The sequence below is a fragment of the Varanus komodoensis genome, unplaced genomic scaffold (genome assembly GCF_004798865.1).
Source record: "Varanus komodoensis strain SLA01 unplaced genomic scaffold, ASM479886v1 scaffold7_1, whole genome shotgun sequence".
NCBI lineage: Eukaryota > Metazoa > Chordata > Lepidosauria > Squamata > Varanidae > Varanus > Varanus komodoensis.
In genome coordinates, this window is record NW_025336479.1 from 5,929,940 (window position 1) to 6,000,756 (window position 70,817).

Here is a 70,817-nt window from a genome sequence, read left to right on the forward strand (position 1 = left end):
TTACTGCCTGAACAAACAAGGAGGGACCCACTCCATCCACCTCTCAACCCTGGCAACTTCCATCTGGCACTGGTGCATCGAGAGGGGCATCACCATCGCAGCCATCCATGTTGCAGGACATCTGAACACCCCAGCGGACTCTGTGAGACGTTCCCTCTCCCTCATGCATGAGTGGAACCTCCCATCTTTTGCACACTCTGTGAGGAATGGGGCACCCTGAAGTGGACCTCTTCACCACCCCCACAAATGCCAAACGCAACCACTTCTGCTCCACAGTGGGGCAAGGCCAGGGGCCCATGGGGGATGCTTTTCCCCTCAGGTGGGAAGGGGCCCTCTTCTACACCTCCTTCCCTGCCTTCCCTCTGATCACAAGGGTGGTAGCCAAACTCCAGAGAGACAGGGCTGACTGCATCCTAGTCACCCCCTAGTGGACAAGGCAGCCCTGGCTTCCCCTCTTTCTCCACCTGTCCAGGATGTTCATCCACCTCCCCACCCCATGCAACCTGTTGTCCCAGGATCAGGGCAGGGTCCTGCACCTCACTGCACCATCAGGACCCTCCACCTGATGGCCTGGAGGATGGCTCCATGACCAATCCCTATGGCACCCTTCGTCCTGTGGTTGGCTTCATCCTGCAGACCACCCTCAAACCCTACACCCGTCACTCCTACCTGGTGAGATGGAAAGCCTTTGTGGGTCCCACTACAGCACAGGGCCTCGACCCCTCCTCTGCCACCATTGAGCACATTCTGGCCTATCTGCAGACCCGCTTTGCTGTGGGCCTCCCCCTCCTATTCTCTAAGGGTCCACCTGGCAGACATCTCGCACTTTCACCCACCCATCCAAGGGTCCTGTGTGTTTGCCCACACCATGGTACACCGCTTTCTCAGGGGCCTCTGAAACATTGCCCCCTCGCCCAGTCCAGGCTCACACTCCCTCCAGAGCCTCTCCACGGCCCCACAATCCCTCGCAGAGGCCTTTCAAACCCATGGCTACGTCAGACCTCTGCCTACTCTCCTGGAAGACTGCGTTCCTCGTAGCCATCACATCAGCCCGCCATGACAATGAACTGGCTGCCCTGCAGATCAACGCCCCCTTCACCACATGCCATAGGGATAAGGTCATCCTCCACCTTGACCCACTTTTTGCTCCCAAGGTGACTTCTCCCTTCCACATCAATCCTGCCTTCTTCCCCAACCCATCTACCCCCATTGAGGCCACGCTCCACCTCCTCGATGTCAGGAGGGCCCTCACCTTCTACAGGGCCTGGACTGAGTCACTATGTTACTCTGACCACCTCTTCGTGTGTTATTATGAAGGCCCCAGGGTGGGAGAGCCTGTCTCCAGTGAAAGACTATTGAGACGGGTCTGCAACACCGTCTCTCACCAAAGAAATGGCAAAGATCCCCCCCGCCCCCGACCACCCACGCACTCATTCTATGCACACACAAGCCACATCCACTGCACTTCGGTCTGGTGTCCAAGAGATCCGCAAAGCTGCAATGTGGTCCATGCCCTCAACCTTCGTCCGCCACTACCAGCTGGATGTCCACGCCAGGCAGGACTGTGCATTCGGCAGGGCGGCACTTTCTTCAATCCTTCGGTGACGACAGCCCTTTCCTCCTGGACTGTAAGCTTGCTAGTCGCCCATGTGTGTGATTGCACAGAGACCACGAAGAAGAAAGGCAGGTTGTTTACCTGTAACTGTCGTTCTTCAAGTGGTCATCTGTGCATTCACACAACCCGCTGTCCGCCCCGCTGGCTATCATCAGCACGTCACCCTGCACAGGCTTGGGCACGGCGCGGCCACCTCGGTGTCCTTCACAGCTTCTTCAAATTTCTCGCACACCGGGGACAGTGCGGTCTTCAGGCAACTGAGGGACTGGGCGGGAGGCCCCCCCCTTATGCTACCTGGATTGGGGTGGGGTGGGGTGGGCTCCCGCCCACTCCATGGCACCGAGCTTTGTAAGTTTTCTCTGACTGAGGCCTTGTGCTCCACGGCAAAGCCCATGCGTGAATGCACAGATGGCCACTTGAAGAATGACACTTACAGGTCATTGCCTTTCCTTGTTGCGTAAGTAAACCTTTCTGTCTTCCCTCCATGCTGTCCTTTCTTTGTTCATTTAAGCTTTAAAAGTTCCTGTTGGAAGGAGCTGCCAACAAAACAACTTTGTTTTAGTTCAGGGTCTGTTTTTCATGTCTAGTTGCTGAACTGGAAGTTGTTGCAGTTTGTATCCTCTCCCAAAATTGATCGTGACAACTTAAAAGGCCACTTAATGTTCTCATGACTGCTAAAATCAGACCCTATGGATAACTGTCTTATGTTCCCAATATTTAAAAATTCATAAAGAGTTTAGAAAAAGCTACAACAAGCTACAAAGGATCATTTTGAACAAAATCAAAAATAATTGGGTACTACACATCAAGGAATCTATAGCCAGAGACCAAGACTTGAAGGCACCGCAAACAAGGTAATCCAGAAAACAACTTAAGCTTTTGTACTCTTAATCATGTATTTGGTTTAAATAGTACAAAAACTTTGAATATGTTGATATTAACGCTCTTCAGCAGAAATACAATATGTAATGGATTTTGGCATGCACACATACACCCTAAAAAGCTGAAAAGTAAAAAATTATAAATCAAAATCTGTTCATTCTCCCTCTCAAACATACATGTACACAGGCTGATGTAGAGGAAATAGCTGCCTCTGCATTGAACAATCCTTAACAGCTGAGAATGAAGGCTGAATTCTAGCAAAGTCCCAAAAGCCCTTGGTGCAAACTGACCCAAGGAAATTCTTGGTGGACACTTAGAAAAAAAGGCAAAGTTTAATTTAATCTATTTGGCATCTCAGATACAGAGAAGGTATTTTAGTTCCATGGGAATCTTCTTTCAATGCCTCATGAAAAAAATCTGCCAAAGGAACAACTCCTTCCCCAACATCCCAAGGATTTCAATGGGTCTACTGTAAGCAGGATTTATGCTAGATTTAACCCAAGTCTGTCAAAACAATTAAAATTTAAATGCCCACTTAAGCCGGCCATGGGGATTCACAGCAGTCTACTACTAGTTGGTAGCAGCAGATATTGTTTACCAATGTTTTTAAAAAAATCTAATTACTCCAAGTTTGCATTTTCAACACATTATGAATATGATACACATTTTATAACTTGGAAGTTGTCAAAAGTAAACTTTTCACCACTTCAAAGACAGGCTAAAGGCTCACATATTTATTTTAGCATGCTGACTTCAAGGCTCAGTGTCATTTTTTCAGAGTGACCAGTGAAAAGTTTTCAGATTAAACTTGCACGACATCTTATTAGCACTGCTTATCATGTTCTGCAGCCATTTATTTTTGTTCTTAATTAAAATCTGATGAATACCAAAACCACTGGAGAAAGTCAACTTAAACATTTAAAAGGGGAAAAAAATCACTTTAATTGATGCGAGATTTCAAGAGACCACAGGTTTCTTTCAAAATATTCCATTTCCTGCACACCGAGCATAATTTTACCTGATTAATAATCCCACTGTTATAAAAGGCTTAAAGTTACCACCCTATTGTGTTACTTAGTGCTTCTACATCAACCTGTTCCAACCTGGTGGCATCCATGTATTTTGGGTTTCAACCCTCAACAATCCTGACCACTGGCCATACTGGCTAGAGCTGATGGAAACTGGCCCAAAACATATAGAAGGCACCAGGTTGGGCGAGGCTGTCCTAAACTGTATTAGGCATTTTGAAAATCCAAGACAAGAGGGTGCAGGGCCACAAGGAATGTTGACTTGGAAGTGATGCTGCAGTCATGGGTTCTAGTAGAATGATAATCAAGATGTCAGACAAGCCTAGTCCCATGAACTGTGCCTTCAGTACTGCTCAGTTTACCATCTCTCTGTACGTGTCTTTTCAGCATGGCAAGAAGATACTGCAAGGAAGGGAAAGACATGAATCCTCTGATCAATACCCAGAAGTGATGGCCTTTTCACTAGGATCACCTCAATGTTGTTTCCAAAGGCCTTTAACATATTCAGACACTCATTCAGAGAAAACTGCTTAGTTTTGTACTTTTGTGGAATAATATTCAGCTCCTCAGGAAACCCATTTTGAGTCTTAGGCTATTATGCCTACAGCTGTAGCTGCAAATTCAAGTAAGAAGGATATCAAGATGGATTACTTGCACAATGCTTCATAGATCTTCATGGGATATTACTGGTTGTATTTTAGTTAGTAACATGGATGCCTGTCTCATTAGCAGCTAGCTTGCCTTCATAGTCATAATGCTTCTCTTTTAGGTGTGTTTGTATCTTCTCATGTGCCCAGCAATTGATGCTGCAATCTCAGTGCTGTCCTTGTTTTGACCGAAATAATCAATGAAGTCTCCGTCTGGACCAAGAAGGTACATTATGATGGTGTGATCCACCTGCAAGGAAGCACAAAGAATAGATGTAAGAGGGGTGCTGAGCAGGGTACTTTTAGCTCAGCAGCAACTCAGCCCCTTGATCAAATTGCCACACCAGCTCTAGAATACTTCCTGAACCAAAGATCTCTGCAAGCAGCCTATAAACACCTTGGACACACCTTAGACAAATGGGGAAACAAAGTGCTCCAAATACACCCCATGGGAAGGCAATGCAGAGCCCTGCAGAGCAGAGAAACCCCACAAAGCTGTCCCCCTGAAGAAAGGTGGAACCTGCTGGAAACCAAGCCTCCTCCAAAAGTGAATGATAGACTAGGGATGCCCAGGACTGTACAAAGATGACCAGTCCTAATAGCCAGCTTTTTCCACATAAAAAGCAGTCTCCTCCTACACTCATCTCCTTCCCAGTGAGTGTGCTCAAGCCCCATTCGTTCACAGAAGACTGCTTCTCTGGGTCTAGTAACAGAGGCAGCATCATGGGGGCATTTACTCCTCCCATCACAGCTCGCTGGCCACGTACTGGAATTCCTCTTGGAAGCAGGTATATGCAAGGGCCCCGCTCCTCCATCTTCCTTCAGACAGCATGATTGCCCATCATGTAATGGACAATGTACAGCAGAGGTGCCATTCTACCGATGTGACCCATTTAGACTGGAGAGGAGGAACACAGCACAGTCCTAAACGGCTCTAGGGTTGGAAGAGCAGCAAGCAAACCACTTCAGACACTACTTTTAACTCATGTTGATTAGAATTCAACACGCATGGAATGTTGATTTCGTGTCACTTTTTCATCATTATGTCAATTGGGAAGTAAAACCTACACAAAGCTGCCATTTTGGGGTGGTGGTATTTAATGGAACAGTTCTTAAAATCTCCACTAACATTAAGTGCTGTGTGAAACTAAATAGGTTAGGTAATATGTCATTTGCTGTCTGGTGCCCCCTCCTGGATAAACTGTGCCAAAGCATGGCTGTTTTAATATCCTGTATACAAATTGCATCCCAAGTAAGTTATCCTTATGACTGTGCACCTGCATTTTTCAAATTAGAATTTTATGTCACCTTCCAGACAGGGTCATATGAAAAGAGCCTGGATCCTTCACCTTAAGAAGCAGCACCACCAAGATCAAAGTAGTGGTGGCTAGATTGTGGGACTGGAAACCTGGGAGATCTGAGTTCTATTCCCCCCTCATCCATGAAGCTTTCTGGGTGACTTTGGGCCAGCTATACATTCTCTCAACATATTGTTGCAAGGATACAGCGGGGCTTTGTAAGCTGTCTTGGGTTCCTCAAGAGTTTAAAAAGTGGTTATATAAATGGAAAGTAATAATGATGACATCCAAGTTATTTTACCATCCAACTTCCCTGGGCTCATTTTAAAGCAGGGATCTCTCAGCCAACTGCTCCCTGGTCTACCAACAGGAATAGCCGGAGGCCAAACCATCATAGTGCCTTCTGGAAAACCCTTTTATTATGAATGATGTAGATGTTCCTCCAGTGCCTCTGCCAACAGCTGCCTGTTACCTTCATCGTCTTGATCTACTGCTCTCACCTTGTTCAGAAATATTACTTCATTACAGTCTGGCTGCTCCCCGCTCTCCAGAATGCCCTTCATTTGCACAGCTTGGTAACATTTGCATCCTCTTTCCCTTCTCTGATCACTTGGTCAGAAGAGTCTTATCTGAAAAACTCCTACCTGACTCATCCAGCCGTGGTATTGCAATGTTTAAAACTGTGCTGCAGAGTTGCCTTGCTCTAATGATGCCTCTCCCAGCCTTATTTCTCTGTAGGAAAATTACATGCAGAAAGCATACTCACGATGTAATCACTATCTTCATCTTTTGGGCCAGAGCTGTAATAGACACGATAGGCTCGAGCCACCTGATCGATCTGCTCTTTTGTACCCGTCAATCCAATCAACTTGGGTGAAAACTCTTGGAACAAAAAAGAAGCCAGGTAGGTCAGATTACATGAACAATGAGGACCCAAGTGATGGTCTTCCACGGCGGCAAAAGCTTCTCTGGTCAGGGCTGCCAGGCGAAGGGAGCCACTAGAGTAGCAAATAAGGAAGGAAGCTAATATTACCTTTAATATATTTTGCAATGGCTTCTTTATCGTCTCTTTCTGGATCAATGGTGATGAACAGTGGAGTGATGTTGGGAAGAGCCGGGATCTCATCTGTAGCAAAACATAAAGTCAGAGTTGTTGGACCCATGACCATCTCCAAATTTTACGTTCAGTTTCACAGATGCCCTAGTGCAGGGGTGGCAACAGGTGGATCTCCAGATATTGTGAGCATCAGTTCCCTGCATTCCTGACCGTTGGCCATGGTGACAGGATCTTCTGGGAGTGGCAGTCGCAGATGTCTACCAACTGCCCACACCTCTCCTAGAGCTGATTTGTCCAATCTTGGCTCACCATCATCATGGGTCATTGGCCATGCTGGTTTGGGAACGGTAGTCCAGCCTCATTTGGAAATTTGTGCTTAGAGAAGTCTGCCCTCAAGAATGCAAACTGTATTCAGCCTGGCAACAGGACAAGACAAGCAGCCACGAATCCTGCCAAAACAACCCTGATTATCCCTGTCAAAAACCCTTTTATTTTGAAGGTGTCAAAAGCTGTCTGCAAAGTATGTGACATGGTTGAGATCTTACCTTTCCGAAATATCTAGAGCCTCAGGGAAGTGTGGGAAAAATGGAGAGCACTGAGAACTGTCAGGACAATACTGAAAAACTAGAGGATCACACTGATAAAGAAGAGAACAATTTTCCTCTAGCAGCTTTCCTTCTCCCTTGACAGTTCATTTGACTGTGAAAAGCAACACAACAGATTAAAGTATATGCAGCCTTGACTGGCTGATGTCCATCAAGCCAGTGACAGTCTCCCTAGGTGCTACTTGGTCCTGATAGAGCAGCTGGCAGTGGCATGTTTGGGCTTGCCAAGAGCGGCCAGGGGGCTCTGCTGCTCTTCCCAAGTAACTTGTTCTCTGCTTCCCTGCAGCCATGATGAGAATGGTCTCCCGGGGAGGAAAGTATAACCCAACATGTTTTCAACAACCCCTATATCAAGCCATGGGTTGTCACAGTGATTTATTGCTCCCAGACAAGCCATCCTACGGGAAGTGGTCCAAGTTCACAAAACAGAACAATCCAAACGTGTCTAATTAAACACAATGGGTTGTCATGCTATATAAAGCTAGTCAGTAACTCAGAAGCCATGTTTGCCCAACATGCTAAGTCAGCCTGCAAATAAGCTGCACAGTATAAGCTGTTTAGGAAACCTGCACTATGAGTACTGAAATGACAGTTCTCACTCTCCTTTACAATTTTGAAACTTCTCTAAGTTTCCAGCTGTTGAAAAAAAAGGGAGAGATACTAAGTCCCTCCACCTCTTTTTTAGATCACTTAACAATTGTTCTAACTATGGTTCCCTGGCAGTTCTTAGAAAACTTGGGTGAGTCTTGAAAAGGTGGAGGGCACTCACTGAGAACAGGCAGCATAACACTTAAAATCAAGTGTCCTCATCCCCTTTTGATGTCCTTATGCTGGACACACACAGCCAGCACACAGTCTCCTTGTGTCCATCTGTTACCCACTCCACTTCCCTTTGACAGCAGAAGCTTCCAAGCCCACTGACATGGCAAGGCTGCATGTATCTGACAGCTGTAGGGGTGCATGTGCAGACACGCAAAATACCAACAAAACATGATAAAAGCAACTGTGCAAAATTTGGGGACTGAAAAAAGGGTGCTGAACCAGAGACAATCCCTCCAGACTGTTTTTGTATTGGCCAATGTGCTGTCAGTGGCAAAGCACAGGTGAGATTGCGAAAAGCAGCAGAGAGTTTTGATGCTCCTGCTTGAGCAGCGAGTTAGCTGATCCCTGGAACCACAATGAAGTTACTTGGCCGGATTTGGGTAACGTAAGCCCCACTAAAACAAAAGCCGTGCGTTGTCAAGGCAGCTCCAACAATAAGCCACCCTGTGGGAAGCACACTGGGTTTGCATGAAACAAAAACCCACCATGGTATTAGTTACCCAGACTGTGTGCTCTGATGGCGACAACCCAGTCAGAGATTTTTGTTCTCCTACTCAGCACCAAATTGTATATTCAAAGCACATGTTAATACCAATTATCTTCTGCTGCCATTTTAAGGAAGATAATGGGAAATTTAGAAACAAGGGTGAAGACAGGTAACATAGGAATGTAAAGGGGGTAGAAGGTGACAGACAAGGAGAGGAAGGGGCTGCTAATAAAGGAAGGTGAAAGTAGTAGCATAGAAATGTAATAGAGGTAAGTTAAATAATATGTTCCCCTTCAATTGTACTTGAAGAAGTCTGACAGAAAATTATGCATCTATTTCTGCAAGTTTACAAAAAGTACTTGGTAACCAAGAAACTAATGAAATAATTTATGCAAACTGTGTGCTATGGAGTGCCAAAGGTAAATTTAAATTTCTACAGCATGGATGTAACTCTCATAGAAAGATGCTATCCAATTAAACAATTCAGCTTCCTTTTCATTACCAGATATGAATACAGTTCCCTTCTGTACATGGGCTTGGTACCACCCCTTCTCCTTGCATCAAAAGCCTTCTCAAACCCATTTTCCTAAATGGCCTATGGCTTATACCCTTAATCCTCATTTTCAGCTGCAACCAAATTCTAGATACATGTAATAATGTTTGCCCACATCCTCCCTATTGTTTACTTCAGATTATAAGCTCCTTGTGGCTATGGATATGTAATTCTACATAACGAAGACCGACCCTGAACACAACATTAGGGTGGTATAAAGGTGTTATTTATGGTGACTGCTGAACCATGCAAGGGAAAAAGCTCTCTCTCCAATTAACAAAATCTTGAATAACAAATCCTAAATGTAGCACAATAGCAACATTCTACATAACAATTGTTGTTTCAAAGACAGTTCAGGTTTTGGTAAGGTTTACTTACCAATTTCATCTACTGCTAAAACCATTTTTTCCAATTCTTCTGGGCAAATATCAGGACAGTGTGTAAAGCCAAAGTAGATTAACACCCATTGACCAAGATAATCACGATCCGTCCTGGGCTGTCCCTGGTGGTCAGTAAGTGAGAAAGGGCCTCCCAACAATGGCTTTCCAATTGATTTTGTCCGTTCCTTCTCCAATTCTGAAATCAGACAACAGCTCATTCCATCTTTGTTTCTTGAGAACAAGTAATCTACATGCAAACTTCAGCGAACAAGCAGAATATGCACCTTTTTGTTTTAAAGTTTAGCAAAACTCTGTACAACTTGTAAAATTCTCCAAAGCTGTTCAGAACCTCTTGAAAGCCTCCTGTGATTTTAATATTACTTTTGATCTTCCTTACTGCTTCTTCAACCAGGAGCTTTTGACTATACCTTGCAACACATACCCTCCCTTTTGTCTTTATCTACAGGTCTCCTTGTCAGGAAACAAATCCAACTAGGCTGATCTCTGGCTGTATTTCAGAATGCTTTGGCTGTTTCAGCAGTTTAAATAATAAACACTTCTTTGAGGACCCTCTACTACATACAACAGCAAAACCCATAGAGCACAATTTCAACAAGACTTGGACATCAGCAAGAATCAAAGAATGAATTTACATCAACTGCATATATTTTCCAAATAAATCAAAGGTAAGGTAAGCAACAGAAAGAAACTGTATAAGAGGTAGACACATTTGGCTTCATCTCACTGTGGTAAAGGATTCCTGGAATCAAAAACCTTCAATAGCTTGCTTATGAAGTATGCTATTAAAATCTTCATAATGGAAGACATACTAAAGATAAGTGCATCAAGGTGTTAATGAGAGATTACATCAAATGACTGTAAATGATACGAACTTTCTTCTTTCTCTTTCTTAAAGAATTTCATTCCTGCCAGCAGTCCTCCTCCAACTGCACAGGTGATTGCCAGACTCTTCCAAGTTACAGGCTACTGGGAAAGAGAAGGAGGAAAAGGAAGCGCTTATGCAATGAACGGCTTGCTGACTATGCTAATACCTCACAACCGCTTTCATGTATTCGTTCACCCGACTTCCTCTCCCCCCCAAACTAGACTTCATTTTCACATGCAAGAACTTCAGTTTCCTTCACCGCACACCCAGGCGCCCGAGGCCACATCTGGAGCAGGGTTCGGGCACCCAGAGCTCCTCTTCCACCAACGGAGGTGCAGAACGTGCCTTGGATACGGGCGGCGCGCTCGGCCTTTCAGTCACGATGCAAAAGAGGGGACTCGGTCCAGTGCCGCTTTCAGTCCCGAGGCAGCCGCACCCACGACCCCGACCGACCTCCCTCCTCTCCGTCCTTAGTCGCACACGAATAGGCTTCCCACCGGAACCTGTTGCAACCGAGAAGCCGCAGCAAAGGCGCCTGCCCGCTCCCCGCCCTTTGGTTCGACGCGCAGCAGCCCCTGAACGGGATGCGCCTCTCTAGCCCTCCCTCCCGGAGCTGAATGGACTCACCCCAGGTTTCCCGGGGCCGTCCTGCGGCCTTTTGCCCGAAAACTCTGTAGCCAAGGACCGAGCAGGTTGGCGGCGGCGGCGGCAGGTGCAGCGCAGGAAAGAGGCTTCGCGCCCCCAGAGCGCCAGCGGCCGAAGCCAGGGCCGCAACGCCGCCGCCATCCTTCCGTCTCAGACCCCACCGGGGACTGGCGGGCCCGGCGCGGGGGTTGAGCTTCCGGGGCAGAGAGCCCGCCCTCTCCCGCAGACTCCCTCGGGGCCGGGGGCGTGGCCTGGCGCCTGCGCGCGGCTCCGTTGCAAATGCGGAAGTTAGAGAGACGCGGTGGAAAGGTAGACCTGACTTGAGCGTGTGCACCTGAGCATCTACGATTCCGAAAGGGAAGCGAGAGGGGACACTTTTCAGGACAGACCGGAAAAACGCGTGCCGGAATTTGTAGCGACTTCCTTGGAAACGGGAAAAGAGGATGTTACCCGATCGAGACTTGTGATTACGTTGCCTCGGTGACGCCGCGCTACTTGCGAGCAGGCCCTCCCCTGATGGGGCTATTAGTTAATGCGCTCAAGTATCGTAGGAGGCGTTCTCCTATAAATACTGTTCTCGTTCGCAAGGTGCATCATTTTAGAAACGTATGTGAAATAATGTGAAAAGGTCACTAATATTTCTTTTCCAAAATAATAACTGCTGCCCGATTAAGTGGAGCACGCTTCTGATCAATTAAAGGGGTTTTCATCAATTTCTGTAATCGATTAATTTAGTTAGTTAAAATATTATACACGCTAAAATAGAATAAGTGTAATTTCACTGCATGAAAGTCGGGGAAATGGGAGTTGGGCAGTTTGATTAGTCCGTTTAAACAAAACGATGCCTGCTGTATATTGAAGCGTATTTTGTATAGGAATTTTTGGCAGGAAATTCAACCGAAACCTGCGATATTAACGGCGGACTACACTGCGGGGTTGTCAGAAGCACCCCCCCCCCCCCAGCCACAGTCTTTCACGCACCAGTGGCATTTGCAAGGCAATAACTATCTGAACTAGAGAGAGCATATCCTCCTGTCTTTTACTACGACCTTTTGGTTCCGAATGGAATCGGTGCTGCCCAGTCATGGCATGATTTGATTTTCTCGACCGTCGCCTACCGGCAGCTTTTCCCTCCAATGCCGGAGAGAATTGGTGTCGCAAGGAACCAGGAAGATTTGTCTTCAGCCAAGTAGACTGTGCCTCTTAAGATTGGCGCATGGTTCCACCTTTGGACTTTTAAGCTTGCAATTCTGTACACGCTTATCAGGGAGTAAATTCCATAAAACTCAGTGGAGCTTACTTCTGATTAGATATTAGATACCAAAGGTAGCCCTATTGGTCCGTTTTTGCAAAAACTACAGAGTCTTATAGCTTTTAAAGGACGAATACGCTGATTCTGATTTAACCTTCCGTGGATAATAGTCTATTTTGTCAAATGCATGGAGCATTGTCGAAAGTGTCTGCTGTGCAAGCAGCACATATAGGGGTAGCCGAGAAATGTAATTTTCTTCTGATCTCTATTCCTACTCCCTCTTACACCCCTCAGGTACTGCATATAAACCTGAAAAGGTCAATAATGCTTCGTTCATTTGGTGAAGTGAATCCATGAAAGTTTACTCCAGGATAACTGCGTTGAAACACGATCCGATGCTAGTTTGGACAGGGAAAAAAAGCCTAGAATTCCCAGCATCCCCCAACCTTGAGTTTATTATTAACTAGATTCCTCTATAGCGGAGGGAGAGAGGGGCGTGGAAAATCAATCCGGAAATGAAATGACGTTCAAGGAAGGTTTTTTTTAAATCAGAAAATATATTTTTTCCGGCACTATCTCCTTAAAGCGGGGTGAGTAAGGGGTGGGGGAAAGGTTCTCGTTTCCATAGTAACGATGTGTGAATTCTCCAGTCCCCCTCCCCGAGAGGGCAGGGCTTGGCAGCCCAAAGGAAGATTACGGAAATATGTACATGGGTAGCTCATTTGCAGAAATACAGATTTAAATTCTCGCCAACTGCGTTGCACCTGCGAAAGAGCGACGATCCGTCAACTTAGCCGGCGCTCCATCCTGCAGGGGACAAGAGCTGAATTGCGCCCGGGTCTGGGGGCAGTGGAAAAGGTTCCTGCATCGTGCAAGGTTGTTAAGCGAGAACAGCCTAAATCTAAGTGAAATCAGTAGCTTTACTTCCGAGTAGACATGCATACAATTGCGCTATATATTATATTTCCGTGTAGAGCTGGCAGGATTGAGGCAGTTTAGTATCATTATTACCTTCCCTTCTGGGAATCGGTTGCAATAGAGACTTCCTGGCCATGCTTGTTAAATGATTTAGATATATGCTTAATCAGCCAGAATGCTTTGAGACCTAATTCAAGTTAGCTCACCGCTGCCATTAGGTAGGCTAGATTTCACCTTGATGATGGTAGGTCTACTCTCAAGTAGGGCTTTAGAGACTGGTACCTGTGCTACCTATTCCTATACAAATAAGGCTTCCTCCTAATCCAGGGTAAGTGTATATAGGATTGCAAACTTAAATCATAGTTGTTCCCTATACTGCACTGTATTCTCTGAGATAGCTCATCAGACTAGTAATGCCCCTCCAAATTATATTTGTATTATTTATTTTTATCCATTAATATGCATCTTTGTTTCACTGGTTCTAGTATTTGAACAAAATCCAATCTTGTTTTCCTCTTGTGCTAGATTTTGGCAAGACATTTGGGCAATTACAGATAAAAGAACAATGGCAACTTCTGAGGCGCTCTTCTCCTTTGGAGTCATAGCAGATATTCAGTATGCTGATCTAGAGGACGGCTACGATTTCTACAGAATACAGAAGAGATACTATAAACATAGCCTACGCCACCTCCAGAATGCAGTTGAAAACTGGAATGGATCTGCGGTCCAGTTTGTTTTGCAGCTTGGAGACATCATTGATGGTTGCAATGCTCCTCATAACATGTCAGAGAGTGCTTTGGAAACAGTCATGAAGGAATTTAAGAAGCTTAGAGTCCCAGTGCATCATATATGGGGCAACCATGAATTCTACAACTTCAGCAGAGATTATCTAGTACAGTCAGCACTGAACACAAAGTACTTAGAAGACCAGACATCACTTAGCAATTCTAATAGAGATCAGAGCTCCACTAAAATCACCCCTGCAGAATTTTATTATGCATATCAGTTTTGCCCAATGTCTAAATTTCGATTCATTCTCCTTGATACTTATGATTTAAGTATTCTGGGGAGGGACAAGTCTACCAAAAAGTATCAAGAATCCCTACATCTACTGCAAGAAAAAAACAAAAATGAGAACCTGAATAGTCCACTAGGTACTGTATTGTGCTGAGCTTGGCTATTTCATATTTCTAGATTCATACTTAAGGTAACATCTGGCCTTGTGCTAAACAGAGGGACTTGCCATTCATGAAAAGGAACATGTCTGCCCTGTATTCCTGTGACCTGTATGAATTGGAGGATGTGATCCAAAGAGTGTTCACTTTTGAATGGCTGGTTTTCTGCAAAGAATGTTAAGCTAGGCAGTGGGTAAAGCTACATCATTATGGCATTTTTGTAGTCCCTAAATTGGAGAAAGCTTTCAGCCTCAGGGTCATTAAAAGTGTTTAATGTATTGATGTACACAAGGTACGCTTTGTGACTATCTGTATGCATGTTTGCACAGGTATAACAGCTTCCCAGAGAGTAACATTTATTCACATTTGCAATAAGAGGAAGTAATTTTACTACTCCACCCAAATATGGTTAAATATGAGATGTGGAAAAGTTCCATTGTTTCCTGGGTGCGAATTACAGGTTCTCTAAGTTATTTGGGTCTGTTTTGTTATGGGAAAAACTGGTTATTATTTGACCACCATTTTTTACAGCAAAGCCCAGTAATGGATGGAATGGAGATGCATGGTGAACACTTGCTGCTAAAGGCTTCAAGGCATCTGTTTACTGCATGTTTTCAACCACACTGAGACCCAAATGACACATTATAGCAGTCATCAAAGCGTTAGAAAGTACAGAATTACCAACAAATTAAAAACTTGCACTGGCAGTTTCAAATTGATGCTTGCCGCCACCACTCCACAACATGCAGAAAAGGAATCCAAAGCATAGTCCTCATTATATTCACATAGGATATTTTCATAGAAGCCATATATTTATGTAGTACCGGTCTGTGATTTGAGGTGGGGATCCCTTGTAAAAAATAATGAAAAGCCATAAGTATCTGTGCCTTGGAGCCATGTTTTTCTGCCATGACGGCACCAGCAGCCACCAGATCTGTAACTTATTTTGCTGCCTATAGACATCAGTGTGAGCTTTAACCTGATAGTAGTTTATAAAAACATGCAGATTTAAAAGGAACTGCTTTAAAATTCTACTGGATATAACTTTTATCCAGATACTCTGGAGAAGCGAAGACTGTGTGGACTATGTTGTGCTTCTTCAAAGATGGCTACTACCTCCTGTGAATGGAGGTTGCACTGCTGGCTTACACTGAAGTATCTGCAAGGGTGACTGGCAGGAAGAGAGAGAGGGAGCGTTTTGGGCACCATGCCCCTGTGCAGGATTAGTACAATTGTACCTTTTTACGTGTATGTACCAATTTCCATTATAGTGAACAGTTACAGGGTTGTGCCTCTCCTCATTGCCACCAAAGGCAATCTAATTATATATTGCAGGCCATACGGCAAAATGTCTGTCCTAGGATGTGATCCCTGGCTCAGTACTGAAATTCTTCCAATAAAAACCATGAAAATCACAGTTCTAGAGTGTAATATAATTAAAAACCACAATGGGATTCTTACACTGCTAAAATGACTGAAAAATATTGTCAAGCATTTTTAATAGCACATCCTGGAAATGTTGAATAACCAAGTTTACTCCTCCATCCCTTCTTCTCAGCCTATGAGGCAAATATGAACCCTTGATGGTAAAAGGTAGCAGTACTTTAACACACAATTATGAAATTAGCTTACTCTGAAGACCTCATGCTAATCGGTTTGTAAGTTCTGATTCAACCTACTTCCATATTTAGTGCTTTGTATTATCTCTAGCCATTTTACCTGCCTGAAGACATCATTTGGGGTTTCCACACTAAGTCATGCTCCAAGCTATGGCATAATCAGCCAAGGCGATACATCTATTCATAACAATCCTTCTGTTTCTCATAAAATGTATATGGATTTTTAAAAAGATAAACCTTAACTTTTTATGCAAGAAAGCAAAAGCAGAAATCATGAGGTGGAATATGACAGCAAGATGTGTAGAAATAATCACAAGTGAGGCCTAGTTTTTCCTCATTCTAAAGAACTCCAATGTCTATTATTTTTGGAAGGCAAAAACGTTTTTTAAAACTGATCTATAAATGGTTGTTTATGAACTAGATTTTTAAAATAGCTGATCAAGTTCAAATCTCCAATAATGAGAAAATAACATTGGGTTTCAGATGTGTCAGAAAGAGCACATTTGGAACCAGAGCATAACTGGTTTATCTAGTGAAGCTTTTGGTTGGTTTTCCTTTCTTTTTTTGACAGGGCTTGCCGAGTGTCAGTTTGTACAGTTCAATGGAGGATTCAGTCAAGACCAGTTGGACTGGGTTGATGAAGTTCTTACATATGCTGATAAAAAACAAGAGAGAGTTGTGATTGTAGGTAAGGATAACTTTGGATGCATGTCAATTACTTTTAACGGTTTACTTCTGTTTTTAACCTGCCCATGTTTTTATCATCTTTATGTTTGTATGTCCTTGGAGGGAAAATGGGGTAAAAAATTCTTAAATTATGTTTTGAAAAGTATAAATGACCTCAATCTACGAGAGCCTATTTTTACAATTCTAATATGTAATTGTCATGTTTCAAATCTCCTCCATGCCAGCAAAATTTGTCCTTCAAGTGAACTCAGATCAGTTTACCCAGGAAAGCAATTTGTTTTTGCTATTATATGGGTCAGTTCCACATTTGGGATGAGTTGATGTATGGAAAAAGCTACTACATGTATACTAAAAATGGATCTTGCTATACAACTAAGGAATTAGGTGATTGCTTAGCCACGCAGCTAGTTGCATCATGAATTAAACTTGGTATGCAGTCATCTCTTAAAAATAAACCCTCTCTTAGGTACAGTATATAGATGAAGATTCTGGAGCGAATGAAAATGGCTTTTGATGAAAGGGCAGGTGGATCAAGTTCCTGTACACTTCTGTAATGCAAAGTCTCTAGAACACAAATGGCATAATTACTATTGAAACAAAATGCCTCAGTGAAAGATTTGTTGGTCCCATCAGAATTAGAGAGGTAACAATCAGGAGATTATTGTCCCCTCAGTAGCTGATGAATACCAAAAGTCAGGTAGTAAATTTTGCTCACGATACTTTACTTTTGATAAAGATCATCCTGGCCCTATCTATAAACCAGAAAATTAAGGACCCCTCAAAAGTCTATGCCCCTTGCTTCCTGGGAAGAACTTCACAACAAAGGAGAGACCAGCTGAACTCCATCCATCGATTCAAGAAGTAACTGCAGAAAGCTTGTTTTCCTCCACTTTGCCAGAAAGAACAGATGGCTCCTAGTGCTGGTTGCCCTGGGACCAAAGAGTTGATGGGAACTCTGTTCTGGCACCGGTCATTTTAGAGACTAAGCGATGATGCGTTGTGTGTCCATTTTTTTCTTGGATACTGCAAACTGTTGTAAGCTGGTTTGAAAATCATACAATTGAAAAGCAGGGCTTAGATCTTCTGCATAAGAAGGAAAAACCCTTCATCCATGTCTGTATCAGCTTCATGAATGCATGACTGAGAGAAGCACTGTTCAGTTCTGCATTCATTCAGTTCTTTCAAGCCCTGAAATGTGCTTGAACTGTTTCCCTCAAAGAAAAGTACCAGAGGAAGAAGTAGGTAAAGGCAACAGCACATCTTCTACCCACCAAGATGCCTGAATGGCTAGAAGAATAAATCAATACGTAATATGTGCATTCATGAGCAAGTATTCCTTACTATTTATTACTATATACCAGGGAACATGTGTGTATTGGTATAGGTAGATTTATTTAAATTTCAGTTCCTGTAAGGAACACTTTCCTAAGCATCCGAATATTTACTATTAAATGTATTAATCCAATCCTGAAAGGTATTCCAGGATTATCATCCCCACATTAAAGACTGAACATAAGCAATGTGGCTTTCCAAAGGCTACTTAGTCATCAATGGCCTAAAATTTAAATTTAGCACTTCCATTTCATAACCACTTTCCCACAACTGGCTCCAAAATCAGAGTAAACTAAATCCTGGTATATGGCAGTACAGCCATTTTCTATAGAAACTGCCAGATTCTGTGGAACTTGATGCAACCATAGAATTCAGTGACAGTTGTTGCTTTGAGTCTTTCTTCTTTTGCAGGGCACCTACCCATTCATCCGAATTCTACAAACAGCATCTGCCTTGCTTGGAATTATAAAGATGCCCTCTCCGTGATCCACTCACATAAATCTGTGGTGTGCTTTCTCGCAGGCCACCTGCATTATGGTGGCTACTGTTTGGATTCTCATGGAGTCCATCATCTTACTCTTGAAGGGATCATAGAAACTCCTCCAGAGAGTCAAGCTTTTGGAAGTATATATGTCTATAATGACAGAATGGTATTAAAAGGAAGAGGAAGAGTTCCAGATCGAGAGATGCATTTCAAAGATAATAACTGCTCTCTCTTTTGAATTGTAATAGGTTTTATTGTTTGGCTAGGGATTGAATTACACAATTTTTTTTAGTTAAAATGTTTTAAAGCATTGGTTTCAACATTTGTTTTGACAGGCAGCATATAAATCCATAAAGAAAGAAATGGGCCCCAATACAAAGTAACACACTATGGGTTGTGCTGCAATAACTTTTTGTTTGAAGCTTATTGCAGTACATGATACAGGCCTAGAACAGAGCTTTCAAATGTAGGCCTTGCGAGCAAACTTAATTGTCAGCTCTGTTCAGTGATGTGAAGAGTGGAAGGTAATCAATTACTGTTATATCTGCAAACTTGAAATTAAAGTAGCTGAGAATTTTTATTTGAGGGTTGAGCTTAATGTGATATAGTTTTAATTATCATAACTTTCAGCTTTGGTATACTGCAGGTGAAGAACTGGCTATTCAGTTGAATCAGTATGTGAAATTCAGTATGGAACTGTACCTTGGTTGCCCCCTTAAAATTCAATGGTAGGTTTCTCTGGAGAAGAACAACTCCAGTGACAAATACTATTTTTTCACACAGTCACCAAACAGGTTTTCAGTTATGGCAAAACAAAAATTAAAATTAGAAAACTCTAACTTAACCACTTAGCAGAGGAAGAAAAGAGAGTTTCAAAACATCTTACATGGTCCGTTCTCTTAAAAATGAGTTCTCATATTATCTTTATATCCACTAAGAGCTTAAGCATTTCTTAAGTTACAACAAACGTACTTTGAATCACTCATGATCTTGCTATGTTGCCTCGATATGGTTCAGTTGTACATCAAAGCTGCTTCTGTGGTCTATCATTTAAATGAGAGACTACACTACACTGGCCCTACATCAAAACTCCCTTGACCAATCCAGTGGATCAGATACTCATTTATAACTATGTAATGGAGACTACATCTAGTGTAACCTTCTGTTACAGTCCTGAGGGTTGCAAAGTAATGCAATATACTTTATAGACCAATGTAAATGGGGTGTGTGAGTGGAACGAAATTCACACCAACTTCCAGATTGACTGCTCAGAGACATCTTTGTCAAATTACCGGTAGCTTTATTTACATTACTTACATACATAGCCATCTCTGCCTTTACACAGGAAGTTCAAGCCACCTCTGGGCTTCAGCTTATTCCCACAGCAACACTCCTGTTTCATTCAATCAGTCCTTTGTGCCTATCAAGGACACACAGTTAATACAACCATAATTCATGCATTTGTTGCTGTTATATTCTCTCTCTGAAAATCTAGGCCAGAAGCCAGAGAATGTTCTCAAATTTCCAGTTTTCAGGAATTTAATAGATCCTTTAAAACTAGACTCTTTGAGGCAACAAACTTGAAAGGTTATCAAAGAGGGGAAGGCCACGATCTCTTCTCAATCAACCCAGGGCACAGGATACAGAACAATGGGCTCAAATTACAGAAGGCCAGATTCCAGCTGGACATCAGGAAAAGTTTCCTGACTAAGAGCAGTATGATGATGGAACCAATTACCTAGCCAGGTGGTGAGCTCTCCCACACTGGAGGCATCCAAGATGTAGTTGGACAGCCATCTGTTGATGATTCTTTACCCTGCAGTCATGCCTTGAGCAGGAGGTTGGACCCAAGGGCCTTACTGGTCCCTTCCAACTCTGTGATCTTAGTCGCAGTGGTGCTTCCTGTTATCTGGCATCAGTGAAGAATTGGTCCTGGGCCAAAGGTACACTGGAACACTGATAAGCGCATTTTCGCCATCTTAGATAACTGTTTTACAGTGAGACGGCCAGGATGCTCGCATCTCTGCATTCATGTAGATGTAGAGCCACATTACAAAGGGGAAGAGGGAAAGAAAAATCGCAATAGCCACACGAACCCCACCCAGGGAGTTTCTGGAAGGAAACAAAAGGCAAGAGGCTTTATTGAAAACCAGATTCACTTCACAGCCAATGACAGGATTCACTCTTGGATCCAATGTAAAGTACAGTGAGTGTTCTCTGAAGCTGTGGGAGTTTGTTTTTCCTGTATAGAAATTAATCAAGAACACAGCCAAGAACAGAAAATAGTGACACCATGTTACAGAAAGTCGTCATTTATGTCAGATAAATATGTTGCTGTCTTACTACATTTGACCTTGAAAGTGTGCTTAGAAGCAAAATACAGCAACTTCTAAACATCCTGATCAATAAGAAATTTATTTATATTGGTGCAAAAGATTTTGTATCTCTTTGCAAAAGATCTTTTCCTGCCTCACAGGAAATCTCATTATTTCCTGTGAGGCAGGGGCAGGGAAACTTTCAACCTGAGAGTCACAATCAATTTTGGAAAAACGCTTTGGGGCAGCACCACAGTGGGGGTTAGGACAAAATCACAGAACAAAGCAGAACATGGTAGCTTAAAGCTCCTGCCAGTGATTAAGGGGTGAGGCTATCAACGGACACCGGGAGGGCCATTCTTGTTTGCCACCCTGCAGGTTTCCCTTTCCTGCTCTCAAGTATTCCCTCATCTGATTTTTTAAAAGAGATTTTGCTTGAAACCATAGGGGTTATATCCAGTCCTATCCTGTCGCTGAACTAGAAAGTGCTTGCTTGTACAAGGTGAAGCTCTGAATTTTCACTGATCCTACCTACTTACTCCAGTCCTGGTGCCATGTCAGGGAGAGTTTGGAGGGGTATTGGAGGCTGGGATGCATAGGGAGTCTTGGTGAACATGGAGTGCCCCCCCTTGCATGAGCAGAAGTGGTTATATGAACAAGTTCATTCATTCATTGTGAAGCAATCATTCCCCTATAAGCTGAAGATTGCTCCTCTTGAAGTAGGATACAAATGCTGAATTCTAATTGTAAATGATGCTTTATATTTTTTTTAAAGGGTAAAATGGTTTGACAGCACCGAACATAGACTTCTTGCATGTTCTGTAACCTGCAAATCTTATGGTACGAATGTAAAATAGATCTTCCCCTTTTAAACACCATTATTGTTAATATACAAATGTGTGACAAATTTGGCATTTTCGTTAATAAACATCCAAAAGCTGCTTAAGTAGTAGTCATTTTCATCCATTTAGTCATTTTCCCTGAAAAAGCAGTAAGACTTATTATGCTTTCTTTCCCACAATAATGTGCATTTTACAAAAAGAGAGACTATTTATTCTATCTTACATTCTTTACTAGGCTTATTTTGTTCTTATATTTGTTACTGTGTGGTGTGCATTGTATTTGTGTGTTACAACTTGGTTTATGCACATTTGACAAGAAAAGCTAAAAAATGCATTGCTTGTCTTACTCAAATTGAACAGGGATACACCAAATCAGTACTGAAAAGAGATGCAGTTCTTGTCTTATCTGGATAATGCAAGGGGAAGAATGTTTATAGTATTAACCAGGAGTCTCTTACAACAGCAGGTGTGTATGTATACATGTATGTTTGCATGTGTGTATGTGTGTATGCTTATGTAGAGAAGAAAAAAGCAGCCATTGCTTTGGCATTTAGATTGCAAGAAAAGTAGCAATTTGTTTTTATGCCATTCCCTTCAGTCATGGTCCTTGCTCTCCACTTCTTTCATCTTACGTTCTCTACAGTTTGCTGTTTCAAAATTACATGAAGCCGGGCACAAAGCCTTGTTTCTAAGTTCCTACTTATTTAATATGTGTGATTATAATAAGCACCATAATATGGGCAGCGAGGGATGTATATTTATCACCTATTTTCAGACAAGTTTCACTCCTCCGCACATTAACATCAAGAGCCAGGTAGTACTGTGGTCCTGTCAAGTACTGTTGTCCTCCAAGCAGCTGGTTCTAGGGGGAGCTAACACAGATGCTGACAACACCTTATCCAAGATGGCTCAGGTTTCATGGACTCCATGAGACCATGGGACTGTCCCAGCATGTCATTGGTCCAACGTGTGTAGCAAGTCACACTCTGGATTTGTGTTTTTCAGCTAGGCTTGGGGACAGTGATCTGAAGGTGTGGGACTTGGAATCAGTCCCTTTGGTCAGATTGCTACCTGTTGGGATTTAGACTAAGGGCAACTTCTCTCCTCTGCAAAGCTGGAAGACCTATTAAGATGGTCTCTTCCTGGAGGCTGATGGATCCAGATGCTTTCCAGGGGGCTCTTGTGGTTTCCAGCTGATGTGGCTGGTGGTCCTGTCAAATCCCTTGTTGATTCTGGAACATGGAGATTACCTGGGGAGTTGACAGTTGCACCTGAGTGCCTTCCCTGTAGTAGAGCTCACATGGTTCCCTGTTATACCCTGGAACCGAGGGCAATGTAGAGTAGAGTACTGCAATGCAATCTGTGTGGGGCTGCCCTTGAAGACTATTCAGAAGTGGCAGCTTGTGCAAAATGTGGCAGCCAGATTAATAACAGGGAACAGATAATCCAGACACATAACACCAATTCTGGCCTGCTTACATTGGCTACCTATATGTTTCCAAGCCCAATTCATAGTACTGGTTTTAACCTATTAAGTCCTACACAGCTTGGGACCACAGTACCTGGTAGAGCACCTCTCCCAACTTTAACCTACTCAGATGCTACTATCAAGATCTGGGCCTGCTCTGATTGCCATCTCCAATAGAGGCTCAGCTGGTGGCAACAAGGAGAAGCGCCTTTCCCATGGTGGCTCCCCAGTTATGGAACAAGCTTCTCACTGAGGTCCACCCGGTGCCAACTTTATTACCTCTTTATTATCTAGAGGGCATTTCATTAGTTTAATATTGAATTGGGTCTTATATTAGCTGCTTAAACAAATCATATGATTTAATTTGTATACGTCATGGTAGCTTTTTACATTTGTTTTTAATCTGGCTTTAAATTTTGCATGGCAATGTTATGATATTTTATTGTTGCCTGGTTTTTTATTGTATTTTATGCTTTGTTGCAAACTGCCCAGACAGCTTTGGCTATAGGATGGTATAGAAATAATAACAATTGTGCAAGACCACCTATTTGTAGTAAGGCATTACAAAACAAGTGATCTTGAGGGGAAGTTTACAATGTATCTTGCTAGAGTAAGCATTTGACTGTCGTGTATCACAAGTAGTAAGATGTAATAAACAGGTTAAAAGACTCACTTGGCTGAACTACGACAAAGGCTCATCCAGACTGTAACAATCAGCAGACCAAATAACTCCCTATTTTAAACAAATGAGACTGTAAGTCATACAAATAAATGTCCTTAAAATAAATCATATGTAAGGAAACTCAACAAAGAGCACAAAGAAATACATTTACTATGAAGAGTATCAGGATCTTTTATCTGGAAAAAGAAAACACGTTCTTATTAACACCTACCATAGCAATAAGCCTAATCCAGAATCCATATAATGGAGCAAGAGAAAAGGGGGGATCTTGCTACAGGGAAAAGGAGTTGTCATTAATTTGGAGTTGACTGTAGTCTAAATTTGGTTAAAGAAGGCAAGAAGCATCATGTCCAGTCAGAAGATGGAGTATTTTACTTGTCTTAGGTACTATCCAATAAGGGTAAATTCTTGTCACATCAAAATGTACCAATCTATTGTAGCAGGGTCAGTCACATTTTGGGACTTTGCTCTGGCATTTTCAAGGTAAAACCTGAAGCTAAGTGAAAACATACCAAACCAATTTGACTAGAGTTCATGGCAGGACATGAATGATTATCTATTTACTGGATTTTTAGCCTACTTCATCAGCCACAAAGCTCCCTGGGCAGGTTACAGGCAATTAAACCATATAAAACCTCCATTAAAACCAGACTAACAATTAAAATACTGGTGAATTATAAAGGTCTTTGCCTGGTACAGGAAAGAATATAAAGAGGGCACCGAACAAACCTCTGGGGAGTGTGTTCTAAAGTCAGGGTACCACTCCCAAAAAGGCCATTCGTCTTATAGCTACCCTCCTTATTTTCTGTGGAGGAATAATACTGTTTATATATCATAAGAAGTTACAGTTCTAGAATACCAGCTCCTATGAAGCTTCAGTGAGGCCAGAGCAAAGAAAAATATGGGGAACATTCCGCTTCTTTCATTTAATATCTTAACACACAGCCAGATTTCTGAGGATTTGCCTCAAGGGTTTCAAAGTGTTAAGTCCACGCTCGTGGGATTTTTGTTTGCCTTCCATGTACTGGTTCTTAAGATCTATCCTGAGAATCTCTAGTGAATCCAGTTACTATCTCCAGACAACCTCTAGTTATGGCGAAAGTTTGGTAATGTGGAAATTCTGCAGAAAAGATCTCACTGCTTACCGGCCTTCTTCCTCATGCAAGATGTTCTTTTGAGCATTAGCAACCAAAGAGTATCCCAAGATTGCTGCACCCACAGCACAAGCAACTGAATGTAGGTCAGATAAACTTTTCCACACAACGTTATCTAGAGAAAACGATGAATTGTTAGTACAAATTATAATAGAATTTGCACATGGAATTTAGTTTTCTTGGCCAATCTCTTCAAAGACCTTCACACAACAGTAGGAGAATATGTGATCACCAAATCAGAGAACAGGAAGAGAGATTCTTCACATGGTATAAAATGTCTAAAATATTTACATTTAGCAAATTGTTATCATATATGGGAGATGATGCTTCTGAAAGCCTAAGAATAAACTAGCATGCCACCTTAGTTCCAGTCCTCATGTAAGTCAGGATGTAAAGACTGAGAGGAAGTAGTCAGAATATGATATAATTTATCATTATGAAAAGAGAGAGAGAATAAGAATAGCAGAAGATAATACGTTCCAGAGACACAGATTTCTAGAGACTTGGAATAAGATGGTAAAGAAACGCAATTCTACATTTCCTTTTTTATGATAGAAGGAAATACGGCAATTTGTATATGTTACAGCACAGTATTTCAGGGCACAGGAAAAATGAATGCCAAAACATTACTTTTTAAAAACATGGATATGAAGAGGAAAATGTAAATGAAATCCAGTGCTGGGCATCTCTAGGAAAGCGCAAGAGAGTGGATAAAAAGAAAATAAAAAGGAATTGGCACAAAAAGCACTGCTACTAACAAAAGATGTTTCAAAACCCAAAATATTAGAAGAGTAGAAGACTTCTGAGCTGCAACTTTGTCATTTCACTGTTCATTTACTTGGTTGTACTTTAGTTTAAATTGATGGTAAATATTAGTAAGAATGTGGTTTCGCTGCTGAATACAAATAGACTATTATGATTCAACACAGAACCCACATTTATGTGAAGGGAAGAAAGGGATGTAGGTCAGATTCTTTCAAGGAATAGAAGAGGGAATCTATTTAGGATAACACTACTATATACGTACCTGCAATTGGCGGATTAAAGCTGACAACCAGTGTGAGAGCTGCAGGTACAGAGTAGGCCACCTACGTGTGAGATACAATAAATCTACACTGAAGAAAATGAATGCAGGAGCAAGAATAAGCCACACTATCTAGCCCAGATCACAAGATCAATAAAGAGAAGCTGATCAGAAAGAGCTGGTATGACGTCCCAAGGAAACCACAGGGAAGCTAGAGGGAGAGATGCTTGCTTGGGAGAAATAGTAGTGAAAGCCTCTGGAAGACAAGCAAGTGCCAGTTGTGTATATAAGGCCCCCTGCTGAAGTAATTGTCCATATTATCACCAATAACAACTCAGCTACACAGCCTGATGAGATGTAGGTGGGAAGATTACTGCTGGTAATCTGAAGACTGATTCATCTGCCTGGAAAATTCAGCCTGTTCTAAATGGTCTTGTACCACGCAAAGGAGGTTTGCAGTTTAAGGGTGCTCCCGGATTCAGCTTCGTACTAGAGGCTGAGATGGCCTTTCTGGCACAGAGTGCTTTAAGCCAGTCGAAGCTGATCAATCAGTGGTACCCCATCCTGGTCAGACACAGTGTGATCATTGTTCTTGCTCAGCAACCTCCAAATCAGATTACTAAAAATATAAATTGAGATGCCGTGGAAGAATGCTCAGAAGCCGTGGTTAGTTTAGCACCTAGTTACTAATTGCAACCAGGCAAATGGAGGGTGTACTGTAGTGTTTCAAATCTGTTTGTCTCCTGGTCAGTTTCTGCATCAAGGGCTGGTGCTTGCCTCTAAACCAAGGCACCAGAAGAGTCACCTCCTCTAATTCATTTCCACTTCCGCACTGAGATCATCTTCTGCAGAGCTTCTGCCAAGGGCCACCTGAAGAGAGGCAAGTGGTGATGGAGGAAAGGAGCTTTTCTTTTGTGCTGCCCTTCCTGTGGTTTACTCTGTACTGGAACCTACTTTGATGCCTTTCCAGCATGAGGGGCAGACCTATTTATTTTTCCAAGTCTTTATCGTTCTGCCTCTTAATGCTCCTTTTATCTGCTCATGATATTGCTGTGCTATCTATTCTATTTGTCAGCTGCTCTGGAAACATTTACGTTGAAGAATAGCAAATAAATTATTAAAATAAATAAGCAAATTCGTAAAGTGGCCTGTTGGAACACAGTGTTAATTAGCAACGACCCAAAGCAAATGGCAAAAGGTCAGGATCAAGCATTGGAAAAATGCTACAGAAGAGAACAAGGCCAGTGAAATGATGGGACTGCCCCATTACAGTTAATGGGATAGACAGCACTGCAGAGAGATGATAAATTCTCCAGCAAAGCATAGTGCCTGAATCTATACTCACTATCCAGAGTCCTGGATCAGGGTCATTGATCTGCAAAATCATGGCAAGAAACTTTTGTCACAAGCTCTGATTAACAACAAAAAACAGTGTATAACATGAAAATATTCCAAACTGACTGGTAGGTCAGTCAGGCCCTAGTTTTAACATATAGACTCTAATATTTATACATTATTGCTACACTGCATTTATATCCTGCATTTTTTCCTCTTATGAGGAACCCAAAGTGGCTTATGTAGCACCATGGTATGAGTAGCCTCACGACTACAACTGTATGAGGTTGTGATTGAGTGAGTGGACACGGAATAATCCATTCAAGTTGCGGCAACCCAGATTCAGGCTGGACATCAGGAAAAGCTTCCTCACTGTCAGAGCAATACAACAGTGGAACCAGCTGCTTAGAGGTGGTGGGCTCTCCCATGCTAGAGACATTCAAAAAGAGACTGGACAGCCACCTGAGTGGGATGGGGTAACGTGGTGTCCTGCAACAGCAGGGGGTTGGACTCGATGGCCTTCATGGCCCCTTCCAACTCTACTATTCGGAGTGATTGGCCCAACATCACCCATGAGCTTCATGGCCAAGTGGGTTCTAGAGTGCAATGTCCCAAGTCCAGCACTCCCACCACCAGCACACTAACACACATTACATTTATATCTCACATTTCTTCCTCTTTCAAGGAACCCGAGGCAGCTTACATAGTCCTCCATTTTATCCCTGCCACAACCAACCTATGGGGTAGGTTGGGCTAGGGATGAGTGACCTGCCACCCAATCAGCTTCATGACTGAGCAAGGGCTAGAACCTGGATCTCCTGGTCTCTCACTCCAACACTCTAACCACTATGCCATACTGGCTCTCTGGACTAAAAAAAATGGAATTAAAGGAATTTTTTTGCAGGACGGGGTGGAGGGCACGAAGGAATGCTGTCTTGAAGCCTGTGTGCATTACTGAAAGGGCAGTGCACAGAGAGAGTTCAGTGTCCCTTTCTCAGTGCAATTCAGCATAATGGTAATTACCTTTATAATCTAGAATTAAAATTCTTGGAAGGACAGCTTCTCTTTTTCTCATGCGCGTGCGCGCGCACACACGCACGCGCGCGCACGCACAGAGCGAGAGCGAGCACTGCTGTCTCACAGCTCTGAGCCGCTGGATGTTATTCAGAAAACTGTTGCTCTTGGGTGGCTGCAACATCGAATACCCACGTAAGTAAACATTTCCTGGGAGCTGCCTTCGCCCGGGAGACGAGCCAGCAGCCCGCACTCCTCTGCCTCCGGATCGACGCTCGACCCTGGCCAGTTCCCGAGGCCCACGGCAGCTGCCCGCTTCGTCTTTCCCTTCTTTATCTCCCCACTGGAAACCCCCCCCCCCCCCGCCCCGCCCCGCCCCGGTCCATCTCTGCACGCCCCGACACACCCCCCAAGCACACACCGCCCTGTTCCAGCACAGCGGGACCCCGACCTGAACGACCCCGGCTAGCCCGAAGAAGACGGCCATGGCCAAGTTGCTGAGTCTCCACAGTCGACTGACACCCGAGGAAGCCAAAGGAGACGCCCCCTGGCCGGTCCCCGTCGAGGACTCCGCACGGGACCCCATCGCCGCCCGCTCCTCCCCCTCCCCCTCCCCCTCCCCGCCCGGCGTCGCAGCCAGCGCGGCTCCGTGGCCCTCCTGCCCCGACAGAGGCGCTCGGCCTCCGGCGCAGCCCGCCCGGCAGAGCCCGCCCCTCGCTCGCTGTTGCAACCCCAGACGCCGCCCCGCGCCCCCGCGACGGGGCAGAGGGAGTCGCGCAGCGGGCCCGGCCTTCCAGCAAGAGGCCGGGCAATGCAGCCATTCCGGGCAGCAGCTCGCGCACCGAGCCGCGCATCGCTTCCAGGTAGCTAAGCTGGTGGGCCTCTCTGGGACCTTCTGCCTGTCCAGTGAGGTCCTGGAAGGTGCAGGACGGGAGATCGGCCTGGTTTTGCCCATCTGCAAGAGCTTCCGCTTTTTAAACCTGATCTGATCGCATCTTACCTTTCTACAATCATTTCTCTGAAATCGGTCTGAAAGAGCGGCAAATGACTCTGGCCGTGGGATCACATGGAGAATGGTGTGAAGATGCTCTTGAACGCTGCAGAGTGTTCAGTCACAGCAGAAATCCCATCGTTCCTATCACAACACATTTACTATCATTCTGCTTTCAGCAATGCTGTCAAATGATACCTGGGCACATCAGCAAAAGAATGATTTGTGCTCTTATGAACTTTTTCATACACAAATCAAATCAAAGACACTTCCTGCAACCTTTGGTTATACATTCAGTTTTAAATTCTTGCCCAGATTATGGCTAATTGTTGTAAGCCGCCCCGAGGCTTCGGCGAATGGGGCGGCATAAAAATGTTTTAATAAATAAAAAAAATAAAAAATAATTCGGATTTTGCCAACAGAGTTAGAAATACACACTCTGATCCAAAATGCATACTGATCCCAAGCAGACCTTGGGTTTATTTAAACCCAGTTTACATGGCAGTTTACAAAAAGGCATTACTTGGAAATTTGTTATTAGAATAAACAGGATTTATATCCAAGTTAAATGTTCAGAATCAAAGTATTATATGTGCAAAATTCACATCAATGGGAAGCTTATGAAGAGAAGTAGGTATGGCATAAAACAAGATCACAAATATTTGTGCTATGTTAATTTGAAAAAAAATACCAATTTGTTACCAGGCTTTGTTTCCAATTTGTTACATTTCAAGATGTTGCTGGTTTTGATCTTTCAGGACACAATTCTATGCATGTTTAGACAGAAAAATGTCCTACAATTCCCAGCATGTTGTAGGACTTTTTTCTGTCTAAACAGGCATAGGTTAGTCCTGAAATCCCCTAAGGGATTTATCTGAAGGATTTCCTTACACCCGTGGGCCTCAGAAGTTCTGATCTGTTCTACTTGGACGGAGTCTGTTGGCAGCTGCCAGAGAAAGAGAGAGAGACTTTTTGGTGGTTGCTCTACATCTACAGAATTCCCTGCCCAGAGAACTAGTCAGTTCCCCCTGCCCTTTGGTTGTTTTTAAATGGTCTCCAAAACTTAGACTTCCCTTTTTCCTTTTTAATGTTTAACCCTCCTTGCCTCAGTCTTTATACTTTGACCTCTCTCATGATAATCTTTTTTTTTTTTTTTTTAAAGCCGGGATTTAGGTTTAATTTGCATTTGCTATTTTTATTGTAAATGTGTTTATCTGTTGTTGGAAGCTGCCTTATGAGGACAGGCTATAAATATTTCAAGTGAATGAATAATAAATAAATATATTGTGGTTGCATTTGGAAGACTGTGTACAGTTCTCTCTATATATCAATATTAAAAAAGATGTATGTAGGAGCTCTATGTGGAGAAAAGGGTAACCAAATTGATCAAAGGATCAGAGCATTTTCCCATCAAAGACTAGAAGAGTTGGAGGGTTTAGGCAAACTACTAAAGAAATATATTACAGAGGGTTATAAAAGTATACATTGTGTATGGAAAGTGCTACTAGGAAGGAGTCTTTCTATCTTATAGTACTAGTTCCTAATGAAATGTATGCATAGTAGATTCAGATTAAAGAAAGTGGAATACTTCATTAACATTCAATTAAATTGCCAGAAAATATTTTGATGACCACTGGCTGAAATGACTTTAATGGAGATTAGATATATTCGGATATATCTGTTTCTACTCTATTAACATCAAAATAAGAACAGTGGGAACTTGATCAAGAAAACCAAACATCTATAGTGCGATACTGTTCTGATATAGTGATATGCTAAACAAAAATATTATGTTCTAACTAGAGCTTTTTCTTACTGTATTTCCCATCTTGGCTTGGAGCAGTATACTGAGACTTTTTTTATGTTGTTGTTGTTAAGCATTCTGGGAACTGTAGTACATACACATATCTGATGGGACATGCTTTTTCATTATCCTTTGAAGTCAGGACAGTTTACTGTTAGGATGGATTATTATGTGGGGATTCGAGGAAAGAGTAGGCTTATACAAAGAAATAAGATGAGAATCTAACCTATTTGCAAAATGAAGGTAAGATATGGCTAAGGATATTTTGGAAAAGGAACAGAGATGGAATATGTATTAGGCATGATAGAAAAGCAATGATGAAACTCAGGGAACGGGCTTTAAGACTGGATGTGATGAGTCTTGTCATGTTAACTGAACTATAAAATAATAGAAATAGAAAACAAGGAATCAGAGAACCAGCACTCTTCCATAGGTTTGATGAAAGAAGTAGCAGGGATAAATATAAAGGATAGAATAGTAAAATTAAAGTTAATTTGGAGAAAAAGAGGAAAAAATGGGATAATGTATATCTATTTGTGAAACTATTGCAGAACACAAAATTCTCAAACAGCACACATGACTCATTTTACATAAGAATATTGCCATTAACAGTTGCATCATAGGAAAGATTCCTGTGCTTCCTAAAAGCAGCTGCATTGGAAAAGGCTGCCCAGAAAGACCCGAAGGAATCCTTTTTCATGGAAGTTTTCAGGGAACAGGTAGATCTTTATTGGCATATTGATTTAAGGGGACTTACACCTTGCTTTTTCAATAGAGACACAATGATCTAGGCAACTTACAAATTAGAATCAAACTACAACATCTCCCATAAAATGTAAACAACACAATAAAGACAGACACAGCAGATAAAAGCCATTTAAAAACAAGGGATCAGTCCAGTAATATTCCTTACCCTGGAAGGTCAGATGCTTGCTCGGATCAAAAAACCTTAAGAATTATTTCTAAAGAATAATTAAGTATAGATTGCCCTTATTTCGGGAAACAGAGTTCGGTTAGATGGTTGTCTACTTCAGTTTCTGACATTGTGCCTGTCTTTACCAAGAGTTTAAACTGTTAATGTCTTAAAACTTAAGATGCATTTGTTTTTCAGGAAGTAAAAGTGTCCATCAATACTTTGTGACAGTGCCAAAAGTGGAGAAGTCTTGGGAGCTAGGAACTTTATCCTTTTTGTTATATTTATTTTTCAAATTTACTAGAAGAACCACAATATTTTTAACCTTTGTACAGATAAAATATAAAACAGCAGTGAATATATTGGACCCTGGCACTTTAGTCTTTTGATATACAAGGACTGGTATTAATAATAAAGTAGTTCTGCATTAGATGACAGAGTGCGCATAAAGTACAAAAGGTTAAAATCTGAAGTACATTCCTAAGCATATTTACTCAGAAGTAAGCAACTAATTACTGGGGCTTGCTCCTTATGAAGTGTGCTTAGAATTGCAGCCTAAGGGCTATTGCACATATGGTATTTTATCCATGTGAGGAAAAACATACGCACCTGATAGGAATTCATCATGCATGGCTGCTTAATTAAGTGTACATATATTGGGAAGGTGCAACTGGTAGAAACTTCACTGTATGGGCAGAGTGATTTTTCAGTGGCTGTGCAATTCCTTACCAAGTAAGGCCTATCTCCCCTCCTCACTGATATTCTGGAAACAGTTGAAGATTTTCCTTGTTTTGGAGGGCATTTGGTTTGTCATATACGTATACAGACTCTCTTCTTCTGTCTCTGTCTTGTGAATATATTCAATATTTTTACTGCTATTATAATTTTGCTGTTGTTTTTGTGCTTAACATTTAACTGGACTTTTTCTAAATTGTAAGGCTCTTTTAAACAAAATCCTGCTGTTAACCACCTTGAGTTCCCAAATTGAGGTATAAGTGTTTTAAGAGAAATAAATCAAAATTTATGCAGATACATGTGGAAGCTACCCATCGGAGTGCAAACTCTTCCCCCCTATACCAGTGGGTTTTGTATTGTGTTCTGGGGAATGCTAGCAGCACTAGAATTACAGTGGAGCTAGAGGTTGCTTCTCTCTCACCCTTTCTCTTATCTTTGGAATTATGTGTATTTTATTAGCAGTCCTTTACTTTTGCTCTTTTAATACCAGCACTAAGTATGGGAAGGGGAAGTTGGAGCTTTGCTTCTGAGGAGTTTCCTCCTGTGAAAATACAAATAATGGAGAGGTTTTCTTAAAATATCATCCGATGACTATTAAAAATTCCCTCCTGTAATATGCTACCCAGACTGAGTGCTGACTGTATTTTAGGCCACACTTGGTTTATGCTCAATGATGGTAATAGGCCTGGTCTCTAACCAAGGGGAACCAAACATGTTCTGACTTGGTAGCAAGGTCCATCTTACTAATTTCTATCAAGCAACCACATTTTGTCTTTCTCTTATGTTAATCTACCCCATACAGTCCATCCCAAACAAACGATCGCAAGCCACGTTGTACACTGAGCTGTTACAAAATGATGATGGAGCAACATCCAAGGTAAGATCCTCAACCTGCTCACAGAAAGATGCTGGAGGGGAGCTTTTATGCTCACACCAATGCATAGCTTAAACGGAACTTACTATCCAATTTGAGGAAAGCAGAGCCTGGTTCTTAGATTAAACGTGTTCACCCAGCTTAGATACCGCACGGGAGGGTACACAGCATACTCGAGACTAAACATTCCTGCTAGTTTAACAGGACACCCAGTTCGGGGGTGGAAACTTCGGGGGGCTTGTGCCCCCCCCACCCCGGCACGGCTCTTTTCCCTTCCTTCCTCCCTCCCTTCCTTCGGCCGTCCCTCCCTTGCTTGTCTTTTTGAGCGAAGAAGTCGGAGGCATCATCCGTTCCGCCCGCTGCCTGGGAGGGGTTACACTTATGCCGTGAGGGTGGGAGGGAACGACGGAGGGAGACGGAACTCCGCCAGCTCGGAGAGGGAGCCTGGCGGTGGTGTGGGGCGGTCGGGGCCAGGGAGGCTGGCGCCTGTTGTCCCGGGTCGGGGCTCCGGGTGTCCCGCCAGCTGCCTGGCGCTGAGGCGGGAGCGAGCGAGCGAGGAGCCGCGGGCGGGCGGGCCGGCGGGCGCGCGGGACGGGGAGGGGGTCGGTCCGCTGCGCTGCTTCTGCTGCATTGCAGCCTCCCTCCTCTCTCCCTCCCTCCCGCCATCCGTCCATCTCTCCCTCCCTCCCTCCTTCCCTCCCTCCCTCCGCGTCTGGCGCGCTGTACAATGGCGGCTCCCAGCCCCGGTCCTGGCGCTGGCTCCGGCGGCGGCTCGCAGGCGGCGCACACGACAGTCAGCAGCATGCAGGGTAAGGGAGCGCGCCTCGGGAGCGGCACCCGGGCCCGGAGCGGGCCCCCCACCTGGCCCTAGGCCGCGCTGCAGCCCCGGCCTCCTTGTACGAGCCGCCTGCCTGCCTGCCTGCTTGCCTGTCTGGCTGGCTGTAGGGACTGGAGGGAGCGCCCAAGCTGGGCAGAGGACCAGGCCTCTCCCGAGGATGATAGGCCTGAGAGCGCGCTCCGGGGAAGAGGAGGCGGAGAAGGCTGAGTCCGACGGCAAAACAGGGAAGACCCAGTTCGACAATAGCCTCGCAGCGTGCGGATTCGGGGTGAAGGGGTGTGGTGTGTGTTTAGGAGACCGGGCACCCTGGTGTGTTCAGGGTCGCAAGAGGAGGCGGGGGTTATGGGCGACACGAGCAGTGAACGAGCGGGTGTGTGTGTGCCCGTTCGCGGGGTGCGTTGATCTAGAGGTACGCGTTCGTGTAAACAGTCGATGGAGGATGAGCTCTAGAAAACTCTGGGCCTTCTGTCGGTTTGGAGCCAAGTGATCTGTAAGGATGTGCGGGAGATTTCCGGGAATGTGAGTAAAGTAGGGTTGAGGACCGATCCCGAGGGTGGTGCCAGGAATTCTATCGCTTGGGTGCGATCCCTAGAGAGAAGCCAGAATTAATGTGCCAGATAAGGCGTGCGAGTGCAAAGGTAGAGCAAGTTGAGCTTTCGCTAGGGCTGTGACGTGGGGTTGACTGACAAGGTATGTGTGAGAAAGACGCATGCGTTAGGGTCGGGAAGGGGTTACAGCATGTTTCCTACGGCGTGTAATTGTCCTGGGGGCGGGGGAGATCGCGGAGGTAAAGCATGCTGGATGAGGGCCCTTGTATGGATACGTGGGGTAGGAGGTGGTATACCTTCGTACAGATATGGGCTGCTCCTTTCTGAAATTGGACGTCAGCAGGTGCTCTAGATTGAATGAGAAATGCATGGAGAGCGTGGTTCCTGAGTGCTTCTCTCCATGGAGGAGTGTGAAGGAAGGGGAGTAGGACAGTGTTTCTAGGATTGCAGTAATGCATGAATGGGGCATGTAGCTGGAGGATGATGTCCTTTTCTTAGCATCTTTGTGTGCATATTGAGTAAGTCATTTATGAGAAAATAACTTGGGGTTGCCACCACATAGTTCTGACTATATCCACAAGAATCTCTCTCTATTTCTGTATACTTACAAAAGCTCTGAAGAGGGAGACTTGAACATCTCTATTTTAGGAAAAGCATGTTAGAATATTGAGCTGAGTGTATATCTTAAATATACCTAAAGTCATCACTATACTTATAAGTCCTTTCAATGTGTGGGAGTTAAAAAAACCAGTAGTATATTTAGTGAAATGCATATGAGATTACAGTTATACTATTGAAAGCAGGAATGGTGCTGTGGGAAAACAGTGAAGACTGACATTTTAATCCATAATCATATAACTCTAACCCCACCCCAATACAACTGATCACATCTGGACCTTGGGCAGAGTGTTTTCAGTGCTGGGACTGCATCTTTGGAACCAGCTACACCAGAAAGCACAGGTTCTGAGGTTTAATCCGTAGCATCTCTAATTCAAATGATGTCTACACATCTGCATGGGATTTTGGAAAACTGCTGCCATTCAGAAGAGTAGACAGTACTTGATTTTACAGACTGGTGATCTGGTTCAATACAAGGCAGCATCATATGTTCACTGTATACACCAAAGCTGTGACTGCTACTTCCCAGTATGCATACATGCAATGGAGTACATGGGCTTGCAATTGTCAAGTATGAGTCTATTTATCACATCTTATTTCGTACATAAACATACTTCCCATATAAGGATTTTGCTATGTTTGAAATAACTGACATATACCCCCCCACTAAAATAGTAAATGTTACTAAGTTTCAATGCTAAGGTGACATTGGAGATTAGCCTTCTGCTTTGTTTTGTTTTTTAAAAAATTACAAGGCCAGTATTTTAGAAACCACTTTTCCTGCATTGGCAGTTTTATCTTGGCTTGTCTCTGAAGCTGACAAGATAAAGTAAGACACCAGTATAGTGAGCTATTCTGTTTTTATTCAGAGTTCCATTACTCTTGATTAGGTAATTACATGAGAGGCCAGGGGTTCCTTGTGCAGGTCTGATGTTCATGTAAACATTCTACAGTTTTGTCACGGTATAGTGTTTTTGATTTAGCACTCAGAAATGTGTAAAACTCACTGAGTTACTGTGTGTAACTAGAAAAAATGTACTTGATGCTGTTTAGCCATGGTTAGATTACCTAGCAATTATCAAACAAGCATTTTTACACTCCTGTAACAAGGTACTCCCATTATTTTGATATTCCTTGACTGTTCATCTACCCAGTGATTTTAGACTGGGATTGGAAAGTATGGCTGTATATAGCAGGGTATAAGACTTTTTGTTTGTTTGTAGGTTGAAATTAATCCTAGAATTATTTCCAAGTAATATCCCATGAAAAGAAGGGAGTGTTAGAAATACATTCTTCTATTTCTCAAGTAGCAGAAGCGGTACTGTGAACACCTTGGATTTAACTTTACTAGTTCCTCAGTGTGGTTATACTCAAAAACTCAATATATTATTGTGGCATTTGTGTTCTGATTACGTAGCTGTGTGGCCTTGGTTTTTTTATGTTAGTTTCCTTAGATGTTAGTAAACAGCCCACACTGAAGGGCTGGATTTGGGCTCATTACAGTATTAAGTCAGAAAAGTGTTTTTTCAAATTACACTTGTGCCTGAAGTAGTGGTGTAGGATAGAGTTTAAAACTTGCTCATTGCACTAAAAACCATATGGCCATGCTATACCAAACCATTCTGTAGAGTTTAGTGACATTGTTATTACATTGTGTTTCTGTCATGCTGTTTTCATTTTGTGAGGAACTCAAAGAAGCTTACATAGCACCCATTTGTGCTTACAGCAACAGCCTTCAACTCCGAGACAGGTTAGGTTGAGAGTGAGTAACTCTCCCAAAGTCACCCAGTGAGCTTCATGGCCAAGTGGAGGTCAGATCGCCCAGGTCGCCAGTCCAACATTAATTACTGTAGCACCTGGTCTCTCAATCTCCATAATTTTGGCTCTGCAATGAGTATGCTGATCCAACAATGGAACACCAGTAAATCATAGAAATACAGTTGTAAAATAATCACAATATAAGAAATATCCAGTCTTCAATAAGCAAATTATTTTACCTGATTACAGGCTGACCAGAACTGCTATTCCTCAGGAAAAAATAAAGTGGCTGTTTTTCATCCTGTCTCCTGCCTGTTTCCTATGCTAGAAAATTGAATATTTTAAATTGCAAAATATTTTAGTATATTCTGTTCCATCCTTACATGTGATGCTCATAATCTAATTTGATCAAGAATCAGAATGAATGAAAACTAAATAAATTAAGGAAATCAGTAATGAAACATATTTGGACAAAATCCCATTTGATGCAACAGAACATTCCTGCCCCTTGCAGCCCCCTACCCCAAATCTGCCTCAGAGGATCCTCCCAAACCTAGAGAGCATGTGTAGGGTTCCAAAGGGAATGGAGGAATGGAGGGGAAATCATGCCCTTTACTGTTCTGCTGACAGAAGCCAATATGTCAATGGCAAGGGAAACTGGATACTAGCCATTATCTAAAATATTGATCTGAGTCAGCTTCATGTGTACACATTGGTTATTTTGTAAGGAAATATGTGTTCTTATTGCAGGTCATATAACTTACAACTGATTAATATATAACTGAATAGGGCTTTCACAGTGTTTAATATTTTTTGAAAAATCTGAGACTATAGCAAATTTTGGTCATTACTTTTATCAAGCTGCATTAGGATGAGGAACATAAATAAAATTGGAAACTTCTTAGTACAGAAAATTTTGTTTTTTTGCATACAAAATTTTGCATACAAAAACATCTTTCAAATTACCACTGTAGACTCTGTTCAAAAAGGAACCAACAAATCGGAGATCTATGCTGACTCCATGTGTGTAAGATATGCTGGTACTTCTGTAAGTATTGCTGAAGTGACTGGGGAAATTTGCATGATTGAGAGTTCCATGTGGGTATGATCCTGTGATCTTCAGAACAGAACCATAAATTGTGGCTGAGGACTGGAAGTATTCCTGCAGATCTTTCATTTGCTGTATGCACAATTATAAGAATAGATAAGCTCATTCTATCATTTGCTGTATGCACAATTATAAGAATAGATAAGCTCATTCTATCTCTGGACTCCGTCAGGTAAGAGTTTATATTGGAAATGATAAATCCAGTCATTCCCTTGATGTATTAAGATGATGAGTGTCCCATTGGAATTATTGAGCTTCACTGATACCTTTTTCCTCCTTCACTGTCCACAACATCCACCAAGTATGAATTTTGTGAAATGTATGGTGGAGAGCCAAGCATAGGAAATTTTCAGTCATGAATAAAAGTGGATGAACTGGCCACATAGGAAGAGAGGTAATTTAAAGCAAGTGAAGAGCTTATTAACTTCTTGAAATGACTCGTAGGATATTGATTGATTTGATAGACTTCATTTCTGCTCCAAGATTTAGATGTTTCAATATTGCTTTTTACATCACTTGGAAAATGTTTCTGTGCATTTCTAGGTAGAGAATTTAGCGCTTGAAAATCTAATATGGGAGTAGGCACTTGAAGCAAGATTATGACCCACAGTTTTACCAGGGGTCATTTTTAAAGCTAACTCTATTTCCAAGTTTCTGGTTAAAGCAAAGATAGGCAACCTGATGCCATCCAGATATTTTGGATTAAAATTCCAATAATCCTTGACTATTTGTTGATGGGAGTTGTAGTCTAAAATATCTGGAGTGCTAGGTTGCCTACTTTGTTAACATTTTGATATTTTGGATGCTGGGTTGTGTCTAATTAGTTAACCAAAAATCCTTTCAGCTCTTGAATCATGCTACTTAATATCAGTCTTTTTACTATGTTAACCTCTTGTTTCTGTTTCTCATAGCAAACCCTCTTTTTATTTCTTCATTATTTTAGTCTGAAGAGTCAGATTCTGCAGTCTTTCCAAATTTTGAAAATAGCATAAAATGCAAAAAAAAAAAAAAAAAAAAAACCAAAACCCCCCCCCCCCCATAATTGGCAGAATCTTGCTTTATTCCTCTCTTTGGATTTGGTGAAGTATCCTGTTCTAGTGTCATTTTTTTAGTGGGAGGTACCTTTTGCTCTCTGTAAGTCTAAAAGGTCCTTAATTCTAACAGTAAGAGTGTTAGACTCTGACAGATTGTCAGCTACTTTACTTTGATGCAATCAAGATTGCTTTCTGTTCTTTTCTGCTGTTTAGAAAATATGTCTGCTCCCTGCATTACCTTTTAGGTCTAATCCTGGTGTAATAATTGGGAGTCCTTTTTCTCCTTCAAGAAAAATGCTAAACATCAGGGAGATTAGCAGTGGATAGCAAATCTTAAACTGTATGACTGGGCTCTGTGTGCTTCCAAGCTGTTGTTAAATGCCAAAGAGTAGATTCTTTCCTTTTGATTTGCATATAATTTCAACTCCCTTGTTTCTAACTTGTAACTGAGTGTTTTCATGAGCTTGCTTTAACTTTGTAAATGAGGTAGTTATGGAAACCCAGTCAGAACAAGGAATTATTTTTAACTGTCAGAAGCAACACTATCAACTAAATATGGTTAACTTGATTTTACTTCATAACATTTGCAGAGTGTTTTATCTGCTCCTTCATCCTTTAAAAAATTACAAATATAACAGTAGTCTGGTGTAATGCTCTGTCAATAGGGTTTTTTATGTTATTGGGCTGGTCTAAGTATTGGATACTCAAATAGGCTATTGAAACAGAGTATCAGACAGACTTAGTCTTTTGCAGCCAGGTTGTTGTTATTATGGTGTGAGTTATGATAGCAGAGGTCCCAAGAATCAACAGAGAAGGCTGCTCTTTTCATTGGTCCCATTTATTATCTGCTGCTTCTAGTGTAAGCATATCATCTTAATTGACTGCTTGATTATAGGTAATCTAATGGACTGAGAGTTAAAACTAAACTGGCAAATCAAGGTATCCTAAAGTTCCATGGACTACAGGGTGGCTCTCAGCAAGTTATTCTAACTTGAGTTCTGTATCTACAAAAACCAATATACTACATTGCAATATTATGAGAAGAGGCGTATGATTAGTGCTTCATGTGTTTTTGACTGCATTATTCTTTGATGTGGATAGAAATTAGAATTATGCAGAGAATTCAGCAGCCTGAAATTCTTGTTTCATTTAAAATTGGCTGTCCTTAAAATATGCAGATAAAGCTTAAGATAGATCAGAAGAAAGAGGGGCTAAAAAGATTTTGAGTGGGAGAAATTGGTATGACAGTACCTTGGATATTTACTTGCTGTTCTTTACAATTAATAGAAATAGTTTAAATTAATGTAAAATAAATTAGGCAAATAGACTTCAGCTGCACAATTTATACAATTTGGACAAACAGCATCTGCCTGTATATGACTGCCATGTCGAACTATACTGAGATACATATATTTCTGATCATGTAAATCATAAAGCTGTGAAAGTCGTGACAACAGTACTTGTGCATTATACCCAAGGAAAACAGTCCCATTTTTATGTAGAACTCTAAATTGAGGAGAGAAGTTTCCATAACACAATCATTTTCAAGTTTTTACTTAATAACTGGAAGAATACCACTGCAGAAGACATCATATGGGAACTTTATTACCAAAATTTTCCATATGTTCTAAACATTCTGTTTGTTAAGTTAACCACAAACTAATATTTAACCTCTGTAGTTGACCAGATCTGGATACCCAATTGATCCTCTGCTGATGTTTTGTACAGTATAGTACAACCCTTTCTTTTCCAAATAGCATTCAAAATTGACTACACTGAGATAATTGGAACCTTCTCTGTATAACCTTGGCACTATCTTGCCTATGTCAAGCCTTTTATTTGGTGTATCAGTTTTTTTGAAAAATGAACATGAAATGTGATTTTAAAGGTTGTGGATATCTGTAATTTTCAGCAAATGAACTAGAACTTATCTTTTTTGCTTTAGGCTTTCAGATAAACTTCTGTGAAAAAGCACAAAGTAAGCTACATGTTTTATAGTATTATGCTATTTTATTTTATTTTTATATCATTCTTGGTATTGGGAATGTGTCCACTGTTGATCTAACTAACCAGCCATGCATTAATAAATGCGCAGAGCTTCCATTTTTCATCTTGCTTCCAAATATCAGATCCACTAATTTGTAAACAGTACTTTAATGTCTGTTATTCATTTTGAACAACGAATGACAGGGCTCACAGATAGTTGTTGCCACAGTGGCTACCTAAATTGTAATGAATGCAAGTTTTTTGCTTTTTGTCAGATAAAATATAGTGGAATTGTTTGTAACAGAGAGATACTTGGCTTTGGATAGTCTTAACTATTATGACTGTGTGAAAAAGTGTCCATAACTACTGGAATTATTATTATTATTATTTCAGGATGGACTTCACTTTCAGCACTTTAGAATCAATGATATTGGTTTTCGGAAAATTACCATAAAAAAATTCAGAAAAAATTCCAGTGAAAATTTGGGTCATTTGCATGGAATTATTTGCATAGGAACATTTTCAGTTTGCCTCAGAAAATTTTCTGATACCCTAGAACAGCCTTTGTCAACCTGGTGCCTTCAAAATGTTTTGGACTTGAGCTCTCATTAGCTTTAGTGAACATGGCTAATGTTCAGGAATTCTAGGAGATGCAGTCCAAAACATATGGAGGGTACCATATTGCTGAAATGTGCCTCAGAGAGATGTAATTTGGCATGTTTATTTTACTGTATTTAGTAAACAGCAAAGGTAAAGAATTCCTATGTTAAATTTTATTTATTTATTAAAACATTTCTATGCCGCCCCATTCACCGAAGCCTTGGGGCGGCTCACAACATGAAGTAAAATACAAAAATAACAATATAAAAATAATAATATAAAATAAATAACAATATAAAATAAGTCGCCCTGGCCATGAAGTATTTATTGATTTGTGGACAATTACTCATCTGATTTAATAGAGTTCAGTTCTCTTCCACCATAGTTGTTGGGGCACCTTCAGTTTTTCTATCGCCACTTATTAGTTTCATTTCCTCTGAGACATTTATTTATTCATTTCATTTCTATACTGCTCCACAGCCGAAGCTCTCTGGGCAGTTTATAATATGTATATCATTGATATGTATGCACTATATCAATGTATATATGAATTTATATATACATATTCTCTCACAAAAATACTAAGGATGATAAATTGAAAAACATCAATTACAAGTTTGAAACTGCTAAGTTTGCCTAATCCTGTATTTTCAATTTACCTGCATTATTTTAACTAATTAACTGATGAAATAGAAAATTTTTCAGAGATAAACTTGAAAATTTTCCACCACATATCTCTGCTTAGGGTTCCTAGTCCGATTAGCAAACTATGTGTGAGCTGCCTTATGACGTCAGGCCATTAGCCCATTCTGCTATGTGCAGTGACTCTCCAAGATCTCATGAAATGGCCTGTGCCACTGTTATGACTGGATGTTTTGACTGGAGATGCTGGGCATGGGACCTTAGATCTTAAACGTGGCAAAGACTGCTGAATCATGGTTTCCTCCTGTGTGGTATGGTTTTATTTTAGGTGACCCAGTGAGGCTTCAAAGTTATTTGCTTTGAGGTAGCAATTTTTTGAACATATGACCAGCTACATGCAGTGATACTGAAGTCTTTATAAAGGTCAGAAAATGTTGTTATCTGTCATTCTAAGTCCATATTTGGATGATTAATGGAAGCTCTGCACAATTAAGTTTTTCATTGTTTCATTCTCCTATGGCTTTCATTTTGTAATTGCTATGTTCATTATATTTTTATGATTGCTTGCCATTGTTCAGGGAGAGCATTACTGGAGACCAAACATGGCACTGCTAGCAGTTTTTCTCTTTACTGGGTTAACCTTATATCATTAAACATATGCATCATGAATTTAATTCAGACTGTATATGTTTTAATTTTTATTTTAAGTTAATGAATCTGCATATTTAATTTAGAAGTGATGCAATGCTTGTAAGATTAATGCTGACATTCAATAATTTGTGTCAAGGTTTTCTGTCTGAGGCTTATAAAGATGATCCATAGTATGTGAATTATACTCAAGTATAAAATGGTTGGTTCATGCTCCCTATATTACTGCTAGCCAACCATAAAATAATAAATGGAGTTTAATATCAGTGTTAAAGTATAATATTCCAGGACTGGGGTTCCTGTGGGAAATAGTATTTTCTAATCAATTGAGATACATTTCTAGTAGAACAAAGGTTATATATAAAGAAAATTTGCCAAGACAAAAAAAACCTGAAAAGATTTGAATGATTCCTGAGAGAACTTCCATGGTGTTTTTCCCTATTATAACACCACTGTTGTATGGAGCTGTTTTCCTCTTACACTTCTGGATGCTATTGCCAATTTTACGTATGTTGGTCCTGATTCTTAGACTGTTGTGCTGTAGTGGATATGAATGGTATTTGCTGGAAAGGGTTTTAAAAGTTAATAGGATCTCAGATATTTGGGCATGGGAGGAGAGGACTTTAACTCATTGCCTCTGCTATAGTCCCAATCTGGTTGGGAGTCTTGTAGTTAAGGGCACTGGGATTAGATTTCCTCTAGATGCTAATAGCAGCCATAGAGGAAGGTAGGCAGATTGGGACTGCAACAGAGGAAAACAATTATAGCCTCCCTACTTCTACCATAACAGAGCCCTAATCCAGAATGTCCACCCCTGACCTGGCTCATATTGACTGAAATTGTGGGAGAAACACGGGATGGCTAATAATCAATGATTTTTTAAAAAAGAAATGTCTTAAAATGGATTTTTAAAATTTAAAATTGATTTTTATTAAAATCAGATTTTTTATTTAAATTGGATTTTTTAAAGTAAAATGCTTTTTGAGGAAAAATTTATCTAAGGATATTTTTCTGTTTAAGATACATTATAGTGCAAAAGTTATTCATCATGAAATAAGGCTTAGTTTTTAATTATATAGCATGAGGCTGTATATTCAAGCAAAGTTTAAACTTTTGGGTAAATGAATTCCATTAATCCATTCACAATGACATGCTCTTCTAGAGGTTTCTGTAAGATTATTGGGCAATTTTTCTATCTAGAATATATTAGAACAGATGCTTGGTTTTACAGTTCTCAAAGCTGAGTATGAAGATCACGTGCCTCTTCTTCAGAACAAAAATATTATAAAATAAACAAAGTCGAGAAAAAGACCTTAATCCCATTGTTTCTTTACAAGTCTACGTATACAGAATCAACCCCTTACCTCTTAAGTGCTAAGTTTCAAAAAATTCAATGAATAGAAGAAGATTGGAAGTGAAATAGATCTGCCCAAGAGGCTGAGTGTGAGGAGGGAGGGGCAAGCAATAAAAATGAAAGTGAAACCTTTTGAGCTGAATACTCCACAAGCCTTTGGCTCTTTTTGTGTATAGTCTGAGTTTTATCATATTATTCTTTCCCTGGAGGAGAAAAACTATAATGGCAGCAGGCCATAAAAGAGACCCAGTTTGGAAATGTTTTAATGAAGTTCCTCTACCTACTGGTAAGGGAGGCATGCAAATTATGTAGAAAACCATGATTTAAATCTAGTTTTTAAACCAACTAGTGATTTAAATCAAATTACCCTGGAGAAGCATCATGTATATTTTGGCCCTAAGTTGTGGTTCCTCACAACAAGATGCTTGCATGATGCAAAGCTTGTGCTTTTGCTCTCTTTTTCCTCATGTTTGTCTTTTGTTCTGCCTATTGTCCAAGTTTTTAGTGTTATGGATTCACAGTTCTTTCTACAGTAACCAGATTGTATTATACTTACTACTGATTTTAGAGGGAGATAAGCAGATGGCTGCTTGAAAGATGAATGAAGTTGTCCACAGTACGACAGTTCTAGCTGAAATAATAGATGGAGACTTGGGGCAGCAGTAAAGGTCACATCAAAAAAAAATTACAGAAGTAGACAGCCCACAGCTGATTTACGTATTGTATGCATAATTCACTGCACATCAAATTTGCATGACTCTTGTAGTTACCAGGTAATGATTTATGCACATCTCACAATTCTCTGTGTCTTTGTTTATGCAGTGTATTGCTTGGTGCAGTTGTCTTATTCCCAAACCCTTTTAATTGGTTTTGGAAGTTATTTTAACTGATTAAATGGAACATAATCCCATGTAATTATGCTTTAGAATTGTATTCTAAAACTAGTGGCCCAAATTTTCTGAAGGTGGCTGTCATCTCATGGAGAGTTACTCTTAAAGTTTAGCAGCATGATTTTAAACAGATACTCTGTTAGGGCAACCTGGACCAGAAGAATTCTGCAGGTTTTACAAGGCAATTGTTTCTGTAGTATTATGAAGCAGAACACTGCTCTCATCAGTGGCATTGTACAACTAACTAAACAGCTAAAGAATCCTGATGTCTTGGCCTTGACAGTCCTGGTGGTTTTAAATCGTCACAGTTGAAAAACATTATAAATAAACAGAAGACTATGAAATTTTCTCAAGATGTGGCAGGAATTTTATATCTTATATCTAATGTCAGCATAACAAGTCTTTTCAAAATTATATTTGGTTAGAAAGTTCCTTTCCTTTATTAATGCTGACCATCCATCCATTCATCCCTCCTTTTTGTCCTATCCGTTAAAAACAAAAACACTTTTTCAAGAAGATTTGTTGACCTGGTACATACCTGAGTCATACAAATTCAGCAATGATGGCAGGTTCCTGGGAGTTTGCCTGCCTGCACAGCAAGTTTGCCTGCCTGCACAGCAAGTGTTCAGCCAAGAAAGGTGAATAGCTATTGTATTGTCCAATGCTGCTCTTAGCTTACTGAAAAGGAACTATGAGCTGATCAGCATTCTCAACTGAGCTGAAGCTCAGGAGCATGTTCAAGGGAAAATTTTGGAGAGTGATAATGAAATAAGGATAGTCTTAAATTTGAAGCAGTGGTAGAAGAAGAGCTGGCAGCTAGAACTTGACACACAGGGTTAAGAAATAGAGGCTGCTGGGTTTTGGTTTTTTTTTTTCAAATCTGGATACTGAACTTTTAATGAACTTTTTACCTATGAACCAAATGTATCAGATTTAATGTGATAACTATTGAGGGAAAAGAAGGTGTTGGCATTGTGTTGAATATATAAATGGGCTTCTTTTGGTGAATAACTTTAGGTTATACTGCTGATACGTGTTCAAGGTCCTATGCTTGTTTATTTTTTCAGCTGTGAGAGCTAACTTTTCTAAAACTACACATGACTTCTATTGATCTGTCAAAAAAGAATACTGATACAAGGTTTTATGCTCAATGAAAAAAGAATGAAACAACCAGTTTGACATTTATGACCACTTAGACATTGGTTTTATGTACAATAAATAAATACATGGTATGAAAAGTCATGAAAATTGATTACACAAAAAGGTTACATCGACACTTTCAGAATACGCCTTTGGTTAAATTATGCAGCTAAGCATCCCTTTTTGGTATTTCTTCAGAAAACTAATTTTATTGGCTTGGGCCAAGACTTACTGTCCTGCAGATGGAAGGGCTCTTTCCATTTTCAGAAGAGCATTTGGTGCAGCTGGTGCAGTAGAGATTCCTGCTGGTAGGAGTGTGATGTAGGGAGCTTATTTTCAGCTATTCTTCCTACGACATCCCCCCCCCCCCCCACAAAGTACTTCCTCACACATTCTAGAGGGTCTCCCAAAACTCTTGAAAACTTTTTCAGGAGCTGTGGAAGGCTGAAGAGGAACTGGCAAAATTCCTGAAAATTCATTTTGGCCTGTGAATGGAACTTTGCTCAGGGGATCTTTGGATTCAAGCCGTATATCTCTATACTGTCTCTGCTGTTTCTCTAATTGCTACCACTGCTCCAGTAGCTCTGTTTCACAGAAGTCCACTGGAAACAAACGCAAAGCACTCATGAAAAGACTATAAAGAATTGCCTGCTGGGGTTGCCCCCAAGATGAGAGGGCAGTAGAACATATAGTATGATGGTTCCCAACCTTTTCTGTTCCCCACACTCCCTGAAAAATGCTTAATTTATGTTCGCACCCCCTACAAAAGTAGCAGAACATTTGAACATGAAGAAGTCAAAGACAAAATTCTAATTTTTGCACCACAAACTGAACCTCATACAGTACTGTGGATGAACAAATTGAACTTTTTTTAAATAACAGTGCATTAAATTCAGTTTAAAATTCCATGCATAAAATTCAGTTGTGGTGAACCGTGAAGCATCCTTCTTTGTCAGAGCCCTGGCAGTTCAGAACACCTGATATACTATGACCAAGAAGCAGCTTTTCAGACAATGGGTTTCAAAGTACAGAGCTAACTTGATAATGTAGGAAGCAGGACATGCACAAATGGGCATTAACTGGGGTTAATTGTGCAGTGAATTCCTTCTATACTGTCTTGTCTTGGTTTGAGTATGCCATTTTGTTGACCTCACTGCTCACTAAATCTACTGTTGACAATATTAATGTTCAGCATGAAAGTCAATGCAGCCCACATGTTAAGTTTGGGCACTGGATGTGCTCAGAGTATCTGAGACTCCAGAAGTTTCCCAAAATAAAGTCTTATCCTTCAAATGAGAATTCTCCTTATTCTTTTTGTTTTGTTTCTTTCATTATTTTCTTTCCACAAAACACAATTATGGCATTAGTGTATTAAATGCTGGAACTGTAAGGATATTACTGTAGTTTCTGGAGAAGACAGAAAGGACCATGAAACTCAGAACTCACTTAATGGTTTCTGTGCTCCAATCTCATTTATTCAGAGCGTCTGCTGTTTCATAACCTTGACACATGATATATGCCCATGATCCAGGGACTGACCCCAATGTTTCATAAGTACTACATAAATCTGTAGACAGGCTAGGGTAGCTTTCCTTAACCTGGTCCTCTTCAGATGCTTTGTACTTCAACTTTCATCAGCTCTAATCAACATTGCGAGTGGTCAGGAATTCTGAGAATTCTATTTCAAAACATCTGGAGGGCACACACTGGAAAATACTTGATTAGGACACAAAATAAGTAGTAAAATACAGGGTTTGTAGAATTCAGGAGAGTAGTGTTTTCTGCATCAGGCTTTCATACCTAGAATATTATATATTCTAGGCATGTCATGAGCGGAGCTGGCTGGAGCCAGGGGTCAGACTAGATGACCTGGGAGACCCCTTCTGACTCTCTGTTTCTATGTTTCTATTAGATCACTTTTTAGAACTTTTAGAACTTTTTTTCTTAATGACTGTAGTTCAGATCCGATATGTATTTGTGAAGCTTCTGGTTCTGAAGATATTAGAATATACCCATTATCTTTCTTTCATTGAAAAATAACTTATGCTGGAGTTACATAACAGTTTAATGCCAGTAACAACTAGCAAACATTGTTTGTGAGCTCTGCTTACCTAGTTTTATTTTTATATACTAATAGACTTGGGTTTGTAAATTCGGAGCCTTTGGGTCTTGGAGAGTTCCCTGATTTGGCAATGGGCTAAAGCCAACCTCTGTTTTCCCATGTATAAGTGGTAGGAAAGATTAACTTCTGCAGTTTCTTTCCACCTTCCTGTGAGATGTGGCAGTGCAATGTGAGGTGAATGTGGCTGTGTGGCAAGCCGCCTTGAATTTTACTTTACCATATTCCTCAAGTCTGGAAATGAAAAAGTTGTATTAAGTGTTACATGTCATATGCGTATAATTGAACAGGCAGTAGCATGGACAGTAAAAAAACCCCCAAAACCCTATTGTTTTTGTTTTTTAAATGGCAATTCATGCCACAATGGTTAATTTGGACCACTCTTTGGTTATTTGGCCGTTTTCCTACTAAATTTGATTTGTGATGGAGAGACTAGAAGCATAAGGCTACACATTGCAATGTTATATATAAAGGCTTTTTAGCTGTTCTAGACATCAACTCCCATCAACCCTATCACAATGACTTTTAGTCTAAAACATCCAAAGGGCAACAGTTTGGGAAAGGCTGATGTACATGTTTACTCAGAAATAAATTCCATTAAGATTTGTAGAGTTTAATTCTAAGTAAGTGTAGAATTGCAGCCTAAGTCGAGCAAATACACCTCTGACATGACAAGTTGATTAATGATAGGATATCAATAATCTTCCTTGATTTACTTCCAGAATGGAAAGCAGTGTCAGGTAGCATTAACTTTACAGTACTGAAATAATACTGATAATCTGATAGAATTTGATAAACTGAAATAATCCTGACAAGGCTGAGGTCCTGGTAATGGGTGGTTTTTCAGATTGGATGGAGAGGATTCAACCTGTTCTAGATGGGGTTGGACTGTCTTGAAGGAGCAATTTCATAGTTTCTGGCTGCTGCTTGAGCCATCTGTGTCATTTGAGGCCTTGGTGGCTTTGGTGGCTACAAGCTTCCTCTGGTGGCTCAGCTATGCCCCTATCAGTAATCTATGTCCTGGTAATCTCTAAATTAGATTACTGCAATACATTCTACATAGGACTTACCTTGAAGGCTGTTTGGAAGCGACAGCTTGTGTAAATTTGGCAGCCAGATTAATAACAGAGACCAGATATTTATTATTTATTTATTAAAACATTTAGTACCTGTCAATTCTGGCCTGCTTGCATTGGCTGCCTGTATGCTTCCAAACCCAATTCAAGGAGTTGATTTTAACTTGTATGATACATGGCTTGGGGCTGCAGTATTTGACAGAATGCCTCTCCCAAGTATTGCCAAGATCTGGGGCCTGCCTCTGAATGCCACCTCTGAGGGAGCCTCCATTGGTACCAACAAGACGAAAGGCCTTTTTAGTGGTTGTTCCCCCAGTTGTGAGTTCCCCACTTGTGAAGAAAGGGCCAGTCCCTCTCACACTGCAAACTGTTCAGGGGGGATCATCTTCAGATGTTAAACAGGAGGAGGAGGAGGAAGAACAAGGGTGTGGGGGCAAAACCTTTGAAGCTCCAACTTTCTAGTGACGTTTTTCAGACCAAAGCATAAAAATCGGACTGTTTTGGAAGGTGAGAAAGGGTTTTCAGCAGGGGAGAGGGGCATATAGAAGACCCAGTCCTTGATACAACTTCATCATTTGTGCTGTTGTACAGCAGCAAGAGCCACCCCCAGGGTGGAGCTCAGAGCGTTCCTGAAAGGAAAGAGACTGGGGGAATTTTTCACTTTGGATTCAAGCTGTTTCGAGCTGGTCCCTTTTTCCTTCTGGTTCTAAAACGCAAACCAGTGAGGTACTGTTCTTTTATGGAGACCACAGATAATGAGATGTAAATAGCCTTCTACCAAACCTGAAAAGAGAAGCCTCTGCTCATGTAATGAGTTGAATTCAAATTGGAAACTTCCTCTTGGTCCCTCCCTTTCATGCTCTACACCACTGAGGCCTGCTGGGTGCCAACCTTACTGACTTTTTGGCACTAGCTTAAGACTTCTCTACTGCAGGGCATTTAATAAGCTTACTGGAGCTTTGTTAGCTGCCTAAACAGGTCATAAGATTTACTTTATTTAGATGTTTTATGTGTGTTTAAAATGTGGTTTTAAATTTTGAATGGTAGCCTTTTAAATATTATTTTAATGTTGTTTGTATTTTATACTGTATTTGTATGTGTTGCTGTGTCATGCCCAAAGTACTTCAGCTTTTTTGGGTGCCAGGGGAATAGAAATTAAATACTGTAATATGACCATACAGGCTACTGTGTGTCAGTGCCATCCATATTAGACCTAATCAGGCTTCTCTAGTATTCGTAACTAGGCTGTCTTATTAGGCATACTCTTTAGGCTACATTATTAGACATAAATATAAAAAAACCACAATCAGTCTAGTAGAGAGGCATTATCTACAGTCCTAAGCTCGCTTGCTTGGAAATAAATACACCAATTCCAAAGTTAAAGTGTATTTAGTATTAGTGTGCCAAATATCCAGTTAATGTTATAATATAAATGTGCTGGTTTAAAATACTGGGATTTATTCATCCCCACTCAGAAGAGAAGCTAGAGTTGTTTTAATTAGAATCAATGTACTAACACAACATTTGAGTCTAATATTGAGATAGTTAGGCAATTCTTTCCACCTGGTGTTAAAATAGACCAAATTTTAACATTGTTATTTTTGTCATATTAGAGGATTTTTTTTCCATTTTTGCACCAAGTATTTATTTTCCATTGAAGTTTACTGTGCTTGTTGTAACCCCTGTAATTCTAAAACAAGGATATCCTAGTTCCCTAACATGAAGATGGTTTGTGTGTGGGTGGGGGGGGACAGCATGAAAAACCACTGAGGCAACCAGTAAACATTTGGGGCATTGGCCTACTTCATCACAGACTGTGGTAGTAAATTGTTTGACAGACTTAGGTTTTGTTGGGAATATTTTAACTGACCATGGCTTAACTGTCCTGTGCTGTGAAGTAAAGATAGAGCTAAGCCACCTATATATTTCTATATGTGTTGCAAGCACATACACACTACTAGGTGCAATTCACATGTTTTATTATGCTGTGGAAGTTATACATCAGAGGAAAGTTATTGTTTTAGTCTAGAATTCCACATTTCCCATTTTAAATTGGCCATTGGCTATTATAAAATTGCACATGTATGTTTACTCTCAGAACTTACATACATGTGTAAATATGTGCTCATCCTCTTGCATGTACAGATCTAGAGCTATGTAGATGTGTGCATGCTAACATACTCTTTTAATTTAACAGATGTATGCATTCTTAAATGCACAGTTCTCAATTACGTGTGCAGGTACAGGGGATGTATCTTGCATCCTTCAGTAGACAGTAATAAAATAAACCACTCATTTGACCAATAGCTTGCCCAAGTTTCATGAACTAATTACATCATATACTGGTAATTAAAGTCTAGGCTGTGATCCTGCCCCTTTTTAATTGACCCCTGTACTCATTCTTTATCTCAGATCCAATATATTTGGAGTAATAATATGGGCCTTTCTTTAATGATGATGTCGTAATAATAAGTTATGTTTTGTTGTCAACTCCCATTCATGAACTTGTATATAATATAATTACTATATATACTATACTACAGTATAGTGTAGTACTATAGTATAATATAGTGTATAGTATAATAGTTGAAAACAATTCTCATGCAAAGAAAATGTTTATTAGATATAAACTTGCTCAGTAGCTCAATTTGGTAGTAAGCTCAAAAGCCCTTCTTAGTAGTTCTTCTGTTGATACTGTGGCTGATGGCAAAATATGAAATATTCATTACTGTTGTGAAAAGTTCTTATATTTTGTGGGGAAAAGTTTATTGTCTGGTTCTGGCTTATTTCTGATGCTCTTAATTCAGTAATCTGTGTTGTCTTGCCAACAAGATTTTGTGTTTGTTTATCTCTCAGGTAAGCGCAGAGCACTGAAGTTGAATTTTGCAAATCCACCTTTCAAATCCACAGCACGATTTACTCTGAACCCTGGAGTTCCTTTTCAGAATCCACACATGTGAGTATAACACCAGAAGTTCCACCAGATGGAACCATTCTGAAGTATAAATATAAAGCATTTCCTTTTGTCTCATACGTGTTGCAGACAGTTAAAAAAACACACACATATCCTGTAGTCCAGATTGAGATGTAGGATGTTCTGTTTACATAACTTTATATTTGGAATTTAGAAGAACAATAAGCTATTCTGTCTACAGTGTTAAATTGAGACTTCTGCTTTGAACTGTGCATGAAAAACTGCCATTTGCTGGTAAGTCACGCCCCCCTTATGGCTAATCTTATTCACTGATGAAGTTGATCAATGCTTGCTACTGTCAGGATGGCTAAGTTCTTGCTCCCTCATATACTTGTAAAAGATATATTTAAGGCATTTTAGTTCTAAAATTGAAATGATTTTTTAAACAAACTGACAAAATACATGATGTAGAGAATTCTTAGAACTTGAAACATTTCCCAGGCAGCCTTCTGTGTTATGGACAGCCTTCTATACAAATCCAGGGTTATATGGATTATAGAGTAGTTGTACACTTAGTATGACTATCAAAATGTAAGTTTTGTGTTCTCAGATCCACCAATCTGGATTGATGAGTGGCCTCTCAGGCTGTAAGTGTAGTAAAATCAGCAGCAATTAATGTCCCCTTGTACCAATATCAGACATTCAGCTAGTGAAGATCTTTAGAGCTTGTACCTATTGTTCTCTCAGGTGTTTGTATTTCCTCTAGGCAATGTTTCCCTGTGTTGTACAGCATAGGAAGCTTTTGTTTTGCTGTATATGCCACTACTTTATTCATGTCTCAGAGCTATCTATTTCCTATGAATATATTAGTTTTGCCCCTTCTTTTAGAAGTACTTCCTTGTTTTGATTCAGCATGGATTCAAGTAATGATTGAAAGATATTGGAAAGCATTCCTACTTCTTATACAGTCAGTTCTGAAAGAGATAAAATCCAGACATTTCAAATAGACATTCTTACAAAACGTGTAAGTTTTGCATCCAAAAAAGAAAGAGCAAGGTTTCATCTGCTGAGCTCTGGCATGTAGCATAGTCCCACCCTTCAAAAAATGCCATGCAATTTTTGAAGGCAAAAGACTTACCCCCTGTATTAGAGTAATTGAACTGTCTAGACTCAGTCTTTTCATATTAGCTGCACTCCTTCTTTTGCTCTACAGTAGCTTTTCACAGTTTTCTTCCTTTGGTTTTTACTCTTTGGTGAATTTCTCCTTCATGAGAATAATTCTTAGTAAATTGACACATCACTTACTTCTAGTGGCTTTCTTGATTAGTATTATTTTTTCATCTAGTGACTTGAAATTTCTGTAGATGGTAGCAGCTCTTGTTTGACGGTTTCATACATCAAATCATAAATCTTTCAATTTCAGGCTCATCAACCTGCTGGCAATGCCCCTTTTCACTTAAGGCAATTTTGGTAAAGAACAGCGCGTGGGAGAGATTTTGTATTGAGGATTTGGGATTGTTCTAGGTCATGCACTATCTAGTACAGAAGTTAAATGCATCATATATTTGATGTGAAAAACTCAAGGATACAAGATACAGAATCAGTATCCCATTCAGGTAGTCCATGAGAGGATTTCAGCTTGTATGATGCAAGTTGCATTGGGTAATTATTCTGAAATGGGAAATAACCATTTCCCCACCCTTTTCTGAATTACTTCCTTTGAAAAATTTAGGCTACAGTCCTATATCCACTTACCTGGGAATAAGCCCCACTGAACACAGTGGATTTACTTCTGCATAGACATGCACAAAATTGCACTGAAGCCTTCATTTGCTTCATTTGCTTTGCTCTTCGTTAATATTTGTGTATAGTGGATTTTGTGTTTTTCATATCTATAAAGAGGTCTTATGTGGTATATAAAAGTTTTACTAGGACGTATTAACATTGTTTTATCACTTTCATAACACTTGGATAGAGTTGGATATTTAGGTTATTTTGCTACCTGCTATGGAAGTTCTTTTGTACTATGCCGGAGGCAACTCATTGTTAGAGTCCAATTCTTACTGATTTTCAGATTCTCTTTGCACAGATGATTACTATTATTGATTCTAAATTCAAGTGCAGCTTAAAGGCAGCTAAACAAATAGATGTTGTGATTGTGTTTGTCATTCCATTCATCTAGTTGAGCAAAACTGAAAGTTTAGAGGAGAAAGTTTCTTTTACAAGTTAAGCTTTTGGGTTTTGCATTTGCTGTTTTGGAGGCCTTGTTATACAGTTTTTCTCCTAAACATTTGAAATATTGGACGATTTGCTTGATCTCTATGTCCTTGAAAACAATCTAAAGAAAAGTAAATATTGATAAGTGTGTTCCCCACAAAAATGAACTACTCTTTAGGTTGACAGGTTGCAGGGTGCAGTGATGGATTTTTCAGATTTATTACATGAAAGATAAGGAAAGGAGTTCCTCTGTTTTAGAATAGAAAGTGAAATTTGTGTTATTTTCTGAATTTGGCTTATTGGAGAAAAGCAACTGAAGAAGGAAATTTCTATAAAGTATAGTTAGCTTTGAAAGGGGATAAGTACATGCACCACACATATATATGGAAGAACAGGTTTTACCATCATCCTATATTGTTTTCTCTTGAGTTTGTGGTCTGCCACTTAGTTCAGTGTGAGACTGCTGAATTTGTGCAGCAATTTTGTGTAAATCAGGCGTAATGTTTTATATAAAACTCTGTGTTAGTTTGACCAACTCCAAGATAAAGAATATTCATGCCCTGCTGTATCCACTTGCTTTTTCTTCCGCTACCTTGGTTAGCAGTAGGAGAATTATTTCTTTGTGTTATAAAAGTTATTTCATGTGTTGCTGACTCTGGACTTAAAATGCTATACCTTAGGACCAGTATGTTTTTATTGGTTCTAGAATTCCAACTGCACAAATTCATATTTACTAGTTACTCTGCTTTAACATTTTTATAATATGATCATGATTCTCTTACCTAAGCATTATCATGAGCTTGAGTTAGCTCTCCTGCATTAGTAGCTATGTAGAAACTCAAGTATATCTTTCTTTTAGCTGCACAGTTTGGAGTGAGAGATGTAGCCTGTAATCAGTATGATAGTACCTTAGCATTGGTAGTTTCACAGTGGAATCTTAACACAGATACAACTTTCAAAATATCAGGGTTCACCTAAATTCTTTGTTTGGACAGGATGGTGTTTTGTATACTTCCATCTCTTCTATTATTCCTCTGGCTTCACTTCTTTAGATACAGAATTACAGTCAGCCTTTTTGAAGGTTTCTGAAAGCTTTCAAATGTGTAGATTAATATACAGTTTCCATTATCTGATTTTTGCATAGTTTTAAATGAAATAAATAGCAATATATATCATCTGGAGACCCTGATACCTACACTGGTACAACTGTTGTGTGTTTGTGACATAAAGCCAACTCTCCCTCCTCTGGTGCACCTGTGTAGAGGTACTGCAGCATGTTACAGTGATTCATATTGAACTTGGAAATAGTACTCAACAACTATAATTCTTACTCTAGTGCTTTCCTGCCAATTTGCAAAAGATTGGGCTTAAGGCTCCAGCACACGGGCACAACTTAGTCTCATCTCAACACAGCAGTAGGCATGCTTGTGTCCTACTATACCACAGGTATCTTGCACAATGGTTGCTAGAGAGCCAGGGAAATATGTACATGATGTTCATGAAAATAAGGGACCAGGTATAGGGGTTTCCCACACTGGCTGCGCCTTGTTTACTGAGGTATAGCTACTGTAGTTAAGTGGTTTTCTGAGTTATGGCATCTATTAGATCACAGGTTTGATGACATTTGTTCAAAGCAAGTATCACTTAAAACATACAAACATACACTTTCAAGCTGACTAGCATCTTGTTGCATTTATGTTTGATCAGAAAGAATTATTATTGAACACTGCCAGTTCCTCTTAAGTCTTTTACCTTTCCGTTTTCTTGCTAAGCACAAATTGACAAAAATGAAGGAAAGGGGAAGTTGTCACCAGAAAACTTGGAATTGCATTGATCCCAATGAGCAGTGTTTCTTCTTGTATAAAGTTTCTCAGTTTATCTTCAGCTACATAATTGTTTAGAATATTCCAGTTCAATAAATCCATTACATAGGTGTTATTTTAGTCTATTGGCCAAGTTAATTTAGATTTCAAAGTCCTCAGAGGAGTAAGATTCAAAATGTGATGGAAATGAGTAAAAACTAGAGGAATTGAGGATGTTAGAGGAATTTTTAGATAGTTGACATTGCCTTAGATCTGAATGGGTTTTGCATGTTGAGAATCTAAGCAAAGGAGATTGCAGTAACTAAGCCATATCTAGTAGAAAGTAGCATTAACCTTGGGAAGCACTGGTTGTTTTTGATTCTGCTTATGTGGAATAGATGAAGAAGTACTCCTTAGAATTTCTGTGTTATCCCACTTGTGAATTCTGTGCTTGTGTAGAACATTATCAAAATATTCTAGACCTCTCTCCAGAAGATTGTTCCTTTGGGAGAAGTTTGAAACTAATTTTGCACATGTATCAAGGATGGAATTGAATACCTTCCCATAGTTCTCTTGGCTGAGGATCAGGATTGAGAAATTAAGTAAAATCTTCCATTCCACAGTGTTCATGCAATATATTACCAATCTGTAACTGCAGGAAAAGAAGCAATTGCATTAAAATTCTTGACAAGAATTGTGAAATTACTATATTGAGCTGCAGCCTTTCTGTATGTTAGGCATTGCAGTTGTTATATTTCACAGTATAGGAGAATATGGATTGCCAGAATGAATTCACTATTTGATAACTGATAAGATTATCTCCAGTATCTTATATAATCATCCTTAGAATATCAGTCATTGGAATTTCAATCGTAATGCTTTTGAATGCATGCTACTTTAGGAACTGTACAACTCTGCTAGTTGTATAGGGTATTATGTCTATCCGTCTATCTTACTGTAGTGGTCTTAGGTTTATCTTTGAGCAAGATGCCCTCAGGACTGTTATCTATCCTTCTTCTTGAATTTGCCAGAAAGTATTATTGCTTCCCATTTTCTGCATCATGTTAGAGATCTCTGTATGAGTGACAGATCAGAATTGACTTCTCCTATTCTGACTTTGCAGCCTTTGACTGGATTTTCTTTTGCAGGGTAAGGGGCAGGGGAAAAGAAAACTTCTAAGAAACATAGCAGAGAAGCATAATAGTAGATATCTCTCTGTGCCTGGTTAACAAAAAAGTGAAACTAACATGCCCCCTTTTCATTTTATCTGGATATTTTGCTTATTTTAGTGTAAACATATCTAATCCTTTTCCCTGGTTTGTCATACCCTCTGCATTAAAAGGGTATTTTTTGTTAGGAATAGAGTTAGGAGATTTCTTACCTGGAAATATTTGTGAAAGGTTCGGATCCAGAAACTCTTTAATTGTTCTTCAAGTAATTGCTGAGTGGACAATGAAAGCTAGCTCTAGATCTTCCAGTTGCTCAGGGAAGAATTCAGTTTACTCCACCGTAGGAAATTGGGTAATAGCTATCATTTCTGATTGGTGGATCCAAGACACAAGCACTAGTTTTCAGGTAAGAAATTTTCCTTTATCAAAACCACATAATGAAGCAGCATGGTGGTAATTAATGTAACAAATTGTGCCACGAAAGGCAATTGACTCAGTTTGGTTTAGCTAGTAATTTAACTGTAGGTAGTTCATACATTAAGTGAAAAACAGCACCTGAAATCCAGGTTTAGATGCATCTTCTATATGGGTTTGCTTGGAAAGGAATCCCACTGATTTCATTGGGGTTTATGTCCAATTAAGGTTGCTTCAGATTGTAGACTTCCACTGCTTTAATTCAATGCATTGACAAAGCTTTTAAATTTACTTTTCCACTTACTTTCTTTTTAGTTTCCAACAAGCAGGGTTGTCAGCTAGACCTCAGCAAGGAACTAAAGTATGCTCATATTGTCTATTATCCAAAAAGTAGTCTGTCTTCTTGATGACTATGTGTGTATGTGTTATTGTGTTATGTGATAACAGCACTGTGTTTTCCTGTCATTTTTGCAACTCTTTTCCTGGCTGAAGTGATACTCAAGCAACAATGGGTAGTAATCACATTGCCCCGTTCACTTTCAAAAGGAGAGAAGCGGAGATGATCGTGAAACTTTCCAGCAGGCTACAGTAAGCGTAACTGTCTGTTAGCCCCATTTTCAAGTATTTTTGTAATAACCAGAAAAAAGTCATCAACACCATTCTAGTACCTTGCAGAAATTTGTGATAATATGAGAGATTTAATATGTTTGTAAATTTATTAAATACTTTCTTAATATAGTTCGTTATTTTATAACATGAAATTCACTGCTTTATTTATATCTGTACTTTCCAGTGTTTTGTCCTTACTGACTATCATTGGCTGTAGAAAAAAACAACAACAACAGAATATTTCTGAAATACTAATACCAACCTTCCTAAGATGGGTTGGTGTTAGCTTAGAAAGATCTCGCTTCTTTTTAAAACAAACAATTTAGGTCAAGAATGGTTTTCCTCAGAAGATAAGGTTAAGGCAGATTGTAAACTGCTTTTTTTGAATCTCAAAACTCCTTCATTTTGGGAATCCTGTTCACTTTCAGGGTTAAGCAGTAACCATGGTAGATGACATGATGTCATGCAAGTCACAAGGTAGGACTTGCATGAAAAATAGGGTGCATACAGGTAACTGTTGTGGTGCACATAGGAGTAGAAAAGAAAATTGTGTGTGTGTGTGTCCCTGGCATCTCAGTGTTATAATAAGGGCCTTGGCCAGCCACATGTAATACTTGGTAGTAAGATACCCAATCACTGCATAAGTCATTTAAGTTTAAGTCCTGTGCATGTTTAGATAGAAGTTGACTGGGGCATGCTAGGAGATTTAATCATTTTTTTGGGTCTGTATAGACCTGTGCATTCTTTTTTAAAGGCACAATCCTATGCAAGGTTAGACAGAAAAACGACTAAACATCTCATTTAACAATGACTAAACATGATAATTACATTTGATAAAGTTAGACAAAAATGATTGCTGTACAATTAGCACAGACACCCCTCGTGCACACACGCACACACATATACCTAGACTAACAACCCCCAAAACAAATGAATATTTTAATTTTATATTTGTTTCAGCTGTAAAATTATTTCAAGGTAGGAGGGGAAAGGGGATGGATTCCTGTGTATGTGTGAAAACCTTCCAAAAGCCAGAAACATGCCTAGAAATCATTGGTGTACTGAGTTAAATTTCTGTGAATCAGCCCTCTTGTGGGATGCCACTTTCACCTGTAGTTTCTAAATCATATTCAATGTAGTATTCTATTGTTAGTGAAAATTGTAACTTCCAAAATTTCATGATTTGTTTTATATTTGCTAGTGAGCCTCTAGCAACCAAGAGCACAGAAGAGTTTGGAACTGATCAAATTACTAGGAGGTAATCCAAAAAAAGTTGACTTAAGGGCATAATCCTGTACATGTTTAGACAAAATAAACTCCAGCAACTATGTTTGCCTTGGTATGCTGGTAGTTGTAGGACTTCTGTTCTTCTTGAACAAGTCTTGTTTTAGAGTTGTACCCTAGAGGTTAACCCTAATGTTAAGAATGAGGCAGCACAAATTCTATAAATATCCGCCCAAAATTATTGAGTGATAGGGCACATCCAGAAATTTTGAATCAGGTATATATCAATCACCATGCATTAAGCACCTGACAGTCTATGTACTGCTGAAATAGAAACAGTTTCCAATGAATAAGCCTGTCATAAATTTTAGATACTGAGGCAATCAATTTAAGGGTTGTCATGCATTGTGATTGTGTAAGTGTTTGTTGTTTTACTGTATCCACTTAATTTAAATAATACAGATTGGGTTTGAGAACTTCTCAAACACATTTCCATAATATTACTCTTGGTCTTGAGAGCAATAATACTGTTCTGAAAAGATCACATTTTTGCATGGATTCTGAGGTATCCAGTGCATTCTGATGCACCTAGATTAATGAGACATTCAATATTGTACTTACCCAGATTTGAACCTAATACTTCTGATCCCAAGAATGCAAGTAATTATGCTAGTTCCTTGTTTATCAACCCAGGAGAGTAGAGATCCAGTATCTGTCCAGTACCTCATACTTGCTAACCAGGAAACAATTTAACCCATAACTTAGATAAATTGAACCCAGCCTCAGCTGTTGTTTTTTAATGTCTTATTTTAGATTTGACTTTATTCCCCATACCATGTTCCAATAGTAAAACTTATGATTTAAATATTTTTGCATGGCAAGAGTTTGTACATACTTTAGAATATACATAAGCCTGAGGATAAAATTCATTGTAAAATGACAACTTCGTCCCACAAAATTATTAAGATTCTGTACCATTCCATAGATTTATTCCATTACTCCATGTGACACAAAAACTTCCTACACTGGTTAACCCTGTAAAACAAGTTCCACTTGATGGCCGAGAAGCAGCAGCACACTGCTGAACTCAGTACCCAGCGTCAGGCTCAGTTCTCTCCAATCTGTCCATGAAAATCTTCACATTTATTCATAGGCATAGCTACTCCCTTTCAGGTTTTTCCCCCTGCAAACATTCATGCCACTGTGTTGAAATCCAGGAATGGGGTTAGTAGTATACTTGATGCTGGAGTGGGATCATCCCAAGCCAATGGCTTATATTTCATTTGTTTCTTAATGTTTGCTTTGAAAAGTGGTTGTAGTGTATAGTGCTCATTCAAATAGTTTGAAGCAGATTTTTTTGTCCCTCAGTTTTTCTGCGTCAGTGTGAGGTAGCTGTAGCATTATGTATGTTATTTACCAGTGTATCTGCTGCTGTAGCTGTTATACCAGTATTGAAATAACGATAAATAAGGGTAAGAATGCAAAGGAGGCCTAGTAGTAGATAAATAGGATTTAGGAGTGCAGGATTTTAATCATGCTGGAGCAAGAATCCTACTTATTACTTTGGTGACTGGGAAAGAAACATTATCACTGTAAAATATTTTCTGTGGCTTTTCAGTTGCTGGTAATTCCACCCCTCCCCCTGTCCTTTTTTTCTGTCCTACTATAAAATGTGGCAAATGTTTTAGTAATATAAGCAGTTGCAACCATTATAAGAACTGCTAAGTTTCAAACTCCTTGGCACTCTTGACTCATCCCCGCCCCCTTAGCATGAAGGCCTTAAGAATGTTCTTTTGTTTTGGATTTGACTAAATGTTCCATTGTTTGTTGCAAAGTGTACTGCAGTAATCACAGTGTATATGCAGCTTTTCTATAAACTTGGAAAGAATTCAAACTTGCTTCTTTTACTGCCTGTGAAATTGGAGAATTCCTGTATTTACAATTGTTTTCCACATCCAGTTCACTTGCCCAATGCTTAAAAATAACATAGCCCTGTATTATCTTCATACTGTGCTATTGCACTGCTCTGAAATCCACTGCATTGTTCGACTGCATTGTGCATAGGAGGCCAGATGCTTTGGAGTGTGGGCTTTGTTTCCCATCTGGCATTGTTTTAAAGTTTTACTGCTACTCAGAGACCTTCTAGATAAGGGGCAGGCAGAAGGTAGATGTGGATCTTCAAGAGTGCCTTGCAGTAGATTGACAAAAGATTTTTTATTTCCCTTTCTTTAGTAATAGTAGAAACACTCTAGAACTGTTCAGATGATCACAGTGGCTTATTTCCCCCACCATGGATGCTGCTCATGTTCTGGGGGGATGTGCATAATATCCCCACAAGCACAGCTTTCCATGGTGCTCAGACCGGCAAAGATGGCTAGTTGCTGTGGTTAAGCTACCCCAAAGCCCTGCAAGGAGCCATTTTCACCAGGTTTGCACAACATAGGAAAGCTACACATGGTAATTATGCAAATTCCCCCGTGGCATGCAGAAGGCATGCATGCTGGAATAAACGAGCCACTGTTTTTTATTTCCCCCTCTTTAATCTTCTGAACAGACTTGTGACTTCCCTCTTACCCTAAATTATACTGCTGAAAGCTTGGGATAACTTAGAATGAATTTTTGTGTGGAAGTTTTATGAGTTCCATTTAGTTATGTTAAACAAACAAATTTCTGAGTTCATAGTTCTTTAATTCTCAGTGTGCGTCTTTTGCATCAGGTTCTAGTAAAGAACAAAGTGGATTCCACAACCCTGAACTCTGCTCACCCCTGCATCTTACTCATTAGGACCATTTCTACATAATGCCTCAATTGGTGACAGTAAGAGGAAAACAAGAAGCATTAACAAAAGGTACTTCTGATGAGTGGATATAGAGCTATTGTTGTGGTGTTGACATGACAGTAGCTCTTTCTCCCAATCCAGTACTGTTAGTCTGTGTGAAATAGTAGTGATCAGAACTATGATCGTGCCCTAACACAAGGTTTCTGGTGCCGATCAGTTGCAGATGTATTTACACAGGACCCCTGTTTTCCTTGGTGTCCCAAACACAGCATATTAAGGTTTTCATCCTTAGAAATGGTTGGGCTTTTACCTTTGGGGCTGCCAATCTGTTGTACTCCACTTCAAGTTATGTTTAAATTATCCTTTCCTACACTTGTCCCCTCTGGATGTTTTTGTCTTCAAATCTCATCAGCTCTAGCCAGTGCACTGATAGACAGACATGTTGGGAGCTATAGTTTAAAATATTTGGAACACACCATGTTTGGGAAGGCTGGATGAAATAATTGCTTGATGTCCTATATGCTTTAGGCCTATCTTGGTAACTAGCATGGTACTGGCTCTGCAAGTCATCCAGTACCAAAATTGTATGTCCCTGTAATTTGTCCACATTCTACTTTATTAATTTGAAGATGTTGAAGATGTTTATAAGATGCACTACCCATACAGAAACACAAAACAAAGAAGGAAAGAATGCCAGAAATAATAGGTATGCTGGTAATATTAGAAAGTTGCTCTAAAGCATGCAAGCTATTTATGAACCTAGTCAAGTCATCTGTGAAGAGAGAAGTCTTCAAGGTATGCTTAGCCAGTGCTGATGGGGCAAGGCATAATTCCATTGGAAGGATGTTTTGCTCCAGCAAATGGTAAGATTAAACATACCAATTCCACATCAGTTCCAATTCCATGAGTCAGAAATTTAAAATAATAGGCAGGCCAAACACTTGCTAAAAAACCACAACCCTTCATAAGATGAAGAAATCAACAAGGAAAAGCAATGCAGACCAACCTTGAGAAGGAATTCTACAGTTCAGTTGTGATCATAGAGGAAGTACCCTCCCATGTGTCTCAGGATATACAGAGTAGCTTCCTTGGTTATTCTTACTTGCCAGTTAAGAGACTTCCTTTGAGTGATCCTGGAACCAAAAAAAAGTATCCAATTCTTACAATGTTTATTTATTTAAAAGTAGTAACTAGCACCCTGACCTGAGCTGAAAAATGGACAGGAAGCCAGTGTGCTTGAACCAGTTCCAGACCAAACTTCCGCTGTCACATGGAACTGGCTGAAGTTTCTGCACAATTTTTAAAGACAGACCCATTGCTCATTGTTATACTGTGCTTAGACCTGCTTTCTCTAGGAATGGGTACAACTAGTGAGTAGGGACAGGCAGCTCAGCAGTTAGACAACTAATCCTGTCTTGATTAAGTTTCATTACCAGTCTCAGCCTTTTGACAGCCTCTCTGGATTAAAATAAATATGAGAGAGGGAGTCAGGACCTGTCAGCATTCTGATGGCACCATATTTCAGATCTCTACTAGTGGATTCTTAAAGCTGGTAAGAAGAACAAGGGACAGTGTCTGCCTTGTTGACCAGCAGTTCCCTAGCATCATCTTATGAAGCTGTCTTTCTAGGAAAGATCAGAGTCATTACCAACAGTAGCTACCAAGTCCCATCCCAATCAGGCAGTGTAGAAGAATACCAGTATGATATCAAAAGCCACTAGGAGGTCCAACAGCTTTGTTTTTCTCATATCTAGCTCCCCATGTAGATCATCAGTCAGGACACCCAAGGTTTCTTCCTTCTGATAAAAAGGGCCTGAAACAGAAAAAAACAAGTGCCATGGCCAATATAAAGAAATGAAACAAAAAGTCAAGCCAATGTAAACCAGAAAATTGTGTTAACTAGTTCTAGTTTATCTAACTGTTAACTAACTGTGTTAACTATTGTTAACTAGTTTTCAGTATTGTAAGATACTTTCCAATCTATTTTGATGCTGCCATTCTCAGGGTAAATGGCCCATGCAGCATTTTCTTAGACACACAAATGCTACCTTCCATCTACAATTTGGCAAGAGCAACTGTGCATCTTAGTAAAGTGAAGAACCTTGCCTGAAAATGGACTGACTCGTCAAATATTGTACAATATGCTGGGATTCAAACAGAGCCTCTTGATCTCCTTTCATTCATTTATTTAGAAAAATGTGTATACTTTACATTTAAGATTACAAGCATGGGGGTAACATGTAAAATCAAAATACAATGATATTTAAAAAACATAACAATCAGATTGTTGCAGGTTGGTGTCAATTGACTTTGGGAGCAAGGGGAGGAACTGTTGAGCTGGACTAGGCCCTTTGTTCTCTTCCCACATTCCTGCTTGCTCTCCTCTTCTTTTCCATGTGACATTTGGTGGAAAATTGCTCAATGGGTGGAGAGGGAACAGCCTAGCTGGAGCTGGCTTTGTTTTCCATCTTGTTTGCCCCCTTTGCTTTCCTGCTCCTTCCTACAGTGTTGGTGGTAAATGACCCAGGGGCGGGGAAGGGACAGTCCAACTGGAGCAGGTTTAAGTTTTCCTCTGCCTCTCTCACTCTTCAGCTGTTGCCTTAATGGAACTTAATAATTTTTCTTCCGTTGACCAATCCTCTACTGGCTACTCACAACTAGGAACCATAAGGGTTAAAGTCAGGATCAGTCCTATCCACAATCTCAGGCTGTCCAGATTTGAAAAGTATCCATAGTAACAGGACAATCAGCTACCAAAGGAACATTCATTGAATTAGCACTAAATATAGTAGAGTGAAGTTAGAGTGAAGGCAACTGGTTATCTGCATAGTGGTCACAAAAAACCAAAAACAAAACACAGATTACCTCTTTTCCTAGGCCAGTATGTCTCATTCTTCACATTACTTGGAACAGGTGCTCTGGATTACAAATTAGTGGTGAAAAAATAAGATTTCTTTCTCATCACTGCCATGGAGTAAGCCCAGACATGGACTATAGCTCATGCTTGGTTGTACTCCCTTCCTGCTCCTAATAGTCAAAAATCATTCTGATTTATTTTTAATGTCATCAATGTATATTAATTTGTAATGTTATCCAGTCAGGATCAGTCCTATCCACAATCTCAGGCTGTCCAGATTTGAAAAGTATCCATAGTAACAGGACAATCAGCTACCAAAGGAACATTCATTGAATTAGCACTAAATATAGTAGAGTGAAGTTAGAGTGAAGGCAACTGGTTATCTGCATAGTGGTCACAAAAAACCAAAAACAAAACACAGATTACCTCTTTTCCTAGGCCAGTATGTCTCATTCTTCACATTACTTGGAACAGGTGCTCTGGATTACAAATTAGTGGTGAAAAAATAAGATTTCTTTCTCATCACTGCCATGGAGTAAGCCCAGACATGGACTATAGCTCATGCTTGGTTGTACTCCCTTCCTGCTCCTAATAGTCAAAAATCATTCTGATTTATTTTTAATGTCATCAATGTATATTAATTTGTAATGTTATCCAAACCATATTTATTTAGAAATACTTTCTAGTAAGTTAGTGAGTCTTACTCTTAAGTGTACTTAGGTTTGATTTGTAGGCAAAGATGATTGGCTGTTTAGTTGGCTGGCTGTTGCTTTCATGGGCTAGCAGAATGTAATTTATCGAACCATTTGAGCAGTTCATACATTACTTCTGTCAAAAGGACTTATTCACCCAAGGAGCCCTACATTGCTGCAGCAATCACAGCAAAAAGATAGTGCACATTAGATTCTCTGTTACTAAGTGCCAGACCCTAAAGAGGGATTTGTGTTAATGTGCAATGGCACTGTGACATAAACCTTGATTGGTGGATAAAATCCTGATTCACACGCACTTTGAATACCTTTTTGATTCCTTCATTCATATAATGTTCTGTACAAAGGAAGTAGTTTTGTATATGTAGTAATCAAGTAGGATTTGTTAAATCGAGCCAAACTATCATTTTGCCTGGGTATATGAATAGATGAATGAGAAGAATCACAAAGATAAAAATATGGTAATTCCAGTCAAACTTGGTGATGTGTGAATCCTGAAAAATTTTGGAAATATTGTATAATATTTAGTGGTAAAATGTTAGTGGTAAGCTAATTTGTTGCAGGGACTGCAGGTGGCACAGTGGTTTAAATCGCTGGGCTGGTTGATGAAAAGGTCGCTGGTTCGAATCTGCAGAACGGGGTGAGCTCCCGTTGCTCCATCCCAGCTCCTGCCAGCCTTGCTGTTCAAAAGTATGCAAATGCAAGTAGATAAAAAGGTGCCACTTCGGTGGGCAGGTAACAGGGTTCCGTGCACCTCGGTGTTTAGTCATGCTGGCCACATGACCACGGAGACTGTCTGCGGACAAACACTGGCTCCCTTTGCTAGGAAACGGAGATGAGCACCGCCCCCTAGAGTCAGGCATGACTGGACTTAATGTCAAGGGGAAACCTTTACCTTTAATTTGTTGCAACATACCTGCAAATTAACCGTGCATTAAATGACTGGCCACTATTCCATGTTGTGATGACATCAGTATTTCTGTCATCAAAATTCTTTGATTCTTCAGTATTGTAGGATTATCAACTCAGGAAATGCGTCTTTTTATGACCAAGATCTGTATTTAGCTGCTGAGGGCAATTTGTAGGGCATCAGTGTTCCTGCCTGTGGAGCTGTGACTCCGGTAACTGAGAGGTCTTTTTCTTTCTCACCCGAGATACCTTCTAAAATATCTTCATATTGCTGATGATCTCAAATTAAACTGTATTGAATTCCTAGTGATAGTGTGATGCTATTTCCAAGAAAAATTAGCAGTTGTAAATAGCAAGGATTGATAGAATTTTATTCTTTCATCTCATTTTCCCTCAATGTTTTGATTACTTCCCTATTTCTTTTCTTTTTTACTAAGATTTTGTAGAAAGGTCATTTGTTTTGAAAATATAGGTGTTTATTTAGTTAAACAGGCAAGCACTGAAATGCTGAAGGAGATGCTGAAAAATATTGCTTCTTTCCTTTTGTTGCATTGTGCTATCTCTATATCTATCCTAAAGAGTTTGAATCTGTATTAGGTATGGAATACTGAGAAGGGGAAAATCCAGAGAAAGGGAGAGAGGTACTTAAGCATTTACAGGGTGTTCATAGTTCAGCATTATATAAATGTCCCGTCTTCTTCTGATATCTTTAAGTGCGTTAACTTTCATTGCAATCCATAGTTGGACACTATAATAGGCAGTGGTTTCCAGGACTGGTTTGCAAGTAAAGCAATAGCTTTTGAAAACCGTAGTTTTATTTAGATGTAATAGCAAACTGGTTTGTCATTTGTGCAAGTAGATGAAAGAGTACATGATCCTGAGGCCTGGCATTGTGTTTGAACAGAGCAAGTGTCTAGGCACCAAATGCCCCAGACCAGTTCTCCCTCTCACCCACAATGATGAAATTTGACAGGCTCTTAGTTCTGTGTTGTTTGTGAATGGGTGGGAGTATTTCAGAAATGTAAACTCTGAAGCACTTTCAAATTGAGAGCTTGGGACTTAGAGTTTACCAGTCTAATCTAAAACCTGTTTTGTTGGAACTAAATACTGAGTTCCACACTTTGGCTTTTATGAAATAAAATTAACTTTCTAGTCTGATGACGTGGAATAACAGTAGGAAAATATGGTCAAGAAATGCTACAGATTTTAACATTTGTCTTGAGACTGATTCTTGGGAAATAAAAGAAGAAGAAAAATGGATGTGTTTCTTCAAGTTAAAGCCCCTTACTGGGAAAAAGAAACTTAACACAACTGTGTAAGTCTGTTATCTGCCTTCCCCAAGTGGTTAAAAAAAAAAAAAAAACGCTTTGTAGCGTTTAAAATAAAAAAATTATTTTTTCAAAGAGGCAATGACAAAATGCATGTATTTTTGGACTTAAATGAAGGTATTATGTTTTTTAAGTTTGCAGTTTTCCATTAAAGTTGATGAATTCTCCTCAAAAACCCAATAATCACAGGTGTGAATTTTCTTTACGGTGTTAACAGTGGAGATAATAAAAGGACAGTGGTTAGCTATCAACCTATAATTACTCAAGATGTCCACATTTTCCAGCATAAGTTGTGCTAGCCTTGTGCATTTCATAGTATCCTGCCAGAACTCTAAAATAGTTTTATACAGGATTTTATAAACAACCAAAGAAATGAAAAGAAAATTGCTGTAATGTAAGACATTGACCAAGTCTTTTGTAGTAGCTATTAAAGTCTAGTCACCCCAAGTGAATCTCATCTCAGCCTCCCACTCTGTGCCCCCTATTTAGCTCCTTTCTGGAGTTTATATTTTTTTGCATTAGCCTTATGTGCACTCCTCTAAATAAATGCTTTTATTCAGTGCTGCTGAAAAAAGTTTCAAACTATTTAAAATGTGGAAAAATTCCTTCCCAAATTTTTTGACAGAGAGAGACTGAGAACACACAGCATTGAATCATCAGGAAAATTGAAGATTTCCCCTGAACAGCATTGGGATTTTACTGCAGAGGACTTGAAAGACCTTGGAGAAATTGGACGAGGCGCTTATGGTTCTGTCAACAAAATGGTCCACAAACCAAGTGGGCAAATTATGGCCGTTAAAGTAGGTGATGCCCATAATTATGTTTGTACTTCCAACAGCTGGGGCAAAACATGATGGAGAATTTAAAGTTCATCCATCTAGTACACAATAATTGTTCTTTTCTTCCTCCCACCCCTCCCCACTATATGGTCTATATTGGCTGACAGTACTGTGTTATTAATGGCTTATCTTGTGTGATATGTAAACTTCAAAGATAATACCTTTTAAAAGTATGCTTCTTTTTTGAAATGAGCATTCCTTTCAAATGACATGAAGAGATTGAAAGTCTGCTTTTCTATGGGATCTGAGACCTTTCACCTCTAGGTCACTGGTTTAAAGCTAGCTCATACTGGTAGGAAGTGCCATTCTGCAGCAGACAGTTCAGGGGCCTTTGTGGAACAAGAGAATTGCTTTCTGCAACTTAAGCCATGCTGCAGCAGTTTGCATTCCTTTTTGTAGCCACAAAGTATGTGGTGTGGAGGTGGAATAGATTCTGTTAACCATAATTCTTTGTGCTATTACACCTGTGTTCTTTCAGTGTGTTACTGGAGATTATCTGAGTTGTAAAAGTTTCTGTTTGGCATCTTTCATCAATTTTGTACTTGTTCAGACATAAACATTAAACTCTTAAATTCAGACATAACATTTGTTTTTAACAATATTGTACAATATTATCATAATTTGGCTGAGTTGGTTAGCAATTCTTTGAGAGTTGTCTGTAGGAAAAATACTTTTTTTGCTTTTAATAAGAATTAGTAAGAATTACTTGATGCTGTATCACCTTCACTGACAAACAAGAATAAGCTGTTTTTCTTCATTTTCTTGTAGAAATATTGTCTGCAACAATGGGTTCTAAAATAAGTTAATGCCAAGGCAGAGGCGAGTCTCTTGCTACGTGCCAGCATGTATATTATCTGGAATATACTCTGCTTGATCTAGGATTATTCTGTTAAGCAAACAGCTTAGAGAACAAAATACTTTTTTTTGCACAATGTGCTTTGGTCTTCTGGCAGGATAGGAGTAGAATTGGGTTTCACTGATGTGTTTAAGACTCTTAACTGTTCTTCACTTGACTTCTCTGGTAGCAGTGCTGAGTTCTCTGAACTACATCACTGGGCAATGGCTAGACAAAAATCAGTTCTCACTTATTCCTTGCTCTCCCAAAATTGGTAGGGTAAAATGTTCTCATCCTTTTTTTCCCTGTGCATCCACGATTATAGTGCA

The 70,817-nt window shown here is 40.2% G+C and overlaps 4 protein-coding genes across 16 annotated transcripts in view; 2 read left to right on the forward strand and 2 right to left on the reverse strand.

Annotated features, from left to right (window-relative positions):
• Positions 1–3,210: 3,210 nt before the first annotated feature.
• Positions 3,211–11,071, reverse strand: LOC123035607 (protein SCO1 homolog, mitochondrial). Its single transcript, XM_044454001.1, has 6 exons — positions 10,888–11,071; positions 10,268–10,358; positions 9,373–9,570; positions 6,504–6,596; positions 6,237–6,352; positions 3,211–4,422 (listed from the first exon to the last, which is right to left on the reverse strand). Exons 1-6 carry the CDS (start codon positions 11,044–11,046, stop codon positions 4,291–4,293), a joined length of 789 nt encoding a protein of 262 aa, XP_044309936.1. The 5' UTR covers positions 11,047–11,071; the 3' UTR covers positions 3,211–4,290.
• An 84-nt stretch (positions 11,072–11,155) lies between these two features.
• On the forward strand, positions 11,156–19,541 carry ADPRM (ADP-ribose/CDP-alcohol diphosphatase, manganese dependent). Of its 5 annotated transcripts, none has more exons than XM_044453752.1 (4): positions 11,156–11,214; positions 13,601–14,229; positions 16,441–16,557; positions 18,300–19,541. In XM_044453752.1, the coding sequence occupies exons 2-4, from the start codon at positions 13,641–13,643 to the stop codon at positions 18,608–18,610; spliced, it is 1,017 nt and encodes a 338-aa protein (XP_044309687.1). In that variant the 5' UTR covers positions 11,156–11,214; positions 13,601–13,640; the 3' UTR covers positions 18,611–19,541. The 5 variants fall into 5 exon arrangements, with proteins under 5 accessions (XP_044309687.1, XP_044309684.1, XP_044309683.1 ...); XM_044453749.1 differs by having other exon boundaries at positions 11,168–11,533; XM_044453748.1 differs by having other exon boundaries at positions 11,168–11,511.
• A 114-nt stretch (positions 19,542–19,655) lies between these two features.
• On the reverse strand, positions 19,656–28,835 carry TMEM220 (transmembrane protein 220). 2 transcript variants are annotated; one of them, XM_044453753.1, is made up of 6 exons: positions 28,658–28,819; positions 27,203–27,232; positions 25,861–25,921; positions 24,825–24,948; positions 23,671–23,730; positions 19,656–20,484 (listed from the first exon to the last, which is right to left on the reverse strand). In XM_044453753.1, the coding sequence occupies exons 1-6, from the start codon at positions 28,790–28,792 to the stop codon at positions 20,352–20,354; spliced, it is 543 nt and encodes a 180-aa protein (XP_044309688.1). In that variant the 5' UTR covers positions 28,793–28,819; the 3' UTR covers positions 19,656–20,351. The 2 variants fall into 2 exon arrangements, with proteins under 2 accessions (XP_044309688.1, XP_044309689.1); XM_044453754.1 differs by having other exon boundaries at positions 20,347–20,614; positions 28,658–28,835.
• Positions 28,836–34,183: 5,348 nt separating this feature from the next.
• Positions 34,184–70,817, forward strand: part of MAP2K4 (mitogen-activated protein kinase kinase 4) — a 63,811-nt gene continuing 27,177 nt past the window's right edge. The window contains exons 1-6 of one of the 8 annotated variants that reach the window (XM_044453739.1): positions 34,184–34,332; positions 41,373–41,405; positions 52,739–52,838; positions 58,891–58,986; positions 60,209–60,265; positions 69,440–69,614. In XM_044453739.1, the coding sequence (XP_044309674.1) occupies positions 34,251–34,332; positions 41,373–41,405; positions 52,739–52,838; positions 58,891–58,986; positions 60,209–60,265; positions 69,440–69,614 (543 nt within the window). In that variant the 5' untranslated portion in view covers positions 34,184–34,250. Of the gene's footprint in view, positions 34,333–34,470; positions 38,788–41,372; positions 41,406–52,738; positions 52,839–58,890; positions 58,987–59,435; positions 59,485–60,208; positions 60,266–69,439; positions 69,615–70,817 lie in introns of those variants that run through there. The other 7 variants (XM_044453743.1, XM_044453741.1, XM_044453742.1 and 4 more) reach the window with 7 other exon arrangements.

What these genes read in the sequence shown, in the direction of transcription:
- LOC123035607 (XM_044454001.1), bottom strand. Translation starts at nt 11,046, where the DNA reads ATGGCGGCGGCGTTGCGGCCCTGGCTTCGGCCGCTGGCGCTCTGGGGG. An exon ending in TAAGAAAGAGAAAGAAGAAA is followed by an intron (nt 9,571 to 10,267) that starts GTTCGTATCATT and finishes GTCTGATTTCAG; the next exon opens with AATTGGAGAAGGAACGGACA. An exon ending in CATTGCAAAATATATTAAAG is followed by an intron (nt 6,353 to 6,503) that starts GTAATATTAGCT and finishes TTTTGTTCCAAG; the next exon opens with AGTTTTCACCCAAGTTGATT.
- ADPRM (XM_044453752.1), top strand. Translation starts at nt 13,641, where the DNA reads ATGGCAACTTCTGAGGCGCTCTTCTCCTTTGGAGTCATAGCAGATATT. An exon ending in GAACCTGAATAGTCCACTAG is followed by an intron (nt 14,230 to 16,440) that starts GTACTGTATTGT and finishes TTTTTTTGACAG; the next exon opens with GGCTTGCCGAGTGTCAGTTT. An exon ending in AGAGAGAGTTGTGATTGTAG is followed by an intron (nt 16,558 to 18,299) that starts GTAAGGATAACT and finishes CTTCTTTTGCAG; the next exon opens with GGCACCTACCCATTCATCCG.
- TMEM220 (XM_044453753.1), bottom strand. Translation starts at nt 28,792, where the DNA reads ATGGGGTCCCGTGCGGAGTCCTCGACGGGGACCGGCCAGGGGGCGTCT. An exon ending in TTGCATGAGGAAGAAGGCCG is followed by an intron (nt 23,731 to 24,824) that starts GTAAGCAGTGAG and finishes TGTTTAAAATAG; the next exon opens with GGAGTTATTTGGTCTGCTGA. An exon ending in CTTTGTCGTAGTTCAGCCAA is followed by an intron (nt 20,485 to 23,670) that starts GTGAGTCTTTTA and finishes GTTTCCTTCCAG; the next exon opens with AAACTCCCTGGGTGGGGTTC.